Below are 72,089 nucleotides of genomic sequence, written 5' to 3'. Positions count from 1 at the left end.
CAGCCGATTCATATTTCGGTAAGTCTGTACGAATCCTGGAAGATCTCTTTCCGGTAAGAATTCTGGAAGATCTCTTTCCGGTATGTTGCATCCTCACACAGTTTTTCGGCATCTATGTGTATTGAGTTCAATATTTTTGCTGCATTTGATGGGAAGAATCTTTGCAGGCTACTAAGATTGTTCAGGGCTGAACGCAGTGGATTATTTACATCTCCGCAACGTCTAGCAGTGGCACGCGGTTTGACTAGAATATTTTCCAGGACTGGAGCACCCATTCTGCCTGTAAGCATTTGAGCGAGTGTGTGTATGTTCCTGTTAATCGTCCGCTGCATCCAGGGTGTGATGTTAAGGTATGATTAGAGAATGGCCCTTGAGATAGTAAAAGGGTGGCGCAACTCTGTTAAGTCATCGCAAGAACCAGAACTCGATCCCAACCACGGACTTATAATGTGGATCCGGAGCAGAGGACCAGATTTGAGAGGCATACATTGCAATTGGCAGGACACACATTAAAATATACTTGGTCGCTAGCCGAGGATCCCTAATTCCTATCAGTTCCTGTCTAGTAGCCCATAAAGCGGCGAATATTTTTGTCTTCATATGGGCGAAGTGTTGAGCAAAGGTGAGTCTGTCATCCCACTTAAGACCCAGGTCCTGGTGAGAGTGCACTTTTGCCACACTAGACCCGTTCACAGAGATTGAGATGCCATTTTTATTCTGCTTGTAAGTTATGGTCATTTGGGCAGATTTCTGCGCATTAATACGGAGCCCGATGCAATCCAGGTAGCTCTCAAATTCTCTGATTGTGCTATTTGCCATCTAGCAAATACCTTCTGCTGATTCGTGGTCTTTGGAAGTGATGAAGAATTTGACATCGTCAGCATATGTTATAAAATTGTAGTACCGTGCAAGAAACGGCTCCAGGGCGGCCTGGAAGTGGGTAGCGGAAAGAACTCTCCCCTGTGGCACTCCTCGCGAGATGGTAAAGCAAGATTGTAGCTTTTGGTGCTTGATGGTAAGCTTTCTTTGTTCTAGCAGGTTGCTTATTATAGTTAACAAATTTCCTCTTACATTAAAATAATTCCTTAAAATCGCAATGAGCGCTGTAATTGAGACGTTATCGTAGGCTGCAGAGATATCCAAAAACATAATATCAATTTGTTTTTTCTCATTTAGTGCTTTCTGCACGCGAAAAAGGGTTTCCAGTAAGTTTGTTAATCTACCGGAAATAACTGAGTGAAAATGTGGTGGTCTATGGCTGAAGCAGTGTTGATTGAAGGTGGGAAGCAGCGCTTTTTCAAATACCTTCTGTAGGGTGCAACTAACAGAAATTGGTCTGTAATCCTAAGCCAATTTTGGGTGTTTAATCATGGTATTGGTGTTACAATGTAATTTTTCCAAACTTGCGGGAAAGCTCCTGACCTGATGATTTCCTGATAGATGGGCAGTAATAGATCTATTATAAATGGGCTACTTATTTTAAGGATGAACATTGGAAATTTGTCTGGTCCAACAGTGGCCTTATTGGGCAGATCGTTGATTGCTTTCATTACGCTCTCTTTGGTGATTAGTATTTCACTCAAAGGAGGTCTTGTTGGTTCCTCTCTTCCCGAATAGTTTCGCTTGTTTAAATCTTTCAGGAGGTCCAAAATTTTGTTCCTATTATCAGTGTTCTCAATTTGATTCAGTCCAGGCAGGTTACCAAAAGTGTTATTAGCCCATTACTTGAAAATGCATTCGGTCTTATTCTCTTTTTGCTATTCCCAGTTCGTGTGGTTACCCTGCATGTATTTGTGTATCTTCAGTGCTGCTTCTATTTCAGTGGGATTGTGGTCCGACTTAAACTTTATGAAGTTTTGCGCTAGTCTTATGTCTAAGGAACTATGATACAACAGGTCAAGTTGCTGCATTCCCCTTGTCACTGGTGTCGGAAGCTTCGTTAAGTGCAATGCACCCAATGTAGCATCGAGCTCTTTCTTGGCTTCCCTGTGTTTCGGAAGAGGCAAATTAAAATCTCCCGCTATTACTGTGTCGACTTATGGCTTTAGATTTGCAGCAAGCCACGCATAGAGTTCGTTTCTTGTCTCCTTTGTGTGCTCAGGTGGGAGGTATATGATGCATAACTGTATTTTCACGTGCTCTTTTGAAAAGGTAGCGCAAATCCTTTCAAAATTATTTGAATTGGTTTTTCGTTCTCTTATAGGTTGGTATTTATTTTGATAGCAAATTATAACTTCCCCTTCTCGCCTATCTGTTCTTCCGGTTCCCAAACATTTGTAGTTTGTTGCCACAGTTAGCCGATCTAACTGTTTTCCATTTCCCAACCAGGTTTCGATTAAGCAAATGAAATCCAGGTCCTCGTACATCATCATCGTTTGTAAGGTGTGGAGCTCATTTGAGATGCTCCTCACGTTTTGTGCAAACAAGTGGATCCCCAGCTGGGGGTATTTTTTTTTTTTTTTTTTTTTTTGAATGATGTGATTAGGGAGAGAAATCAGGTTGAAAAGCTCCAGAATAGGATTGAAAAGTCCCGTTTGAAATGATTTGGAAATATCAAGAGGATGAACGAGAGGCGTTTGCCAAGAAGAATGTTTGATTTACAATTAAGGGACAAAAGATGAGATGGCAAAACATGATAAAGACCGATGTCATTAAGAGAGGAGGAAAGTGGAGGGAAATCAACGACGGAGAGAAGCAGGGACAGGGCATGTTAGCGAGGCTTCATACGTCGACCCGTGGAATAGCGAAACGATGGCAGATAGTGATGACGATATATTCACACCAGAGTATAGTACGTGCAAGGTGTACTGGAACCAATGTATACCACATGCGAGGTTAAAAGATTCGAAGAATGTTCGTTTGTGTGGATGTCACTCTCACAAAGGAACTTCTTCCGTGCGACTGACAGCTGGACATCTGGACTGCTGTCTTTCCAAGGTTAAAGGGTCTTATTGCAACTTAACCTCAGAAACGGATAGCACAATGAAATTTATCCAAAATCGAGAGCTTGGTTAAGTTTAAAGAATACAAACCGATTCCACCTGCGTAACCATAGGCATCGATGTTTCATTTATCATAAGAGCACTGAACGCGTCATTTTAAGAGCTCTAAATAAAAAAAAAAAAAAAAAAAAATCTTTCATATTATTAGGGACACCCAAGAACTATCCATCTGCCCATCTGTATTTTTCCATAAATTGCGTGTGTTATCTGGTCGATTTGCCTGTTTTATTGGACGAAAAACTAAGTTCCCGAGGAAAAACAAGTTACAGTCCACGTTTAAACCGACTTACTCAGACACGGAGTGAAAAAAGCCCTAGAAACTTTCTCGCGTCGTTGATAGAATTCGAACTCGCCTTTTATCCACCCGGTATGGGGAAGGTGGCGATTTTAGCAACTGTGCTGCCGCGAAGCTGTGCTAGGATTGGATATTCGAGTTATCCCAATAAAGATCAAACGCCTCATGCTTCAACTGCAAACAGAGAGGTGATAATAAACATTTCGTTACAGAGCTAAGTTACCCTGAGTTTCTACAAGCTGTGGAAACGATGATGAATAAAACAGAGCATGGATCATAATAAATTTAGGATCCACCCTGATAGGTTCTGTGAAGACAAGCCGTACAGGAAGGAAATCCTCAAGACCTGCTACCAGATTATGAACTTATAATATTCACCTGCTCCTGGACAGACTGTTTTTTTTTTTTTAATTTGCCTATTTGTATATGACAAAGACTTTTTGTCTTCATGCAATCATATATTTTGTATATTACTGTATATTTTGTACATTATTCTATATTTAATCCTGTAAAGTATCGGGTCGAGCACGCATGTACTCTTGTTTATTGTACATTGTGTTCCTCCCACCTTAGTCTGTAAATATTCACACCCTTCTGGCACAGAGCCGTCCCGGGGTGACCCAAGGTTTCTTGGGAAATAAACTGACTTTAATAATAATAATAATAATAATAATAATAATAATAGTCACATAGAAAACTTAACTTCAGAGAATTCTCTATCGAAAGTTAATACACCCAGCTTGAAATTATTGCAAATGAATGTGCATAAATCACAAACTGTTGCAGACCAACTTCGTCAGAAGAAAAATCTATAGACGTTCTTATTTTTCAAGGGCCATATCACTTGAAAATGACAGGCTTCTCAACTAGCACAAACTAATCACAATGATCCCCGGAGTGCCATAATCATCTTTAACACGGAGGTCGTGGTTATCATAAATCTCTGCACGCAATTTGCGACTTGCATGTTGTCCTCACAGCAAATTTTGGCAAAATCTATATAATTTCAATTTATTGTTGACATTGAACACAGTGTTCATTACCTTTCCTGCTATCAGCATGATCCATCTAAGGAGCTTATCATCTATGGAGACTTCAGCTAAGAAAGTCAAGATTGAAGACATTCCTTGGGCAACAACCGATGAAGGACTGCCTCAAAACTTTATTTTTTTGTACATATTTCTCATGGTTTTTTAATTTATAGCACTTTCGATAAAAATAATATCCTTTAATTCGAGACACTTCGTATTGCACAACTTTCAAGTATGTAAAATAATAAACATTGTAAGTTCTGTACCATTCGGGTTAAGCATACGATGTGCTCCATGTAACCGCCTGATACATGGCCTTGTCTTAACCTCTGAATGTAAATATCACCGCCCCCCGCAACTTACTGCTGTCCAGGGGGTGGCTCTTCAGCAGAGCAATAAACAGATTTAATAAATAAACTCAAAATCTACTCTCTGGTTTCATCCAAATTTTAACTACTGCTTGAAGAGTTCACATTTCAACAGCGAGTTATCAAAATCGATAAACAAGGAAACCTTTCACATTGTCAGGCGCACTGGGTCAGTCAAACAGTGACATCATATTCCGACTCTGCTGCTGCACGGATTTCTTTTTGGGAGGCAGTTACCGTTTGCGTGGTGTTCGATCACCGAGCCATATTATTTAAAATATCTGCTTCCGTTGCCTGTCCCTCAACTCCTCTCCTACATCTAAACCATTACTTCACTTCGAAATGTAAATTGGGGCAGATTTAAGGACGCAATTGTTTCTGAGTTTAATGATTATAACAGCGAGACTCCGAACCGAATGTCTGTTTTTGATCTTTCGCATATCTGTACAAAACGCTCTCGTGAAAACTAAAAGGCATGTGTTTGTGTAACTTATTTTTATGTGACTCCTAGACGTATGTCCAACCCCATCTTTTATAACTGTGTTGAAAAACGAAGCTATACCACAAAAAAAAAAAAAAAAAAAAAAAAACTATTATTTTTAGCCCATCCGAATAATTAAATTCATCTGCCGTGCATTATGTCCGTAAACTGCGTGTGTCCTTTGGTCGATTTGCCTGTTTCGCTGGACGAAAAACCCTAGTTGCCGGGTCGGGGGCCCTGCTATCAACGTCTCAGACCGACTAACTCAGCCACGGAGCGGAAAAAAGCCCATTAAAGTTCCTCGCGTCATCGACGGGATTCGAACCCGGGCCATTTCCACCCTGTGTGGGGAGGACGGTGACGATACCACTGTGCTACTCGCGCAGATGAAGCTATACCACAGTCTACCGAGGAGAAAGTTGAAGTTTCCAAGCTAAATCCGTGATGGACCAGGGAAATCACTGAAGCCAGAAAGCGCTCCATTATTCTATACAGAACGTTAAGCGCGGATGCTGAATTTGGCTATTCAAGAAGTTTTTATTTATTCATTTTTATTATTTTTTCCCGGTTGTTATTGTGTTTGCAAATGAATAAATAAATAAATCTGTATTGTGAAGTACAGAGTTACAACACAATATCCCATCACGGCGACCAGTAATAGGGGTTCACTGGAAGCAGTTTGAGAAAAACAATAAATAACGGCGTACAAATACAAAACAGGTTACAAAAGGCAGCGCAAAAATACAAAAATAAATACAAATACGGCATTCTAATACAGATCTGAATACAACTTGGCACTGACTCAGCAAGGCTCCAGTGATGACAGATTTGAACATGAGGATGGGAGCATCGTGATCCTCTTTTAGTAGGTCAGGGTTCAAGAAGGGTTTCGGTAAAGTTGTATCTGTAGTTCTTTTTACTTATTAGCCTCTGAACGTCGGCGTCCACACAGTTCAGGGCGGTGAGCATCTGCTTGGGGAGAAAACCTCTCAGTGAGTAAAAGCCTCTTGTGGAGATAAAAAAAAAAAAAACTGAAACACGAACACGTTATAGTTATCTACGAAAATAAAATGGCAACGTGGAAGAAGTATGTAGCTGAGACGCGGACAGGAACTCGTTGGGCCACATTTATAAGCTGTCTAAAGACAAGATAAATCTACCAGACATTAACAACACAATCGTAACAAACGGAGAAAATAAATGTCACGCTAGGGTCACCGGGAACATTAATTCAACTATCTATGTTCGTGAAATGCGTGTGTTCTCTGGTCGGGAAGAAAAACAGTAGTTTCCGGGAGTGGCGAACCTTGCTTTCTACGCCTGAGACCGACTAACTCGGCCACGTAGCGAAAAAATGCCGATAAAAATATCCCGCGTTACTTATGTGATTCAAACAGGATTTTCCACCGGTAGGGGAAGGATGGTGACGATCAACTGTGCAGACTGACAAACCGAGAAATTATTTCAAATTATATTATTAGAGTCACCCAGAATATCTTCTATGGACCCATTTGTGTTATGTGTCTATAAATCGCCTACGGTAGATACAAGCTGGTCTCGAATAAAGTCACAAATGAGGTGAAGCAAGCGAAGGCAGATTATTAGATTTATTTGGCAAAAGATGCAAATAAAAATAGCGAAGACTTCTTTACTTACTTAAACTCTAAAATGACAGGGATGAATCAGATTGGTCCTCTTAATATTAATGGTTTGACTGTAGATGATAATTCTCAGATAGCTGTCGAACCAAATGAATGTTTTGCATCTACATTCACACATGAGGAATTATTCAAGGAGGAAAGGGCCAGATGTCTATCAACCTCTAACAGGGAACTAAGTGATTTTGTAATAACTGATAACAAAGTGGAGGAGAAATTGTTGAAGTTAAACCTAAGGAAGGCACCTGGGAGGTGGCAAAGGAGGTGGCAAATATGTTAAAGGAGGTGGCAAAGGAGGTAAGAAAATTCTTAGTCATAATTATGAGAGCATTCTTGGACTCAGAGGAAGCCCTCGACTGGAGATGTGCAAATGTAAATCCAATTCACAAATGGGAATCAAATGGTTAATCACAGACCTGTTAGGTTGACTTCTGTTCCAGGGAAAATAATGGAGTCACTGGTTAAAGAAGCATTGAAGATCACCTAGACAAGACAGCAGTAATAATTCCGAACACAGCATGGGTTCGTCAAGGGGAAGTATTTTCTGACCAATTTTATTGGATACTATGATGTGATCGCAAAGTAACTGGATGCAAAAAATAATTTTGATATCATATACTTGGATTTCAGGAAAGCTTTTGATACTGTTGCTCATGGAACACTGCTGTAAAAATTGGAGAGATATGGCATTAAGGGTAAGTTGCTACAATGGATAAAGGGATGGTTGAGTGGTAAACAATGGACACTGTTCTTCGTGGACAAATTTTATTAGTAGAGTTCCCCAGGGTTCGGTGTTGGGCCCATTGCTGTTTTCTGTATTTATCTATGATATTGATGAAGGTATATAAAGCTTAATGTCAAAATCTGCAGATGACACAAAGGTTGGCAGGGTTGTTGATAACTGTAACGACAGTACGCTGCTGCAACAGGATCTGGAGAAGTTGGGTATATGGGCCGAGAAGTTGCAACTGAAGTTTAACATTGGCAAATAGAAAGTACTGCCTATGGATAACAGTAATCACATATAAATGTACCAACTGTGCGGTACTACACTCAGGGTAGTGTACTATGAAAGCGACGTGAGGCTAACTATGCAATCAGATACAAAGTTGTCTGAGCAGTGCAAACAGGCTGCCAGAGTACGTCATGGAGTTTTGTCAATGATATATAGGAATTTTGCTAGCAGAGAAAAGGACCTGATTATCCCTTTGTATAAGGCAATGGTCAGGCCACGCCTTGAGTACTGCGTACAGGTCTGGAGGCCTCATTTTAGGAAGGATGTAGAATTGCTAGTACAGAAAAGGGCAACAAGAATGGTAACGGGAATAAAGAGGTGCTCTTACGAAGAAAGGCTTAAGTTCTGAAAATTACAGTGTCTGGAGACTAGGCACCTGCGAGGTGATCTGATTGAGGCGTATAAAGCCTTGAACGGATTGAGCCTTCTCAGTGCTGATGGAAATTTTCCTCTTGCTCAGATTACAAACCTCAGGGGGCAGAGATTCAAATTGAGGAAAGACAGTTGTAGAATAGATGTGCGGAAATTTGCCTTTAGTAGTTGATTGTTGGAACAAACTTCCATCTGTTGTTGTGGAAGTTGATAGGTTCAAGGGAGAACTGTACAAACATTTAGAACGAATGGATCTATGAAATGGGAAGGGTTTTTTTTTTTTTTTTTGGCTGATGCTGCATAAGCTTGCTTTCTTGCATCATATACAGTAACTGTATTAATGCTAACGTTCTCTGGTCGATTTGCTTGTTTTTCTGGACGAAAAACTCCAGTTTCTTGGGAAAAATCCTTGCTATCTACGCCTGAGATCGATTAGCTCAGCTACGGAGTGAAAAAGGCCATTAAAGTTCCTAGCATCATTTACGAGATTCGTACCCAGGCATTTACCATCCAGTGTGGGGAGGTCGGTGAAGATCAACTGTGCTAGCCGCGCCGACTAAAAAACGGAGAAGAAATTAGCATTAGCATTAGCATTAGCATTAGTAGAGGCATTTGATGCAAGAAAGCAAGCTTATGCAGCATCAGCCAAAAAAAAAAAAAAAACCACTTCCACTTCACACCTCTGTTCGTTCAAAATACCTGTCCAGCTGAGCCTTAAACTTATTTAGGCTATCAACCTCCACCACAAGGGATGGAAGTCTGTTCCACCAACCAACCACCCTCTGGCTAAAGGCAAATTTCCGCATGTCTATCCTACATTTGTCTTTCCTCAATTTGAATTTATGCCCTCTCAGGTGATTATTCTGAGCTAGGGGAAGAATCCCATCAGCATTGAGTATGCTTAAACCATTCAAGGCTTTATACACCTCTATCAGATCACCTCGCTGGTGCCTAGTCTCCAGACACTGTAATTTGCAAAACTTAAGCCTTTCTTCGTAAGAGCACCCCTTTGTTCCATTCACTAATCTTGTTGCCCTTCTCTGTACTCGTTCCAACAGCTCTACATCCTTCTTCAAATGAGGCCTCCAGACCTGGATACAGTACTCTAGGTGTGGCCTGACCATTGCCTTATACAATGGAATAATCACCTCCTTATCCCTGCTGGAAAAATTCCTGTATATCATTGACAATACTCCATGAGCTAGTCTTGCAGCCCGTCTGCACTGTTCAGAGAACTTCATATCTGCCTGCATAACCACCCCCAAGTCCCTTTCATTCTCTACCACTGTCAGTGTAGTACCACAGAGTTGATACGTTGCTCTGGGGTTGCTGTTTCCCATGTGTAGTACTTTACATTTGTCAATGTTAAACTTCATTTGCCATCTCTCAGCCCATCTGATCAACCTTTCCAGATCCTGTTGCAGCAGCATAGTGTCAGTAGTATCCTTGACAACCCTGCCAACCTTTGTATCGTCTGCAAACTTGGACATTACGCTAGATATACAATGATGAATATCATTTATAAATACAGAAAACAATAATAGACCCAACACTGAGCCCTGAGGGACTCCACTAATAACATTAGTCTACGATGAGCAGTGTCCATTGATTACCACTCTCTGTCTTCTCCCCCTCAACCACCCCTTTATCCATAGCAGCAATTTGCCTCCAATGTCACACTGCTCCAATTTTTGTAGCAGTCTTCCATGTGCAACAGTATCAAAAGCCTTTCTAAGATCCAAGTATATAATATCAAAGTTATTCCCTGCATCAAGTTCTTTTGTGACTGCATTATAGTATTCTATCAAGTTGGTCAGGCAAGACTTCCCCTTAACAAAACCATGCTGTGTCTGAGCTATAACTGAAGTCTTGTCTAAATGATCCTGCAGTGCTTCTTTAACCAGTGCTTCCATTAATTTTCCTGGAACAGAAGTTAAGCTCACAGGTCTATAATTACTTTTGTCAGCCTTTGATTCTCCTTTGTGAATTGGGATCACATTTGCACATTTCCAGTCTATGGGTACCTCCCCTGAGTCCAAGGAAGCTCTCATAATTATGGCTAAGGGTTTGCTTACTTCCTTTGCTGCCTCCTTTAATATAACTGGATAGATCCCATCCACCCCGGGTGCCTTTCTTGTGTTTATCTTCAACAGTTTCTCATCCACTTTACACCCAGTTATTTCAAGATTCTCTAGCTTACTGCTAGAGTTGAATACACCTCTGGCATTCCCCTTGCTGAATAACTCCTCATGTGTGAATGTCGATGCAAAATATTCATTTAGTTTGTTAGCTACCTAAGCAAGATCATCAACAGTTGACCCATCAATATCAAGTGGACCAATCTGATTCATCCCCTTCCTTCTAGAGTTTACATAAGTAAAGAACTCTTTGCTGTTTTTCTTTGCATCCCTTGCCAAGGATTTCTTGTAATCTGCCTTCGCCTGCCTAACCTCCTTTGTAACTTGGTTGCATATCAACTTGTATCTATCATAGGCTTCTATGTCATGTGTTAATTTGTAAGTATCCCATGCATTTTTCTTCTCTGCCATATGCCTCATTAGTTCATCTGACATCCATTTAGGCCTAACCTTGAACAATATTTCTTAGTTGGTATGTAAAGCCTAGTAGCTTCCAAGATAAGTTCTTTGAATGCTTCCCATTTTGAATTTGCTGTTGGTAACATCATCAGTTGGTCCCACTGTATAGAATTTAAATACTGTCTCAGTCCATCGTAGTCGCCTTTACGGAAGCAATAACCCTTCCCTTTACCCCTAATGGTAGTTACCTCTTTGAGTAAATCCCACTTCAGCACACTGTGATCACTGCCACCTAGTGGTTCATTTATCTGCAGATTCTTAATGCATGAAGAATCACTGCTGATAATCAAATCAAGAGTATTACTCCCTCTAGTTGCCTCCCGAACATGCTGATGTAGAAAGCAATCATCCAATAAATCCACAAAAGCCCTGCTAGTGTGTGAGTAACTAGCCCCCAAATTCCAGTCAATATCTGGGATATTAAAATCTCCCATTATGAGACTCTCTGATTTACTGGCCCACTCTATTTCCCCGTACAGTTTCTTATTATACTCATCAGAGTCATTAGGCGTATAGCACACTCCTACTCTCAATTTTGATCTCCCAATGTTTATGTCACACCAAACTGACTCGACACTGCACTGTCCAGCGATGTCGACTGGCTTCACTTCCTTGGTTTTTATGTGTTTCTTAACTAATAGCATAACCCCTACCCCCTTCCTATCCTGTCTATCCTTTCTGTAGACGTTGTACTCCCCAAATTGCAGTTCTGCATCCCTTATATCTGTGTGACACCACGTCTCTGATATCCCCACAATATCTGCCTTTGATGTTTTGAACAATACCTCAAATTCATCAAATTTATTTACTAAACTCCTAGCATTGGTGTACACGCAGGTATACATGCACCTGTTTCTATTCTTAGCTACCCTAACACAACCCATGTGTTTACTTGTACCGCAATGGCTCCCAGCAGTCTCTGAAATACCATGCATCTTGTTTTTCAGGCTTCTGCTCATTCTAATAGAAGCAGTGCAAGAATCTCTTTCACCTCTGCCAGTGGCTACTATCAATCTATTGGTCTGTGTCTCCCCCCAAGCTAGCAGTTTGTAATCTAAGTCGTTATATGTATTTATTTAAACGTACAATTTAACTGCTAACGAAGTTCAACTAACGCTATCTAGTACGGTATATAACTATTGTATCACAAAGGCGGGAAAATTACGAAGTAGCGGAGTTGAAACACGTGTAAACCCTTACCGATACTTTTATGCAATTACAAGGCCGAGTAAAGAATAAATACACCAAATTAATCAGAAAATCACAAAATAATGTTATACTACTAAATTTAAATCAAAAGTTTTAGAAAAACACTTAGCGGCTTTGAACACGACCGTCTCTAGTCGCCTCGTCAGCAGTTCAAATTAAAAATTCGGACAGAAACTATGAATAAAATTCTGGACGTCATATTGTCACAAAGATGATGTAAATATTAATTCTGTTACTCACCAACAAAGACACCATCTGAAGAGGAATTATATTTCTGGTATTAGCACAACGCCATTCTCCCAGGAAAAAGTCGACTTCTCCATCGCAAAAATAAAACTAAACAAATGTCCATTGGACAGATCAGTTGGATGGAAAATTTATAATAAAATTTCACGAGATTTAACCTTCTATCTTACTGGTAATGTTCCACAGAAGGCAGTTTCCCCCATACTGCAATTCAACACTTTTAAAAATACTACATATACGATGTCTGGTAAAACTGCATTTGAACCAAAATCATACGGGCCAATCTCTTTGTTCGCAAATTTTGAAAGGTTTTGGAAACACTATTGTCCCTTAAAATTACTTCCTTAATTCCGGATAACAGTTTGCTCGCAATGAGTCAGTTCGAATTAAATCAGGTAAAGGGCACAGAAGATGTACTCGTAGTACTTATTAGTCTCATTAATTCCACTAAGCACATGCATTTTTTTCTATTGTGTGTGGCACAGTTTGTACTATTGTCGTATAATTGCTTGGAAAAGGCCTGAGTTTGAATCCGGTCGGTTACCTCGGAAATGTTTTTCACAATATGGCTGAGTAAATCGCTCTCAGGAAAAGGTACAGTATTTTTTCTCCCTGAAAAAAATTTTTCTTCGAGCAAACAGCAAATCGACCACAGAATACACGAAATTTACAGACATGAATTTTCATACTGATTCATATATAATTTTCATACAAATTTCATACACATAGTTTTCAGTCTTTCTTACTGATATTGGTGAATTTATATCAGGCTTAACAAATAAATAAATAAATTCTTTATTGCTAATAAGTACAGGACATGTACTAGAGACAATAATACTCAACACGGTGACATGGCCAGGAGTTTTACATTATAAATGTGCAAGTTTGCAGAAGATACGAAGGTTGGCAGGGTTGTTAATGACACTAATGTCAGTACGCTGCTGCAACAGGATCTAGAAAGTTGAGCAGATGGGCTGAGAGTTGATAACTGAAGTTTAACATCGATAAATGTGAAGTAGTGCATATGGGAAGCAGTAACTCCAGAGTAACGTATCAGCTCTGCGGTACTACACTGACAGTGGTGGAGAATGAAAAGGACCTGGGGGTAATTGTGCAGGAAGATATGAAGTTCTCTGAGCAGTGCAGACGAGCTGCAAGAGTAGCTTATGGTGTCTTGTCAATGATATACAGGAACTTTTCTAGCAGAGATAATGAGGTGATTATCCCCTTGTATAAGGCGATGGTACACCTTAAGCACTGAATACAGGTCTGGAGGCCTCAGTTTAGGAATGATGTAGAGCTGCTGGAACGAGTACAGAGAAGTCCAACAAGATTAGTGAATGGAAAAAAAAAGGGTTGCTCTTATGAAGAAAGGCTTAAGTTTTGCAAATTACAGTGTCTGGAGACTAAGCCCTGCGAGGTGATCTGATTGAGGTGTATAAGGACTTAAATGGGTTGAGCAAGCTCAATGCTGATGGGATGCTTCGTCTTGCACAAATTAATCGCATGAAGGGATGTAAATTCCAATTGAGGAAAGATAGTTTTAGAATATATGTGTGGAAATTTGCCTTTTAGTCAGCGGGTGGTTGATTTCCGGAACAAACTTCCATTTGTCGTTGTAGAAGCGACAGCTTGTATAAATTCAAAACAGAACTAAACAAACATTTGGAGCGAATGGGTGGGTAAAATAGGAAGGTTTTTTTTTTGGTTGATGCTGTATAAGCTTGCTTTCTTCCATCATATGCCTCTGCTAATGCTAATAAGAAAGTTATGTGAGAATGAAAATTGAGTTTAGTATCGATGAGTATGTCACGATCTTTATATCAGAGAAATGACTTAAATGGTTGAGAAGGGTAAGATTAGTATAGGTTTTTGTAGTTAAAGACATGTAGGCACACTTATTAGGATTATAATGTCCAAACTGGATAAAAATAATATATATATATATACCGCGCAATATGACCTGAATTGCTAATGTGTTTAAAACCTTACAACAAGAAACAAAGTAGTGGCCACACTTGGGCCAAGTATTGAAACTGTTCCGATGAGGGAGATTCTTGTTGAAGAGAGAAACCTTTTGAATGCTGGCATCTGTCTCTCATCTCACTTTCAAAATTATCCCACGTATTCTGCAGCACAAGGCCATCTGAAACAGTCCCCAAACACTTTGTCAACCCGAGGCCGTTTTACAACCATCAACTTTTTAAATTTAACCCGCCACTTGCATACTTTCCCCCCCTCCCTCCCTCACAGGGCCAGCGAAAAAATATTTACTGTTGTTGAATTCACTGATTGAAGATTAGTAGTTTTACTTTGTGTACCTTCTTATGGGTGTGTTTAGTATTGTATTTTATACACTTTGGAGCAATTTATACTGTTTTCATTTTATTATCTGCGATGCCCCCTGAGAGGCCGCATTCTTTCGGTAAATCTGCATCTGCATATTCCGTCTGTTTGAATTTTGCTCTATAAGAAAACAAAAGATGACATTCTTTAATACTGGACTAAGTTGATACGAGCAGCAACATTCGGGATATGCTGAATGTTGCAATGTTTATGTTTTTTCCTGTTCATACTGTACACATTTTAGTGTGCCCGAGATGTGGTACAAGCTCCAAAGAATCAGTTTATCTGTTGGTCGTTTGCCTACGTCAAATCCCCTCCTTCCCAACACTGGTTATCTTGGCCACTAACCTGAAATGGTTACATTTATGTTTTTCATACCGAAAAAAATCAGTCTATAGGCTCTTCTTTTAACATTTTACTTATACGTGAACTGATTTTTATTTATTATTTTATTTATTTATTTACTGTTACCTTGGGTTTGGGCATAAGATGGTATACTTGTCTAGCTTGGCCATAGGGTGTAAAAAGTAAGAAAAAGTTTCTTCCGCCATGATGGAATTCGAGCCCACGGTGTCCAAGAAAGGTTGAACACAGTGTGGGTTGGTGGTAGAAACAGTTCTAGTTACATTGGGTGAAGGAGTAGAAAGTTTACGTGAGAAAAACATTGGTTGTTTGGCTGTAATAGAGTTTCAGGCGAATCAGACAGTTAGGCCATATTGCGCAGTATATCTGTAAATTGCGTGTGTTCTGTGGTGGTCCGTTAGCTGTTTGCTGATCATCAAACCCTAGTTTCTAGGAAAAGAATCCGTCCTATTTCGTGACCGACTAACTCGACCACATTGTTATAAAGACCCATAAACATTCCTTGCATCATTGACGGAATTCGAACTCAAGTCTTTTTCACTGGGTGTGGGGAAACGTTGATTATACCAACTGTGCTACCCACGAGGGTGAAAGATCTTGAAGTGTATGTGGGGGGGGGAGGCACGGAAATACATAAGTCGCTCTTTTTCAGCTTCCCCCTGCACTCCGTACAAATTTGCTTGATTTCTGCAGCGGCATCCCTTTTGCCATTTTGACACTGCGAAAACTTCCGCGCTCTAACGTCGGCCACCTAAGCAGTAATAAACAAAATAAGTCTCCTTCAAATGTGAGAAATGACAGCGAGAAATAACCTTTAGGCTATACGGTTGGCGCCGAAATGAAGAAAGAAAACTATCGGAGAATTCATTAGAAGGCGAATTCCGTCTTGCTGGGTAACTTACAGCAGAAAAACAGCTGCTCGTCCTTGAATGAGTAAATTTATTCAACGTGGTCTTTCTTAGTAGAATTCTTTCTGTTTCACTTTCAAAATGGAAATTCTTCGAGGACGAATCAACCCTGACTGCGTGTGTATGCGCGTTAAGGAGACTGATAAATCTTGGGAAATTTCCTTCTGTTTTGCCTGCTGTCGCCCAAGCCACAGGCAGTGATTGATCATCGCGATGTAATGTTTTCTTTCGCACACTCGCAGCGGGTGTGCAGCAACAGTTCAGCTGTGGCGAGTACGTATTTCTCACTTCACGGATGCTGGGGTTGGTTTGTTCTTCATTTCCACTCGACAAACACAAAATTCACATTAAAGTCTTTTGCACTACATCCTCATCTTTGTTTCTGAGCATCGCAACGTCATACGCAGAAATATTAGAAATTTACGAAGGCACTTCGCGGCTGCGACCTGGTTGTGCTACCTAACTACCGTTCGAGAAGGTCTGGGTTTGAGTCCCATATACAGAGAAGGGATTCCCTTGAAGACGGAAGAATTCTTCTTTCTTGTCTGTTTTCTCGCCGAGAGAAGAGAGCCTTGCCGGCTTATCTAGTAATTACAATTTTTGTCCTTTCGCTTTGTGTGCAAAATATCTTTTGCACACAAAGGATAGAAGCCGAACACGATATGTTCGGCTTCTATCCGTCGGGCGAGAGATGCGTCCTTTTTATTTCCAGTTTATCGTCATCCAGAAAATTCTGTCATTTCATCTGGACACGATATACTGACGCCCTGGAACAAATTAACAAAATAGTTATACCAAAAATGAGTTAATCGCAGACAATTGCATGGATTTCCTCTTCTGGAAACGTAATTTTTCAACACATATTTTCTTCTTAGTATTGATAGTGGAAAATAATGCAAGAAAGCAACGGCTTAGAGAGCAACAGCAAAAAAAAATAATAATAATAAAAATAAATAAAAAAATAAATAAAAAAATAAAAATGAATAAAAAAAAAATATATATATATAATAATAATAATATAAACGCTTCCTAATCACCTAACAGTTCGTCTTCCTCGAAACCTTTTTTCCGAACTACCTAATTTTTTAACATTAGATGGGAATAGGTCTCAGCAATTAACCAACCTGGCTGAAATATTCGCACGTTTATCTTCTAAACAACCTTTTTCATTTTGAATTTATGCTTCCCTCATGAGTGTTATGTGAGCAGAAGGAAGGCATTCATAAGCATTTAGCTTACTCACTCTATTCATAATCTTAAATACCTCAATCAGATCTTCTCAAACTTAAGTTTTACTTCGTAAAATGGGGGACCAAAAGACCCTTTTGGTCCCCCATTAATTTCGTTGTCCTTCTTTGGGCCCGTTCTTCCAACAGATCCACAAATTTCTTTAAAAAAGGCTTTCAGTACTTCACATTCCCACTCTGTTCGCTATAGAAAGGAAACACTTTCAAATTCATTCCTAACTCGATTTTTCTCAACATTTTCCTGTACCTCATAAGTACATCCTCACATCTGCTATTCTTTAGGTCATTAGTACCAACCATTTTCAACCACGAAAACGAAGACTTACTCGGCAATGTGGGCAATTCGACAAAGACTGACGGGGTTACTGAACATCGATTTAGTCGGGAGATACTTCCAGCGGTGCCAACAACCAATTGATTTATATGCATCGCTAATCTGGTATTCTCGTATGTAAACAGATTTCTGGTAGTCGAGTACCGCGTAATGAGATGAATGAACAGAGTCACGGGCAAGGTATTCACCATCTCCAGGGCTGTGTTATACAACGGAAATATCGCTTCCTGGAGAATTCTGACCATCCAGGAATATTCTTTTTCTTGGTATGATTGATGTCCCCAGTCTTCAAGGATTTATCTCTATTCGAAGCATTGGACGCAGTAAAGGCAACTCCTACTTACCTACCGTTACATTCTGTACTGTCCAACCAGTTCTGTCTAAAGAATTTCTTCCCAAACAACGCAGTCATCCTTTTTAATTAATTGGCAATAGACCCTGTGAAATACTCTGAAAGCAAGTAGTACAGAGTGAAGAGCCTTTCTGAAGAGCAGAACTTACTTCAACTATACAACAGGAGCAATCCTGGTAAAACTACTTGGATAAGGAAGATGTAACGAGATTTTCTATAACTAAGAATTAATATCCTACATGAAAATGCAACTTAATATTGCTGTTGAACATTTACCACTGTTGTAATCACTGTTACAATGACTGTTGTAAGATACTGTGAATAATTGCTTCTTATAATATTGTGAATAATTGCTTCTTATAATATTGTGAATAATTGAATTATGTAAATAATATTGTGAATAATCGAATTATGTAAATAATATTGTGAATAATTTAATTATGTAAATAATATTGTGAATAATTGTCGTTTTGTAAATAATTGCCGTTCTTGTCTTTCTGTACACCCTTCTAGCCGGTCCGCTGTGTAAAAGAGCTAAAAGCAAATATTTGCTACAATAATAAACTGATTTAATAATGTGCAACACCTTTCTGCTTTTAAAAATTGATAATTGTTCTTGAACTCATTAATTTTGTCCCTGCAGACATACCTGGTCCTCTTCCACCTTCGTCTTTTACACAATATATCTCCTGTTTACTCTGACAATAGTCACCAACATAGTTTGGTCCTATGGGACCAGCACATTCTGTCTTTGGGGATTCTGCTGATACACGACTGTGGACTCCATCGTCAAGCTGGACAGCCTAGTGCTTGATGGCACCCTAGTTTTAATCTCTTTGAAGGCAACTCTATTTTTAAAAGACTAATATCCAAATTGCCATTTTGAGGATACTTTTTTTGAAGATTTCGCTCTGGAAATGTCTTGCTGCAATCCTCACAAAACAACAACATCGTCGTCGTCATCATTAAAACATCACAATGCTCTTCAATTGGATCGGAGATTTATGCCAGAAATAACAAATTCAACATATTATTATCTCCGAAATTTGTACTGTCTGACCGGAGCATTTGATCCAAAGAACTTCCACAAGGCGCATGATTCAGAATTACCGAGAACAGCAGCCAGTGTAAAAAGCATACACAAAGTGAAGCAAGTCCACATAGTGGCATAGTGTTTTGTGGAATGCTGCACCCACACCGGTTTCCCGGTGTGGGTGCAGCATTCCGCTACAACCATTGAACTTCATCGCTTTTGCCGCATGCCCAAAGAACCGATGAAAGTTCCGTGGGCATGCGGCAAACAGATGCCTCCATTTTATGCTTGGGGTTTGGAGGCACGAATTTTACTCGAAGTCCTGTAACTGTTCGACACTTCCGCTTTCTTCACCAAAATAGCGTGACGAAGGACACATTATTATTATTATTATTATTATTATTTCTCCCTGATTGGGGGTTCCACCTCAAGACGGGTATTGCTACCAAGTACAGAGGGTGGTTATTATTATTATTATTATTATTATTATTATTATTACCCCAGGAAATGTGGGTCACCTCTGAACGGCAATGTGCCAGGAGGGCGTGAAATTTACATACTAAGATGCAAAGCACACATGTACAATATACAAGAGTATATGCGTGCTCGACCTGACATATTTACAGAGATAAACTTACAAGAGCTCGAAATAAATAAAGCTTGTAAGGAAAAGCAAGATAAATCGGCAGGCAAAAAGTCCAGGTGCAGGTGTAGATTCTATAGCTGATAACAGTTCTGAAGTATTTCCTGTCTGTATGTAGAGCTTGTCCTCACAGACTTTATCAGAGTGGATGCCAAATTTATTGTAGATCTGAAGGCAATTGGCCGGAAACATGCAGAGGGAGGCATGAGTCGGGGTGTTCTCCTCTTGTCTACTGTAAGAACCCATTCTTACAACTCCAGAAAATAATAATATTTTGTAAAATTTTGAAATTTATTATATTTTAAACAGGCAGCATTGGGCAATTTTCTGGCGTTTCCACTGTAATTCGTTTCAGTAAGAGAGCGGATTAGCGTTGGCAATAGGGAGGCCTGTTCGAACTGAACCTGAACAATAGGAGTGCCAGTTAGAAGCCGTTTTGTTTACGGTAAGGAGAGCGGGAGCTGCGCTGTGGAAAATGGACAAAGGGACACCCACCCCCCAAGAAAGGGTTCGGACTCCAAAGAAGAAAGGCCCGGGATCATAGAGCAAGCCGAGATCTGATATATTAGCGCTGAATAAACAGGCCGACACCGAAGTGCTCTCTTATTGGCCTCCGCTGCACATACAAACCTCAAGCGGGTGTACACGACTGAATACTGGTTACTGAAATGGGCCAATAACAAGCTTCGGCTACATCCCGCTACCACAACGACCATTATGGCACAAGCACTCGACATCCCGAGGATGAAGTTCCTGATCGTGGAAAAGAGGCTGGTGTTCACAGCCAAACTCATCACGGGCCAGATATCATCTCCAAATATTTGGAACGCTTGCTCTTGGAGGATTCCACAGCCAAGCCTAAGGTCGGTACCAGCACTCGTGGCTCACCACAACAGGCTTGTACTCACTGACAGATTTCTTCCCAAGCAGATGCTCGCTGCCCTCAACCGTGTGGACGCCGACATCGACAGCATAATAAGTAAGAAGAAGGACAGACACAACTTTATCAAAGCCCTTGTACCCTGATATATTGCCAACTTGTATTTATTTCTGTATTTATGTCTAGCTCTGCGTTTTTATGCTGTATTTGTATCTCTTTTGCATTTGTGATCGGTATTCTGTAGCCTTTTGCATTTGTAATCTGTATTTTGTAGCCTTTTATATTTGTACGCTGTACTTATTCTGCTTTTCTCTAACTGCTATATGTGAACCCCTGGCGCTCGTCGCCGTGATGGAATATTGTTTTTTTTTTTTTTTTATGTAAACCCCAAACACGAAAGGTATCAAAACCTATAATACTTAGTACCGTGCATGGGTTGAAGGAGAAGTATTGGGGGGGGGGGGTGCCGGAAACTTTGCTCTAGAGACTAAACCTGGGTTTCGCCACTTCAAGCCTCCAATAAGCAAAATGGTGGTATTTCACCGGTTGATGAAAGTCATCTACCACCTACATATGCTGTAAATCTACTTCCCAATAAAGATTTATTTATTTATTTATAAATTTCAAGAGGGGTCACTTCAAAAGGGGCGTGACGAAAGGGGTAAGTGAACAAGGATGGTTAGAACAAGTGTTCTAGAAATTTCTTAGCATCCGAATGTCCCCGCTACGACTAAAGGAGCGCGACCTACCAGAACGTGGGCCGAGACAACAGTAAAAGAATTGGGCCAATAAGAATAAAGATGAAGAAAGAGAAATAAAAGATGATTGGTCAAGAAAAGGGGGGGGCAAGTGGGATGAAAAAAAAAGAGGAGATAGGGGAGTGAGCGAGGGAGTCCGGGAGACAGAAGCGTGAGAGAGTCAGAGAGAATCGCCTGAGAGCGAGAGAGATTTTTTTGGGAGTGAGAGTGGTGTTGGAGGTGTGTGGGGAAATTGTTAGACGGAGAGTTTTGGAAATGGCACAGTTCAGTGGGTATTGATAATAGTAGATTGAGGGAAACGATTGAAAAGAAAATCGGCTCGAGTTCCAAACGAATGGCCAAGGCAGCATCCCAGGAGAAAAGTCCTTTTGCGTGGAGAGAATCGACAAAGAGCAGTCTAGAGATGTGCGCCTAGTGGACCAGCAAAGGCCAGGCCCAGAGAGACGACCGCTGGAAGAAGACCTGAAACCGGAAACACCCATTCAGGCAGAGAGAAGAAAGTGCCAGTAAGTCTGGAAAATTTTCTTAACGCAAACTGAAATAAAAAAAATAAATAAATAAACGGGGAGAAACGAACAGGACAGTTAGATGATGATTACGATGAACTGAATACGGTAATTTAAAAGTAAAAAAAAAAATGGAGGGGGGAACAATAGTATATAGAGAGGGAAAGAGAGAGTGAGTTACCCATCTGTATTAGAAGTATGTGTAAAAAGAATGTATTAGATGTGTTACTGATATTAAAAAAAAAAAAAAAAAAAATTAGTCTGTACTCTTGAGAAATATCCACTAGTTTTTTCATTGTCCACCCAAGGCTCAGAAGGCCACAGAAGGATATATGTCCAATTTGCTGTTCATGTGTATCGAGAGAGAGAGAGAGAGAGAGAGAGAGAGAGAGAGGAAGAATAATATAATTATCTATATATATATATATATATATATGCATATATAATTACATATGCCAGTTAAGTTAGTACCTTGTATTGCTTATATGTTTTAGATGGTTATAAATTCATTGAAAGGGAAGAAATATATGAGAACATTATATTATGGATAGTAGAAGAAAGCTGTGAGAAATTGTAATATCTCGAATTATTTAGTGTTTGTATATTAATTATGTACCAAACGGTGAAATAAACCTTGTTATCTTGATAACATATGTCTTATCTTTGAAGAGAAATACCACAACTCTATAGTAAATATCCGGACTTATACAGGATGGGGAAGAATAAAAGAAGATCCTCATTACATGGAATCTTCTGATGTAAAAATGGCTAAATAGAATAATTGAGAGAACAAATATAGATACAGTACGTATAATTATAACCCAGTTTAATACATTAAACTGGGTTATAATTATACGTATCTATATTTGTTCTCTCAACTATGGACCCCAGTACACCAGGCCCATTCGTTACTAAATAGAATAATTTTATTGAGCAACAGATATCTTGCGGACCTTGGAAGGGAAGGGAAGTGAGGACCTCTGTTCGAGAATTTAAATGTACAACAACAGCCTATCGAGGTTCCAAGGTAAACTGAAGTCAGAATTGTATTTTAAGATCCCACAATTGACGAGCCAGTCTATATTTTATCTGGGATTAAGATAGCATATTGATAAATAATTCCCACAATTGGCTTTCAGTTCCCACACTACTTTGGGCCAGAGATTAATGGAGATACAGATGGAGCATCAATTCGACCTGGGATTAAGCCGTGTTAGCGTAAGTGCATTTCTTTTCGTGATGAGACATCTCCAGGAAGTGGTGCCTAGATTAGCTTGGAGGATGGATCTTAGAGATAGTAAAAGGATGACCTACCACCCTGTTCCTCCATCTGGCAAACCAATATTCAAGACTGAGGTACTTTTTTTATGTAGGAGACAGAAGCAGATGACCAAATATCAGATGTGTAGAGGGGAACAGGGGTAATGCACCTCAAGATGTACCGACAAAACAGCGTTGGCTGATGCCACCAACGAGCTCCTGACGCACTGCCCAAAGTGTCGCGTACGTCTTCTGTCTCATCTTGACAAAGTGAGGCTGGAAGGTGAGTCCAACATCTTTGTGTGGGAAGTTACTCTTTGCACCCTTTCACCGCTAACGAAGATTTGAATATCCTTTCATTTTTGACTCTTTTTTTTTTTTTTTTTTTTTTTTTTGTTATCGTTAGTTGAGCAGATTTGGAAGGGTTCAGATGCAGCCCAATTTTGGCTAGATAGTTTTCCAGTTTCATTATCTGTGTAGAGGCATGTTAGTTAATATCAAGAATCTGATGAGAATGATTTGAACTCACATAGAAATTCAGATCTTCGGCATAGGAAACAAAGTTACATTCTAGGAAAGGTTCCAAAACAGCTGCGAAGAGGATATTTGAAAGCACACTTCCCCTGCGGGATGCTTCTTGTGACGTCCAAATTTACCTGGATGTCGTTGACGGTAAAAGACTGATGTCTGGGAAGTAGAATTGTCTTCAAGATTTGTAGGAAGGTATCTGCCAGACCTAAGCAGTGCTTAAGTACAGTAAACAGAGCTGGAAGGTTTATTCTATCATATGCCGATTTAATGTCCAGGAAGATGATGTCAATCTGGGATGTGGTGTTGAGGTCTTGTTGGATTCTGAATACAGTATCTAGAAGATTTGTAGTTGTTGTTCTCTTATGCAAAACGGTATGAAGGTACTCGGGCCTGTGACCAATGCAGTGCTGGGAAATTGCTGGCTGAATCGCTTTTTCAAAGAGTTTAAGTAAAGAGCAACAGATGGAGATTGGTCGCAGTTCATTCGGAGATTTGGGTTTCCTAATCTTTGTAATGTGTTGGACGTGATAGGATCTCCCAACGAATCCTACAATCTCGAATTGATGGAACGATTCCAGATTGTACGATTCGTCTGAAAATGTGAAATAGAAGGTCAACTATCCATGTGCTGCATATATTTACTATGAATAATGGGAAACCGTATGGTCCTACAGTAGCTTTATTGGGTAATTTGTTAATGACATCAATCAGGGTCTCTCTAGATATTTCTATGCCATTCATTTGAGCCATGGTTAACCATCCTACTGCGAGAGAGAGGAATCTGGATAGGGACAATCTTCCTGCAGGAAGCTGCACCGTGGTCACTCCTGTACAACATTTTGATTATTGACATGATGATTAGTATGATGATGTGATTTGAAAAATGATGTGAAAGAATCCTTCTACCCCTCTTCAACCGATCGAGAACAACTTCGTTTAGACCTTGCCTTTTCTTTATCAGGAAGTAAGGTCTGAGGAAAGTTGCGATTTGTGCCATTTCCTGTGGACCTTCTGCTTCCTGATGAAGGCCAGCTTGGTTTCCTTATTAAAACACCGGTTTGACTTGCTACAAACCCTGACTTTCTTGGTTGTGCACGGAGTAAATTTAACTTCAGTTGTTTGGACAAGACAATAATTTCATCATGTACGGACTTAGAATGTAGGTGTCCCCGGTCAAATCCGCTCAGGCACTGTAAAACAAGACAACTTCGGCTGGCTGTTTTCTTTTCTTCTGATATTCTTGTGTGATCTTCTTTTCTTCTTGAGAGTCAACACATCCAATGCCTTTGCTTGTGCATTTAGTCTTCCTTGTTAGTCTGTTACAAAGTCGAATTAAGTAGAGTTTAATTTTTAAATTAACGCGTGACAGTTGAGTCTCCCGTTTCTCTCGTTAAACTGCAAGCTACTCAAGCGAGACCGAAACAGCGGTAGATGACCCTGATGAATCCCAGCTAGTTCTTATGTGCACGGACAGATGGCGTTAGGGTGTCACGTTTGTCTGCTTCGCTCAGTCAAATACGCGTCGAGAATAAGTCGCTTTCCTGTACAGCTTTTTACGAGAATTCGGGAGTCACGTGGTAATTGCGATCTGTACGAGAAATTATTTTTCAAACTTGCATTTACTTATATTTACAGAAAAGATAAACAAAATAAAATTCTTTACGGCACCGTGCTATTGAAAAATAAAGCGAGCGAGCAAAAGACCTTTCGCGCTCTGGCCGGAGTTTTCATATTATTATTATTATTATTATTATTATTATTATTATTATTATTTTCTCCTAAGATTATTTTATACAAATATTATATAAAATAATCTTAGGGAGAAATATTATATTATTTCTCCCTGATTGGAAGATTCCGCTCCGTGACGGGTACTGCTACCAAGTACACAGGGTGGTTGTTGCAATGTCCGGTGTTACTGTTGGTCGAGGAACTCTCTCACTATCCTACGGGTGTTCAGGATTGCGACTTTCTGGAGTTTCTTGTAGGTGTTCGCTGGGAGACCTATTGCCGCTGGGCAATAGGTAATTGGCACCATACCTCTGGTTGACACGATGATCGGCATGGCCGCCCTTACTCGTTGCATATGCCACATCTCGCTGATCTCCTGTCTTAGGTTTGTGTAATTCCTGATTTTTGAATCGCGGGTTTTCTGAAGGTTCCAGTGTTTGGTGCCGCTGTGTCAATCAGATATCCTTTTCCTTCTTGTCCACAAGAGTTATGTCCGGTCTGTTGTGCGGGATTGTCCTATCCTGGTATGTCCTATAACTGGTATTTCCTTGCTCGTTTCTGATGTATTATCTTGGCTACCTGGTGGTGGCACATTTCGGGCAGCGGAGATATGGCCGCCGTAGCCGAGTGGTCACGCGTGCGGTTGCATATGTACACGTGCCTTGAGTGACCGGGGTTCAACCCCGTGACTGCTGAATACGGGGCTGTTTCTTGTATTATCTGTCTCGTGAACTCCTCTGACCATGTGGTCGTCCCGGAGTATAAACAGAAAATTTATCTTCTTGTCCTCAAGTCTCAGGTTCGTGTACTTCCTAATTTTTTCCTCATGAGTTTTCTGGGCATTTCTAGTGTTGGGCACAGCTATGTCAATCTTATTATTATTTCTACCTGATTTCGGGATTCCACTCCGTGTCGTGTATTGCTACCAAGTACGCAGGGTGATTGTAACGTCTTGTTTTACTGTTGGTCGAGGAACTCTCTGACTATCCCACAGGTTATTATTATTATCATTATTAATCTGTTTATTCCAGAAAAGGAAACCACCCCGGGACGGGAAATTGCTAGGAGGGTGCTAATTACATTAGCATTAGTAGAGGCAGACGATGGAAGAAACCAAGCGTATGCAGCATCGGCCAAAAAAAAAAAAAAAAAAAAAAAAACTTCCCATTTCACCCGTTCATTCGTTCCAAATGCCTATCCAGGCCTCGCCATGCCTGTTCCAAATTCGTTCCAGATTTCATTCTTTGCAAATGTCTGTCCAGCTCAGCCTTAAATTTATTAGGGCTGTTAGCTTCCACAACAAAAGTTGGAAGCTTGTTCCACCAATCAACTACCCACCGGCTAAATAGTGCCAACTGATCGAAGTCTGTTTATGTTTTTTTTTAGAAATCCTAGCACTTTGCTAGCTGCTTTAACAATGTTTAAGACATAGGAAAATAATTCTTTGATTAAAATAGCCAAATTTTTGGCAGAACTAACTTTTGTTATTTATCGCATTGCTGGTAATGCAATACGAAAAGTTAAGTTTTTTTTTTGTGTACATTGGCAAAAGTCATCAAGCTCACACTTATTTTCATTGATAACCATTCTATTCTCATTAAGCCACTAAATTACTCGTTGCACAGCTTCCTTAAGAATGATACATTCGTTAGTGTTACGCGAAACTATCTTATGAGCACTGATCGACCAATGCTTCTCTAATAGACCCAAACATCTGCATACTGTGATCCCCAAAAGATCTACATATACAAACCTACTGGATACCCTATTTAAAATTCAAACTGCTTTCACCAGTAAATCTCAGCTGGACGTCATCTTCCTGGATATTTCATCTACTTATGATAAGCTCTCAATTCGTTCTCTCATCTACATTCTGGAAAATTACTTTGGCATTACTGGAAGCCTGCTAAAAACCATCAACCGCATCCTTCCACCAAGACAACTCATCATCAGCTATAAATCCTTCCAACAGGAGTACATTATAACGAGAGGAGTACCACAGGGAGGTGTCCTGTCCGGTCTACTGTTCGCCGCTGCCCTTGAACCTTTCCTCGCAATGTACACTGATTTCTCATCACATGCAGACGACCTCAAATTATACATAACGTCTAAAGAAGCTGAACAAACTCACCTGATAAATCAACGAGTCTCCCCATCCTGATCGACAGCCTTGTAGCATATCTACTGAAAATAGGTCTGGAACTAAACGTATCAAAATCAGCTGAACTTACCTTCAAAAAAAAGAAAATCTAAAAATGACATCGCAACGAATTGTAGATAAGGAAAGTGAAGTCTCACACCGACCTCGCCATGACTTGGGACAAGGACTTCGCTTTTCAGAAGCGTTTTTCGACCATGAAATCGCAGAGTTTCTCCGGCAATTTGACAGGAGCTGACGGGGTTACCGAACGTCGATGTAATCGAGTACTGGGTAATGCAATGGATATACAGGGTCACGGGCAACGCATTCACCATCTCCAAGTCTGTTTTATGTATCAACTTAAAGATCACTCCCGGCAGAGTTCACATTGCATCCAGGAATATTCTTCTTTTTTCTCATATGCTGACTGGAGTTTTGAAACTTTTTAATAATTTGAAGTTTTTGTTTAATTTGAAAGCACAACTCTTGCGTTTGCCCAACATTTTCGCGATTTCTAAACAAAAAAAATAATAATAAATAAATGAATAAATTCCGACAGGTCTGACATAAATAACGGAGCAAAACTTTTCCTTTTGCGGTGCGACGGAATACAACAATTGACGCAATGCAGACTCAAGATTTGGTCTTGAAGTCCCTCTTAATCGAATCCCGGTAAATCGAGAGTCCGCTGTACTTTTATCGTTACCGTATTTGCTAATGTCTTACTGCGTGTTTAATTTATCAATTAAACTGTGTTTCACGTATACAAGAAAATCGCGTTATATGTGGGTTAGCAGGGGTTCGCTTATATCCGCGGTTTCAGCCATGCACAGCAGGTCTTGGGACGTATCGTCCGCGGATAGGGGGGGGAGCCTTACTGTATGTAAATAATTGTGATTCTTGCATTTTTGTACACCCTTCTAACCGGCCGGCTGTGAGAAAGAGGTGAAAGCAAACACTTTGCCTTCACCGACGAACGGTTTCACAAGAAAATGCGAAACCGTACTCCGAACAACTTAATGCAGGCTTGCGAAATATAAATAAATAAATATCGTGACTTGTAAAGCGTACACCGTATGTGCTTTGTACATATGAACGTGTATTTACCTCGGTGTACTATCTGCCTCAGAACTATGTATATACTCGTAGCTATATATATGTTATCTATTTGTAAGATCTGCAGTACCTGTTTTTATATCACCCCTTTTGTATCTTTGTACAATAAAGATTTCTTGTTCTTCTTCTTCTTCTTCTTCTTCTTGCTACTTTAATAAACGGATTTAACAAATATATAAAATAACCACGTTTTCGTGATCTTTTTGCTAATTTTACTTTACCTCTTTTTTAAGTTTTTTACAATTTAATTCTGCATTTATTTTTGCTGTTTATTCTTCGATTAAATTCGACTTAATTTGAATTATATGGAAAGGCAGTTAAAGAGTCCCTGATCAGGTTAGGGCTCTCCAATTATTGATTAAACATTTCATCAGTCGTAAAATAATTCTCAACGCACTCGCAGCTCGGCTTTTAAATTGTGAACCCTGTCGGAGTCACACCGACAGCCGTCTTAGCTGAGTTCATCATTTTGCTTCTCCGAGGGCAAAAACAGTTTCTGTAGATTGGGCCGCATTCGTTCCCGAACCATTTTCCTTCGCCTTTTGGGGTCAGCTTCTCCCCGATTGAATAATCCACTGACAAGTAATCCATTCCCTCCATTTGAACTATCAAGCGCGACATTTTTTCTGTTTTTTTTTTTTTTTTTTTTTTTGTCACGGCAATCAGTACTGCCGTCTGAAGGACCACTCAGGATTGAACCCGAACCCTGATCGCTAAAAAAAAAAAAAAAAAAAAAACTCGCCAACACTGAACAAATCTCGAGATGCGCCTTTTCGTTCCCCCTTCATTCCCCTTACAAGTTCCCACAAATCGCAATTTCCACATTTACGCAGGAAAGTCACGTGGACAAACTTTCTCCCTCTCCAGATTTAAATTAAAATTCTCCCGCCAAGCCTTTCTGAGAAATTCTTCGACGGGTACCTGTAGATACAAACCTCCTCCCTTGTAATGAAGCGAATTCGCTGGAGTGTCTAAGAGAGACCACCACATTCCTTTAGTTCTCTGACCCAGGAATGGACATTTCTCTGCATATTTCGCAATATCCTCAGCGTTTTCTAAGAGAAAACGACTGTTTCGCTGACCCTTCGCCAGCAACGCCCATGAGAAAAAGAGAGAGGGGTGCGGGTGGTTCCAAGAAATAGTGTGCCTGGTGGATTTGGATTTTAGAATACAAAAACGTACAATTGGAAAGTGTTTTTATTAATTAAATTTTTCCCTTTACCTTTTTTTCAGAACGCAGAAGCAGTTGTTCACATATTTGTGGCATCTGAAAAAGTGTTTGTTTTAATTTGGTTGTTCCCCAAAATGATAGCCAAGTTGCAGAAGTGATTTTCTTGTTTCCACACGTATTGGGAGAAAAGTAAACATAATTTAAATTTTAATTTGACGTAGATTACAAATAGGAAAGGGCCCAAGGATGAACCCACCCGAAAACCGCATTCGAGTTTAAATGGGTGTGAAATTTCACCTTTAAAAGTCAGCGATGTTTCTCTCCCCTCCAAGCAGTTTCGCAATCCAGTTTAAAGTCTGGCCACTGAATCTGTAACGATCCAGTTTTTCCATTAATCTCTGGTGAACAACTTTCAAATACTTTTTTTTTTATATATATATATACATATATAATAATGTACGCTGGGCGCCTCCGTAGCCAGGTGGGCAGGAGCAGCAGTGCGTAGCACACGCTTCTTGATTACACCGAGGTTCGAGCCCGTGACCACCAAATACGGGGGATGCGGAAAAGTCAGGGAATGACCACCGAATATCCCGGAGCAATATGGCCCTAGTTCCTAATGCTCCTAAAAAAAAACAACAAAATGTACGCTGTCAAACTTAACGCCTGGAGTGCATCTGATACTAAATAAATCACGTGTATGTGTGTGTGTGTGCAGGTGGATCGGCCCCCTTGATAAATCCTTGAATGAATTCCGACAGATTAAGTTTAACGACTGAAGCGACTGCTGCATAACAATGGATTCCACTATCTTTGAAAGCCGTCTGTAGTTGTTGAGCACAGACAACATGAGTCTCCTGTTTTCATTAAGAGGAGAGCCAAAGACCATTTTAATTCAGCGGGATAGATGGTTATAAATTATAATTAAAAAGAATAATTGTAAAATAATGTTGTAGTGGCTTTGCCAATGTTGTTTGGAATTTGTACCGCTAGTGGGCAGCAGCGGCAGCAGGGCCACTTTTAACCGGTGCTCTCCACACTCGTCATATGTTTGTGACGATTACTTCCCGGGGACGAGGGGGCGCCAGTACGTGTCGAAGGATGGCGGACATCTAAGCTATTAGCATAATTCAACTGAACGCAGATGCTGATGGTACAGTATTTCGAAGAACTCGCATCGAGTTCACAGTACCGCCTCAAGTGTTTCCAGAGTGCTGCAGTGTTGGGATGGAGTATTCCTGTGGAGGAGGTGTTTTCGATAGTATTTGTTATCGGGCGTGTTGGGAGAGAAGTAAAAATAATTAAAATTTTAACCTTAATCGTTATATTACACGGGGATAAAATTAGTATTCGAAGGCATGGAGGTGTTGCTTTTTGGCTTAGACGAGAGATGCCTGCGTTTCTGCCTCAAAGAGGACCACCGTGTAAAGAATGATTTCAATGGGGTGCTGTGGCCGTGCAAATAACCAGCGATTCTGGTGAGACAACCGCTAGTTTGCCAAAGCAGCCTGGATATTTCAAGAACATTTACCTCAGCACGCTGATCCCAAGTTGAACGTGCTAAGGCAAATGTGAAATGAAATTTGTCGGGGGAGGAGTGGCAATGATAAAAGAGAGTTCAATCGGGAGGAAAGTAATTGCTCAAATTTCCATTCCATAAATCGCCAATTAGAAGGCAAATGATGCTGCGGAGAACCACTCTTCGGGATTCGTTTGTTTCTTTTCCTTTATTTACTCTTCCTGTTTCCATCAGAGTCCTCGGTCGCGATAGCGAACTCACAGGCGGAACTGGCGAAGACGTTTGCCACCTTCTTTGCATTTTGCATAAAATAACAAAATCATCATCGCGCAAGGCCACGCTGAAGGAGGATGGAGGAGCTGGGCTGCAACGTGAAGAAAAGAAGACTTCCTCTGGAGGGGACAGAATAAACAGCGAGAAGTGGAAGAAATGTCTTCCTGGTCTTGCCAATATCGCGAAATATGAATTCGTTTTCTGCTCGCACTTTTCCGAGTTACTCTCCCGCGTTGCTAATAGCTTTCCAGTTGTCGCCCGAAAGCATTTCCTCGGAATATTCGCCTCCCACGTGCAAACCTCAGCAATAATTTTATTGAACGACTGTCGTTAATCGAATAAGCAACGATGGTGTCACCGAGAAGTTCCGGATGTCTTTTAAAACGGATCGTTCTCCAGAAGGGTCCGGGCTCCCGCGCTATGACACTTCTGGTCACAGAGCTCATTTCACTCTGCTTCAAACGAACGCACTCACGTGCAGAGGGATAGACGCCCTATTTGAAGAAATGCGAGTGTGGGTGGGGAAAGAAGGAGAAACCATTTGATAAAATGAACGGCGACTTTGGTGTCTGAACCGCATAGCGTGTTCTACGATAAGGGGACGCGGTAGTTCAGCGGATTCTGTTCTCCCCTCCCGCCATCGTGTCAAACAGGATGAGTGTCGTCGTCGACGATAGGTGTGATAATAAACTCGCTCGTAGTTTAAACATCATTAACATGTCCTCCGTGGTGTCAGAGATCACCGGGAGAATTAACCTCTTGGCGGGGTTCGGCAATCTGTCACTTCTGCGATGCATCCGTCCAGTGACATTGTTTTCCGAGAATTTGCACCGATTTCATGTGCTCCGTAGTTGGAGGCCCGCCCGGAGTGCGCCGCGCTGACCCCAAAGGGACGAGTTTTATGGGCTGCCGCGGTGTAATTTCGCTATAATCGGTGGTCGTCCAGGACTTAACACCTCCTTAGCGTTCCATTGCGACGTACCTCGCGCCATTAAACCTTTCGCCTCGGGAAGTCGTTGAAAGCATTTCCGAAAAGCAGCCCGAAGTAGTGGAATGTTCTCGGCGGGTGACGCTGACCTCAAGAAGCGGCAAGGTTACTGAACACACGTGAGATTTTGCCGAAATTAACTTTGAGTGACGTCACCGGTTCGATTCAGCAGCCGCTCTGATTTGTGTGAGCTTCGCTGCAAGATTCGCGACTTCATTCAGGGTGACCGAGTCATCTTTTGACGAGTTCGTAACCGCTGCTGTAAGCCGGACATCAGCGACCTCCCCGGCAGCTGGCGAACTTTTGTCTCTTCACTACTTCACGTTTACAAGCGCGCATTTTGTCCCGTTTCGCTCCAGGAATAAAGCGACAGTCGCGCGGAGTTTGCTGCATCCACATTTGGGGTGATCAGTCTGGGGGGGTGGGCTGTTACATTCTTCGTTCTTCCACGACTCATGCGAAATCCGAATCAATAATTGCGAATTATCCGCGAATCTTCGACGCTACAGACACGAGAGGGAGCATAAATCAAATTTCTATTACCCGCCGTACTCTTGACAGCCCCTATTCTGGGTGTCAGGTTGCGAGCCAGGACGCCCTCAGCGCGGCAGCCTCCCTAGAAATTTCCCGGGGAACTTTCGGCCTAATTAGCCCTAAACACTGTTATTTAGTGGCGCACACTCGCTGCGACCCGACTTTATCACCGAGCCTGACAAATGGCGGGTCCGCGACAGATGATGGCGGTGCTTCTTCTTTTTCGGTAGCCCCCTGACGTCTCGCAAAACAATTATTTGCATTCGCCAACGGATCATCCATCGTCACTAATGCGAAAGCAGAAAAAATTCGGAAACGATTAATTAGTTATTTCTCGAGCAGCGCTCCATTCGTTTTAATTTGACGCTCTCGGATTCCGGCCCTGCAGGAGACAAATGCGAAAGCAAAGGGGATTGTTCCTCGACTTCCCGAAACGGGCTCTGTAAACACTGGCCGGAAGTTTTCTTGCAATCCTCTTTGTTGCAATCCTGCATCGAGGAAACCCTCACAGAAATCGCTGAAAGAAACGTGCCTGAAACGTGTAGTGTACACACTGACCTTGTGGTGTTTGGAAAGAAGACTCCGTTGTCGGTGTCCTTTTATTTTCAAGGTCAGACGCACCTGATTCCTCGAGTTGAGGAAAAAGCCGCTGCAATGCCAAGAAGCCGTTCTCCTCCTCCTTACTTCACAGTTTTCTTTATTATTATTATTATTATTATTATTATTATTATTATTATTATGTTATTTCCACATCAATGGGCATCCCTGGAACAGCCTGGTTCGGCTAGAAGGGTGTACATTAAGCAAATTCCAGTTGATTACGTTCATTGGAATTGCAAGAAATCAAAACAGATTGAAAATGCACACAAATAAAAATCAATAAATAAAATAATAAAAAATGAAATAAATAACAAAAATGACTCCCTAGGGGAGGAGAGCAATTGTGCACCCTGTCCCTGTGTGAGTCCGCATCTTTAGCAGATTTCTTATTACGATCGACTGGTCTTCTTATTATTGAAACATTAAAGACTCTCCCGGATCTAACTAGCAGCTGCACGCGGATCGGGGAACAGGAGTCACCAGGGGAACGTGGATAGCAACTGCAAGGGCATTTCATTGATCGAGGAAGGAAGATTAATAACTATAAATTCATGGGCTCCACTGAAACCTCGCGTGGAAGGGTCTCTTGCCAGCTGCAGCCCCTGGGATTCCTCCAGAAACAGAACGACTGCCATTTGAGCCTTCGGGGGAATTTCGTAAAATAAAGAAATAAATTTTCTGATGGGAAATTTGCCGATATTTCTGATAAACGTTTCTGTAACCTTACGCGGGGCCACACGTAAGGTTAGAGGGAGATACATCGCGGTACTTAATAGTCACGTGGGACTTGTACCACGGTCTCTCCAACTCGTGTACACCAATGATACTCGCTTTCATGATCCGGGTTATCGATTCTAGCATATCTCAATTCTAAGATCCCCTCACAGGAGTACACAGCCAGGCGAGGTTGTTAACTGAATTTCGTTAACTGCAGAACAGTATCGGTATGTTAGCAGTACCAGTAATCGCAAGGTAGCATCAGTCAAAAACAAAAACGTACACAGTTCAACCATCCCTTCAATTAAACGATAAAAAATGGACTTGTTAGAAAACATAGTCAAGATTTTCGAACTTTTTCCTCAAATCTTATTGAATCTAACGAACAAGTGTTTACTAGAAGGGGTTTTTCCCAGACAATGGGAGGCGGCTTTATTAAAAATTCTTCATAAACCAGAGAAAAAGAAATGTGGAGCCAATATCTTTGTACCAAATATGGTTGAATTTTTCGAGAGGCTTCTCGCAACGAGAATTCAGAATCTTTCCGAGGAAAAACAGCTCGCATCTAATTGCGTTTTGTATTTTTACATAGAAAATAACTTATATTACAACTGTCCCTGATAAAATGATAATAATAATAATTAATAAGTTATTATATAAAAATATTATATGACAAAAGCGACATACTATACTCCGAAAAATTACTCAGTCACCGCGTAAAAAATCAATCCTATTTCTATGGGAAGGCAGTTGTATTTAAAATCTACGTTGGGACAGGGGACAAAAACAATGCAAACCTCGGAGAGAACGATTAATTTTACCAGAGCATAGTGGCATAGCATTTGGGTTCAGGCGCCACTGGTGGTTTCCCACATCTGCACCATATGTACTCTGTGATGAAATGCAGAACTACTGCACAGCCAGAAAAAAAGTGTAATGTCTGGTTAATGTAGTATTGTGCTTTGTTCTGTTGTTGTGTCTGGCTGCTTGGCCGCTGGGCCCCCTACCGGGACTCCACGTTGCCCGCCACAACCACTGGGAGGTGAGCCAGGCTGCCCATTATACTTAGGCCAGGGTTGCCTAAGCTACCTGACAGAGCCATTAAAATATATATATATATACAGGTATAATAAAATAATAAAATAAATAAAATAAAAAATCATAAATAAAATTAAAAAAATAAAAATAAATAAAAAAATGAAGAGTGAAAATAAAAAAAAATAAAAAATTAAGAGTGAAAATAAAAAAAAAAAAGTTGAAGCTGTAAAAAAAAAAATAAAATAAAATAATAATAAATAAAAATAAATAAATTAAAAAGATAAGAGAGCATATGGGGGGGAGTAAGAGAAGAAGAAGAGATCAAACGTGGGGAACAGTAGTTGGAGTGGACCAAAGAGGGAAGGCAGTCCACTCTAAGGAAGAGGATGGAGAAGGGAAAATTACAGAAGCAGGTGCTCCTGTGAGTATCCGGCACCCAGGGTAAATTGCATTATCCTATCCCAGTAGGGGATCGCAGGGGTGGCACGTTATTCTGTTGTGCCCTGAGTTCCCCAAGTCTTGCTCTTCTACAATTGAAAACAGCCTGGGCGTAGCGTGTTGAAACTAGGTATGTGGCCTCTTTTTGAAGTAAAGTTGACTCCTGATTGCGGGGGTTTCCTTGAATCTCTGTGAGAAATTGAAGTTTGGCGTTGTCGTAAGTGAGACACTCGTACATAAGGTGTTCCCAGGAACCCTCTTTACCACAGTGGCAATATGGGTTATTTTCTATTCCCATGGCTGTTAGTTTTTGCTGGAACGGTCCATGGCCTGTAAGCAGGAAGGTGACTTGCAATCCAGGCGAGTACCAAGGAGGAGGCTTTGGGGAAGTCCGACTAATTGACGGAATAAACCTTTTGATGATTGCTCCTTTAGACGTTGTGTCCCATGTTTCTTGCCAGAGGTTTTGTAGATGGTCTGCAATTTTTTTTCTTTCCTTCTTAGGGTCATTTGCATGGTTCAATTGCAGGTTTAACAATGGAAGTTGTCAAGAGGGATCTCTTCCAGTTATTGCTGAAAGAGACCCCTCTTGACAACTTCCAGATAGAGAGGTAAGTATCCTGCAACGACTTGTAATGCAGGGGTGCTGACAGTACAGCACACCCTGGTAACCGATAATAACATAAACGTTTGAATGGAATCAAGCTTGCGCTTGTTCCTTTCCAGGATTGCCTTTTCACACCAGATGGAGGCTCCATAGCACACAATCGGGACATATACTGCCTTATATATTAATGATAGAGCTTTATTCTTTAGGCCCCAATCAGCTCTGCTAATCCGCCTTATCATTGCAGTGTATTTTCGGATTTTAGCTCACAGGTATTTTAAGTGGGGATGGAAGGATAACTTGGCGTCTAGATACAGGCCCAGATACTTGATTTCTGTGTAGAGACGGATTGGGGTGTTGTTACTTTTCATCACTGGTGGCCGTCGGATTGGAGCTTTCCTTTTAGAAGTGACTTTGTTTTTTCACTGGAGATTGTTAATTTGTGCATGGCAGCCCAGTCTTGAAGTTTTCCCAGTGCAAAGTTGGCTTGTATTTCCAATGTGGCTCTTGTACCAGAATGAACAATCAGTACGAGATCATCAGCAAAGGCCAGGGGCTTGACCTCGCCGAGATCCATCCCCAGGAACTCGTCCAAGACAATGGACCAAGGAAATGGCTCAAGAACAGAGCCCTGAGGACAGCCTCGCAGTATATTCCTGGTGACTGTTTGGTATTTCTTGATTACCTGCACTGTTCTATTGCTGAGGTAGGACTTTATACAGTTATATGGAATGCTGGACGTCTTGGCCTGCCGAAGTCTTTGAAGTATGCTGGGCCACCATAGTCGATCGAAGGCCCCCGCAAAGTCCACCATTATGGCTAGAGAGTATTTAGATTCTGTCTGGGTAGCTAGAGAGATTAATCTGTGGATAGCATCTTCTGTACTGCAGCCTGTTTTAAAACCAAATTGATGCGGAGATGGTAATTGTTGCTTTTTGTAGTAGTCGGTGAGACGGGAGAGCAAAAGACGTTCTTGGAGTTTGGCCAAAACAGGAAGCAGGGCTATTGGTCTGTAAGAAGTCGGTACTTGAGGTGGTTTTTTCGGGTGTTTTAAGATTAACTTGAGTGTTGAAATTTTCCAGAAGTCAGGAAATGTTCCTTCAGCTAGGCATCTATTAAATAAACTTAAGAGAGTTATAGGACAGTGTTCTGCGACCTTTTTTACTACTTCAACTTCCAGCAAATCCAAGCCTGGGGCTTTACCCTCCTTCGTTTTGGCCAGGGCCAAATTCATTTCCAGGGATGTGAAGAGCGGTTCACTAGTATCTGATATGTATGCCCTGTTCCTGTCAATGATTTCTTGTTGCTTCAGTGTCGGTGCCAAGTCATCAGTTGGATAGATATTGTCCAGTATGTTGTTGAGAGAATCAGACCAAGAGTATGTCGAGGTTCCATCCGGCCTCAGTGTGGTTTCCAAAACTTGACCTCTGGGTAGTGTTTGTAATGATCCGAAATACAATGCCCCATGGATCGCCATTTCCACTGTGGAAACTAGAGTTTTCCATGACTCCTAGGGCGATGAACACTCCCATAAAAATTTTCTACCTTTCGAACCCCTGCCATTTTCATACAGTGGGGAAGCAGAGCAATTTATACACTGCGCTAACCTCATGGCCACTAGCAACTCTAATACGTTGAAGATACAGTGCAATCACACTTTATGCCCACTTAAATTAATTAGCCCATATTATGCACAGACAAGTTTATAGGTAAGATTCAACCATTTTCAGATATAAATATATAGCCTCATCCATTAGATATAGACTCCCTTTGGATTCCAGTTATTTTTTTTTTCTTTTTTTTTATGTAAACCCCAGACACGAGAGGTATTAGAACCTAGAGTACTTATTACCGTGCTTGGGTTGGAGGTTGAGAAGACGAAAGAAGACATTTGTTGACATTGGACTTGAACTTCTCTAGATTGTAATTTTCATGAAATACGTATGAAGGAAAAGGGTGTTCCAGAAAACAGCAGTTAAATGAATAAATGACGAAGATGAGAAGTTGGTTCTGTGAGTTTGAAGTTGGACAGTAAATGGATGTTGGCGCAACGTGTTCGGACTGTTTTGAAAGAGAGAGCGGCAATTATAGAAGCCAATTAAGAAGAACAGGTCCCATGGAAGTATCTGTTGAAGAGGCATGCAGCAGAAACAGTACGTCTATGAGAAAGCGAGTGGAGGGACTCTGCTAGAGATGAATCATTAATTAACCTAACTGCCTCTTCTGAATGAAATCGAGAAGTCTGAGAGAGGTTTTGGGGGCACAACCCCAGATGTGGGAACAATATTCCATGGCAGGGCGGATTTGCGATTTATACAGAGTGAGCAGCTGTTTGGAAGAAAAGTAACGCCGAGAGAAAAAGGAAAACCAAGTTTTTTAGATGCAGAGGAAGCAATATTTGTAATGTAGTTGTGCCAAGAGAGAGAGAGAGAGAGAGAGAGAGAGAGAGAGAGAGAGAGAGAGAGAGAGAGAGATTAGCAGTCAGGGTAATCCCCAAAAGAGATATATCATTTTGCCTAGAAATCGGAGTGTCACTAAAGATAAGCATAGCAGCAGAAGAATCCTTTTTGCGAGATATAAGACAAGACTGAGTTTTAGAAGAGTTGAAATCAACAAAGATGACTTTGCCTGTCCCACTGGAGAATTACCTGAAGATCGGCATTTAAGGTTAACTACCAATACCAATCGGAATTGGTAGCAGATTTTCAAGAAGTTGAAGCTAATTGAGCAGGACAAGGTTTCTCAAAATGGAAAGTGGAATGCAAAGTGCTATCATCGGCAAAACTATGGATATAGGATTTTCAGTCAATGGAAGAAGGGCATTAATATACAAGAGGAAAAGAGTGGGGGAAAGAACTGAACCTTGGGGGCAACGGCATTAGTTTAGAAATTAGAAGACAGAGAGCCATCTACCATCACCCTCAGTGAGCGATCAGTGAGAAACCTGGATAACCAATTACTAAAAACAGCTGGAAAACTATAATATGGAAGCTTGTTTAGAAGACCTTGTGGGGGTGGAATTATTAAAATGATGATATATATATTTTATATTTATATTTTAATTATTATTTTGTTTTTATTTGTTCCCTTATAAGTGTTGTTGTCCACCTTATTTTAATTTCCCCACTTACACATCTGACTTTACCTTACAGGAGAATTCCAAATTCGAGGGAACTTTTCAATTATTTATAATTCCCCTCGGCAGGCTGAGTGTTCAAGAATGATAAACAACTATATAACAAATATATAACAAATATATAACATAACATTTTATTTACACTTATATACACAATATAAAAATTATCAACTCTCAAGCACATATTATCATTACTCAAATTTGCCTATGTATTATCAGTTATATATGGCAATTAAGTACAGTGGTTTTGCTCTAAACAAGGTTATCCACTTCAATACAACTCAATCAATATCATTACAGAAAACTGCTGTAGTTTCTATTTCTTTATACATGTTTCATAAACTCATAGGAGGTTTGGTTAACATCCTTTTTTAAATTAAATTCCTACTCTGTAAACTTATTTAGGGATTTCGCTCTTTTGATTTATTTAATGTCTTGTTTTTTTGTCTAAGGGATTATATATTCACAAACTTCTCTAATTTGGATAAATCATACATTTGATATAAATTTCTGGACTAATGCTTGTCCCAGATACATTTAGAAGGCTATCTCTTACTCTGTACGTCTTTACCCTTCCCTTCCAAAATATATCCTACATATATGTCTGAAAATTACTAATAATAATTATCTAATTTCTCTCCCTTGCCTTCCTACATATGTCTAATTATACAATAATCCAAGTCATTACTATCATTAAACATTCGTATCCTTCTTTTAGTTCCTTTCTCAATTTACTTAGTTATACCAGTCCAATTACAATTAGTATCCAACTTATCTTTACATTATGTGTATAATTTGTACATATTTGTATATCTCACAGTATATTTCTAAACTTCCACTAATCTGCTATTAGGGTTCCTACAGTCTTTCATAGGTAAGTGAGAATACTATAAGCTAGTCACTTATTTTATTTTTCTAATCGATCTCATCTGTTTTGGTGTTTCAGCTCCTTGTAGGGACTGGCATCATCGTATGTCACGGGCATTCATCTCAGGACATCTAGAGGGATTTTCGTGCGGGTCAAAATTCTGGTACTCAGCTGAACTCACTCTCCTATCTGGACTGGGCTGGCACTTAGCGGTACGATCATTCTCCGTCGTTTTGGGATTGCTATCTTTCCTTTTCTGTATAGCAAACTGAATATCTTTACAAAAAAACGCTATAGCTTCTTCTCAATGGGTTACTTATTCTCAGGTTTCGCTCCTGCCACTCTAGCTATTTATTCTCAGGATTCTGTTCCTTCTCGTCGAGTTACTCATCCACCTACGACTTTGTTCCATCCTTTTTACAAAAAAAAAAACCCCTTCGAAGCTCACAGCACAGCACTTTTTCCATCTTACACGGGCTACTTCCATTCGCCACTTTATCGAGCTACTAATTCCGAGTTTTCGCTCCTTTCTCTCGAGCTACTGATTCTGCGGATTTCGCTCCTTTCTCTCCACCTTATTAAAACCTTTCACAAGGAAAAACTCATAGAGTGCTACTCTCGTTTTCTCGCTCCACCTATTAAGAACTCTTTCAAGAAGAAAATTTCTCATGGCGCTACCCTGCTCTTTTCCACCCACGACGGAACACTCAACTGTTAACTGACACATATTTCCTGCAATGACGAACCCTCAACTGTCCATGTTACTAACTCATCTTCGCAAAACACTCGCAAATTCTCAACTCTGTGTCTGTCACATTTTATAACACGACACAAAAACTGAACTGCCTGTCCTAACTCATTTTCCCAAACGCCGACGAGAATCTAAACTTTGTCTTTTCCTAACACATTTCCACACGCCCCCACATACTCAACTCGGGGTTCTGACTTTACTAATTCATCTTTATAACCACCCACATAAAGCTCAACTCCGGGATCTGTGTCTAACTCATTTCTATAACCACTCACATAAAGCTCAACTGAGGGACCTGTCTCTGTTTCCCCCTGCTCACTCACTTTTTGTTACTCTGAATTCAGCAGCGTCCCTCATAATTCCTGCCCGCTTTTTTTCTGAGTTTACCCAATCTTCTCATTTTGTCAACTTTCATCATTTCCTATTCGTCCTTTAAAATTTCTCAAGCTGTATATTCAGAGCTCATTTTAATAAATTTGCAAATTTTCCCCAGCAGTCCGATGCTTTGAAGTTCGCCGTCACCTTCACCAGCCCTCGTTAAACTTAGCAGATTTATTTTACATGATCTAACAACCTTGCCATCGCCGACAGTCAGACGCCAATGTGATTGCTAACCGGAGCAATTTGACCCGTATTTACCACCCGGCCGATTTCTAGCTGTCACCGGACAAAGGGATGTCCGACAATGTTCAGTCTATAGCCCTTTGTTCTTTCATAGCCATAGTTATTCACACATGCTCGCCAATAGTCGCTGCCACCATTCCCGTTGTTATTGTTTGTTCTTTGCCATGGTGGGAACTGAAATGTACCCCTAATTGCTAATAGCTTACCGCTCCCTTCTCTAATTCAACCTTGTCTAATTTTAATTCCTTGTGAGTGACCTAGAATAATATTTGTGACTGGTAGTGTTTACTGTCCTATTTTGCTATTTCCTAAGCTTTATTTTAAATAAATCTCACTTTTTTTCTAAAATATTAAACATGTAAGATTTTTACATCTTACAACTTTTATGCCAAACACGATCAAAACCCTTTGAGATGTCAGGAGCAACTGTTTGTGTTTCACCGAACCTTTCCATTGAATTAGTCCATAAATGGTTAACATAAGCCAGAATATCACCAGTGGACAGATACTCACGGAATCCATACTGGCGATTGTTGATAAGACAAAACGTTTCTAGGTAGTTTAACAGTTGGCAGGTAATTGATTTTTCCATTAGTTCAGAAAGAGTAGAAGTAATTGCAATGGGTCGATAATTTGATGGGAGGGATTTTCGTCCTTTTTAGGAACTGGCTGGATACGAGAAAATTTCCAAGCAGAAGGTAAAACACCTTTGGAATAAGAAAGTGAAAAAAGGCGGCAAAGAATGGGAGTAAGTTCGGGAGCACAGGTTTTCAGAACAAGTGGAGAAAATCCGTCAGGACCTGGAGCTTTCTTAGCATCAAGATTCGTCAAAATCCTTCTGACATCCTTTTGACGGAAGACCACAGGAGGCATTGAATGGAGTGTGGCCGTGTACATAGAAGAGTTGTTTGTGAGAAAAACATTAAGCATATTGTCTGTATGATTAGGATTGTCCAGTATTCTTGTAGGTAAATGAACAATCTGTGCAAGGTCATTAGCAATTGCAAAAGCCTCAACATCTCGACCAGCTGGATCGGTGTGACTAGAAAACAGAAGCCAACTAGAGTTGTGAATATTAAAATGACCAAAGAAAATTACCTCACTGTTAGGAAAGTTGGACTGGAGAATGTCAAGTCAAGTTGCAAAGAGAGGAAGTCAAAGAGCTCCAAGTGATTAGTGGAGTTGGGAGAACGGTAGGGACAACAGATGAATTTGACACAATGAGGCAGAGAGATTTTAAGCCAGAGAAGATCAAAGAGAGGAGATTCCAAATTGCCAAGTCTCTGACAGGGAATATCAGAACGGAGATATGCACAAGTACCACCTTTGAGGAGAAAGGAATCATACAGCGAACAATTTGGGCATCTGAGATGAGTAGTAGTTGAATCAACCGATAACTGAGATTTTGTCAGAAAAAGTACATGGGGTTTGGCAGACGGCAAGTGGAAATGGATATCGTTGAGATTAGAATTGAGACCACGTATAATTGTGAAATGAATAACGGAGTGCTGAGAGGTTTAGATCTTTTTGCAGATAAGCTTGCTCTATTAGTTTGACAATTCATGGTGTATTCAATAGTAAGAAAAAGTAGGTGGGACATGCTGTATGAAGCAATGAAATTTTGGATATGGCGTACACTCGGTAAGAATATACCCAGATCTTTGACATACCGTGGCCCCGACAATGCTCCCCGCATACAAACTACTCGGACTCCCTCCAGTCACTATCTGGCAGAGTAGAGGTAGCACGATTATACACTAGCTGATTCGGAAGCCTCCTAGAGAGTTACCAATAGGTTCGGTCCGGTGTACTAACTAGCGGCCGGCCTGCGAACTCCGTTTTAGAGCTGTACCCTCGAAATGTAAGGAAGATAGGATCTCGCCACGATGTTCATCATAACCTTAAAAGTCATCAGTCATACTGCATGATGGAAGCATAGGGAAGGGTTGACCGGAACTTAGCTCGAGAGACTAAACATAGGTTAGTATTAGTATTAGTATTAGTATTAGTAACGGCCGTATGGTGCAAGAAAGCCTATGGCTTATGCTGCACCAGCCAAAAAAAAAAAAAAAAAATCTGAACAAAACAATGATAAAAACAAAAATTAAATAAATAAATAATAATAATTAATAAATAAATAAAAATAATAAAATGAAATTAAAAATTAAATAAAAAGGAAATTAATCCTATCATCCTATGCGCTTCCCTTACCCGAAAGTACTATCCAGATGACCTTTGAATTTCCCCAAACTGTCGGCCTCTACCACCCATGAAGGCAACTTATTCCAGTAATTTATAACTCGCTGGCTAAAATAAAACTTCCTGCAGTCCAATCTAAACATTTCCCCCCGTAACTTGAATTTATGTCCCCTAGTTCTAGCATCATTTATAATCTTGAAAATTTTGTTCTCATTCATTTTACTGATGCCTCAGAGCCTTAAACACCTCAATCAAATCTCCTCTAAGGTGTCTAATTTCCAAACTCTGCAACCCACATATTCGAAGTCTTTCTTCATAAGGACGCCCTTTTGCCGATCTCACCAGGCGAGTTACCCTTCTTTGCACCCTTTCAAGAAGCTCGATGTCTTTCTTTAGGTGCGGTCTCCATACTTGAACACAGTATTCCAAGTGTGGTCTAACATAGGCCTTATATAATGGGAGTAGTAGGGGAGGCACTTTGAACGAAACTGACCAGGGGGGGCGGTCTGTCAAACCTCCCTTCCCCCACCCCACCAACCCTCCCCTCTCCGCGCTCGCGGTCTGCTTCCCCCCTCCCTCCCCTACCCCCGAAACACTTTGAACCAATTTTGTCAGCGGGTGGTCCGTCGACCTACTCCTCACCACTAGGTGGCGCTGCCATCGAAACACTTTGAACAATTTCCAGCGGATGGTCTGGCGACCTTCCCCCTCCCCTACCCCCGAAACATTTTGAACCGATTTTGTCAGCAGGTGGTCTTCCACCCTCCCGCTCCCTACATACGCCGCCAGGTGGGGCTGCCATAGAAACCCATTTAACCTAGCTGACCATGGGCAGTTTTCCACCCTCCCCCTTCTCACCCCCGCCGATAGGCGGCGGCACCGTCGCACACTGTTAAAACATGCATAGTGTCTTATGACGTCATAGTCCTTTGAGGTAATTCTTGGAATTCAAAGAGAGGGTTTTGTTCCCCCATGAATTTGAAAGTGTTTTTTTTTTTTTTGCTGCTGGATGGTATATTTTTAAAAGAATTTTAAATGAGAAGACTATTTTAAACGTTATTTTTAGGCAATAAATTAGTGCTATTCATGAACAAATCAATGGTATTATTTTAAGCATTCATGACCAATATTTTAAACATGTTAATTTTAGGCAATAAATTAAAGTATTCATGAACAAATCAGTGGTATTATTTCAACATAATTAAAGTAGTTTAACCTATGGTATTTTTTAAAGTATTCATGAGCAAATCAATGGTATTTTTTAAGTATTCATGAGCAAATTAGTGGTATTTTTTAAGTATTCATGAGCAAATCAATGGTTTTTTTTAAGTATTCATGAGCAAATAAAAGGTATTATTTGAATATAATTAAAGTATTCATGAACAATATTTTTAACCAATGGTATTTTTAAGTACTCATAACCAACATGTTATTTTTAGGCAATAAATTAAAGTATTCATGAACAAATCAATGGTATTATTTGAACATAATTAAAGTATTCATGAAGAAATCAATAGTATTTTGCCAGTTGAAAGTGCTTTTAAATATAACTTTTAATGAAGACACAGAATTATAATGAACGAAGTCTTTTATTGAACACTGTTAACAAAATTATTTACAAAGGAATCATTATTCTGATAAAATCTTGACACAGCTCTCTCTTCAATATGCACAAGGGAAACTAATAATAAAAATGAGCACGTGCTTGATCTAACAACATGGATCTCAGTTCAGATAACATTGAATTTACAGCATTGAATATTTGATAAGAATCGAATTGTGAGAAGAGTCCTTTACCTTTCTTTTTCCCATCGAATTCACGAACAACATCATAAGGATATACAGTCTTTAAATATAATTCATAAATATCGATGAAATTTTCATCCTCGGCGCCGTTCAAGAAAGTATTGGTTTGGAAGAGTTTCCTTTTTAGGAACACATCACGAGCTTGATATAAACGTGAAACTATGATATCACCCATAAGTTTGAAGATAACCGCTTCCTCCTGTAAAAGCTGTAGTCGTTTTTGAATGGATATGGTTTTAATTGATAAAGTTTCCACCTCTAAATCATCGAGTTTAACATCGTGAATATCGTTGTTCTCTGTACAACGAATAGTCAAAAAACCGTTCCCACACACTGTTGCCAGATTTTCACTTATTCTGCATTCGGTGTCTTCTTTTTGGTTCAAATATTTTGTAAATTCCGGAAGTTTCTTTAGAAACAGCATCCATTCTTCACACTTAATAACAATTACTTGAGAATCGGACTCCAACTGGACACAGGGTTTAAAATTTACAAATCCAACCCGGACAAGCCATTTTGAAGACACAGAGCGATAGAAACTGTAATAGCAAAACTTAGACGCCATGGCTGGAGAGAGAGAGAGAGAGAGAGAGAGAGAGAGAGAGATGAAACGAGCACAGATCAAAAACCCTTTTTAAACCAAATATCACACTAGTTTTCAGCCAATCAAAAAACAGATGCGTACAAACATGTTCAATCGTGATTAAAATCCTTTGCATGGCCTAACAAGTCTTATGATGTCATAATCCTTTTGGGGTAATTCTTCGAATTCAAAGAGAAAGGTTTTGTTCACCATGCACGGTATAACAAGTCTTATGACGTCATAGTCCTTTGGGGGACAACACAACTCCTAATTAAATAGTTTATTTTTTACATTATTTTAATTTGTTTTGTAGCCAATAAAAAAATAATTGCACGTTTATATGAGCGCAAAAAATAAGTATTGTGATCAAATAAACAAGGGGTCGTTTCAAGCTGAATTTCCTTTCTTTGTGGACAGCCGATTTTTTCTAAATTAATTACAGATGCATTGGTATATTTTGACAAAATGTGTTTCTTTTCTTCTCCTTTCACATAAATTATACTACACTTTGAAGTGACCATATCCAACCACATCCTTAAATCTTTTTGTTGAATGAAACCCGAATTCCATGGTAATTGATGACAGTTTTTAAAAATCCAAATATTTTGTCTCTTAATTGCGTTTGGTAATTCATTCCAACCACATGGCGGGTACATTACATTACTAAATAAATTTTCACCGTCAAAAAACCCAACTTCCTTTATAAAATAATTTCCATCAGAATTTAGAAACATCTGGAAATCGATGACTGCTGATTTTTGACCCATTTCCAGGAACTGTCTGTGCTCAGTTGACGTCGATGTGGTCCCACATTTCAACATAAAATCGTCCATGTCGATAATCATACAGATCTTTGAAACATCATCGACAACAACACGTTCAATTACCTTAAAAGAAAGAGAGTGGTTATTAAAACAATTGTAGATTTTTTCAGTAATTTATTACAAATATAACCTAAAAGATAACGACACCGAATTGTTAAATTTCACATGTACAACTAAGAATATGAAAAAAAACTGTCGAAAGAATAAGATTACCATATTGACAGGCTGTTTAACTTTTTGGAAAGAAAAATAAAATATATATCACAAATGTTCATTGTCCCTGTCCAGCCTTTACACATCGCAATTTTTATGAATTTGGTGTGCATTATACACAATATTCTGCAAAAGGTTACATTAACGATTCGACAGCTAAAGCTTATCGATAAACAATAAAATCGTTGTGCTATCAAAACCGTATCGTTACCATGAAAAAATAATTTCCACTCTATTATTAGTTGAAAAAAAAAAAAACTAAAAACAAATGCATGCTGTTCAATTACGATAAATCTAAAATTCAATCTAAAACAATGAATCATAAAGATCTTGTATTTATAAAAATATCAGCAAAAATTTCAAAATCAGCAAATTTAATTTCTTATTAGAAGGTTCTCGAAGATATCAAAAATGCACTAGTCACACCTTTACACGTCCCATTTTTCGTATGAATTTGGTGGACATTATACACAATATCCTATAGATTAACAATTTGACCGTTAAAGAATGCGGAATTTGTAATAAAAACTTATCGATAAACAATAACATCGTTGTGATTTCAAAACCACCTTGTTACCATGGATAAATAGCAATAGAAAACACATTCACCTTATTTCTATTGTTAACAACAACAAAAAAAAATGAATTTTTATTAAACAGGTAAACTAAAGATAAAAATTTAAATATTATAAATAATACTTACAGCATTGGATTCCATATCACCAATTACAACTGACAGCAACCAAATAACAGCAAAAATCATGAAACGCAACAAGAAAAAGTGATCGTCTCTCCAAGAACCATCGGATTTATATTGAGCTTGTAATCACGTGATACAAAACTGACATTCCTGAAAGAGCCATTTCCAAGAAAGCCACATCTACAAAAAGATTTCAGATAAAGACAATTGGAATGGAAAATTATTTTATAAAAGAAACTATTTGATGGAAAAATTTTGTTGAACAGCGTAACACACATCCCCGAATAGCGTAAAACTCAAACAAATACAGCCAAACCTCGGAAAATCTAAGAAAAATTATGTAAAAAATCTTAGTAAAATGTTTTTCAACATTTATTTAAGATTGAGACCCCCATCGTAATCCACACAAGAGGATTACGGTGTCCCAGCAGATTAAAGCCTCATGATTCAAAAATATATAGATCGTCATCACCAACTCAAGGGCATTAATAATGATTATAACGTTCTTGGGTTTTGTCTCAGAATTCCAATAAGCTTACACATTAACATGAAAAAACAACGGAAACTGTGTACAAGTAATTAACGGACCCTTTAAAATTAGACAAAATGATCAGAAAGAGAGAAAATAATCGGCTTTTAAATACAGCCAAACCTCGGAAAATCTAAGAAAAAGTATGTAAAAATTCTTAATAAAATGTTTTTCAACATTTATTCAAGATTGAGACCCCCCCACCCACACAAGAGGATTACGGTGTCCCAGCAGATTAACGCCTCATGATTCGAAAATATATAGAGCATCATCACCAACTCATGGGGATTAATAATGATTATAACGTTCTTGGGTTTTTTTTCTCAGAATTCCAATAAGCTTACACATTAACATGAAAAAACAACGGAAACTGTGTACAAGTAATTAATGGATCCTTTAAAATTAGAGAAAATGATCAGAAAGAGAGAAAATAATCGGCTTTTTCTTCCATGTACCCAAGGAATGTGTTTGTGAGATTTTTAATTAAAATTTGCTTACACATCACAACATTTTTGTGCTGTCAAAACATGAAATTCATTCATCACAGTAAAATTCAGGGTGGAAACACACAAAACATTGTCAAGAGACAGAAATATAAGAAAATTAAGTAAAAATATCTTAAATAATACAGCTTCAACATTTATTCAACCCTCAGACCCCAGCCACAACTTCACAAGTTCTTAACAACCCCACCTCAAAACGATTATGGTGTTAAGACACGCCTAAGGTTAAAAAAATTTTAACCGTTGTCATTGGAATAATCAATGAAATAATCATTGAAATAATCGATTTTAGATCTTTTGTGTTTCCAGGAATTCCATCATCACTCAAAATTTCAGAAATTACACATTTGGAACCAAGGGAACATATTAGAATTAGTGAAAAATAATAGGGTTTTTTTCAAATAAAAAAGCGTTTTTTGTCTTATTTACAATCAAAATTTGAAAATTTGCATGTGTGCGACATATAGACAAATACCTTTGCTGGTTTTTACCTAGCAAAACAGTAAAAAGATTATATTTTTAATAATAAAAAAAGACTTTCAAAGTACTCTGAACAGTTGAAATGTTAACAATTTTTGGACCTGTTGTTGCAGCAGAAACATGAAAATACACACACCACACTGTAAAATTAACAATGACAACAGAAACTATACTTTTATGAATCTATCTGTATAACAACTGATGGATTTTCATATGCACACACTCATACAAAAGATGAGCAAAAGTAATTTGAGACAAAAATCTTGATTTAACAAAGCTAGACAAACACAACATACAAGATGAGGGCAAAACGCCTTACATGTGTTCAAACAATTCTAAACTACCATATTTAAAGTGCGTGTTACAATAAGAAAAACCAGCAGTGTGTTACAATAGGAAAACTCACCACAATTTTCCAGACACATAAGTAATTTTGAATCTCAAAGCAAACAAGAGATCCGAAACCATTGTAATAGCAGTAATAATCACCCCCCGTTACAATCATCCTTATTGATGTATCAGCAGATACCGTGTTTATTACATAATTCGTCATTTACCAATGTAACCCCTTATTTATATTTGAAAAAGGAAAAATTCGAAGCAAACGCATGAAAATTTAAGATAATTTTAACTGGAAGCGTATACATTTGAATCGTCACACATTTCATTTCATTATTTCGACTGAAATTAGCCGATTTCTGCCGAAGGCAATTAGGCTAACACACACACTGTGTATGCTATTTTCACATTTACGCTGAACCAAAATAAACCTGAAAAATAAAAAAAACAGCTGCAGATCACCGGCTATTTTACACACGCTAAGACCGAACAACACCAACCTAAGTCAAAGATGGGGTGCATAAGGAACAAACTTAAAACGGGAAAATTACACCCACTAACAATGCTCCTTTTTCATTTAACCCTGATCACTGTGGGACCACAAAATAGCTCGTTGCAAACGAGCTATTTTATTTAATAAAAACGCTATTTTGTGGTCCCACAGTGATCAGGGTTAAATGAAAAAGGAGCATTGTTAGTGGGTGTAATTTTCCCGTTTTAAGTTTGTTCCTTATGCACCCCATCTTTGACTTAGGTTGGTGTTGTTCGGTCTTAGCGTGTGTAAAATAGCCGGTGATCTGCAGCTGTTTTTTTTATTTTTCAGGTTTATTTTGGTTCAGCGTAAATGTGAAAATAGCATACACAGTGTGTGTGTTAGCCTAATTGCCTTCGGCAGAAATCGGCTAATTTCAGTCGAAATAATGAAATGAAATGTGTGACGATTCAAATGTATACGCTTCCAGTTAAAATTATCTTAAATTTTCATGCGTTTGCTTCGAATTTTTCCTTTTTCAAATATAAATAAGGGGTTACATTGGTAAATGACGAATTATGTAATAAACACGGTATCTGCTGATACATCAATAAGGATGATTGTAACGGGGGGTGATTATTACTGCTATTACAATGGTTTCGGATCTCTTGTTTGCTTTGAGATTCAAAATTACTTATGTGTCTGGAAAATTGTGGTGAGTTTTCCTATTGTAACACACTGCTGGTTTTTCTTATTGTAACACGCACTTTAAATATGGTAGTTTAGAATTGTTTGAACACATGTAAGGCGTTTTGCCCTCATCTTGTATGTTGTGTTTGTCTAGCTTTGTTAAATCAAGATTTTTGTCTCAAATTACTTTTGCTCATCTTTTGTATGAGTGTGTGCATATGAAAATCCATCAGTTGTTATACAGATAGATTCATAAAAGTATAGTTTCTGTTGTCATTGTTAATTTTACAGTGTGGTGTGTGTATTTTCATGTTTCTGCTGCAACAACAGGTCCAAAAATTGTTAACATTTCAACTGTTCAGAGTACTTTGAAAGTCTTTTTTATTATTAAAAATATAATCTTTTTACTGTTTTGCTAGGTAAAAACCAGCAAAGTTATTTGTCTATATGTCGCACACATGCAAATTTTCAAATTTTGATTGTAAATAAGACAAAAAACGCTTTTTTATTTGAAAAAAACCCTATTATTTTTCACTAATTCTAATATGTTCCCTTGGTTCCAAATGTGTAATTTCTGAAATTTTGAGTGATGATGGAATTCCTGGAAACACAAAAGATCTAAAATTGATTATTTCAATGATTATTTCATTGATTATTCCAATGACAACGGTTAATATTTTTTTAACCTTAGGCGTGTCTTAACACCATAATCGTTTTGAGGTGGGGTTGTTAAGAACTTGTGAAGTTGTGGCTGGGGTCTGAGGGTTGAATAAATGTTGAAGCTGTATTATTTAAGATATTTTTACTTAATTTTCTTATATTTCTGTCTCTTGACAATGTTTTGTGTGTTTCCACCCTGAATTTTACTGTGATGAATGAATTTCATGTTTTGACAGCACAAAAATGTTGTGATGTGTAAGCAAATTTTAATTAAAAATCTCACAAACACATTCCTTGGGTACATGGAAGAAAAATCCGATTATTTTCTCTCTTTCTGATCATTTTCTCTAATTTTAAAGGATCCATTAATTACTTGTACACAGTTTCCGTTGTTTTTTCATGTTAATGTGTAAGCTTATTGGAATTCTGAGAAAAAAAACCCAAGAACGTTATAATCATTATTAATCCCCATGAGTTGGTGATGATGCTCTATATATTTTCGAATCATGAGGCGTTAATCTGCTGGGACACCGTAATCCTCTTGTGTGGGTGGGGGGGTCTCAATCTTGAATAAATGTTGAAAAACATTTTATTAAGAATTTTTACATACTTTTTCTTAGATTTTCCGAGGTTTGGCTGTATTTAAAAGCCGATTATTTTCTCTCTTTCTGATCATTTTGTCTAATTTTAAAGGGTCCGTTAATTACTTGTACACAGTTTCCGTTGTTTTTTCATGTTAATGTGTAAGCTTATTGGAATTCTGAGACAAAACCCAAGAACGTTATAATCATTATTAATGCCCTTGAGTTGGTGATGACGATCTATATATTTTTGAATCATGAGGCTTTAATCTGCTGGGACACCGTAATCCTCTTGTGTGGATTACGATGGGGGTCTCAATCTTAAATAAATGTTGAAAAACATTTTACTAAGATTTTTTACATAATTTTTCTTAGATTTTCCGAGGTTTGGCTGTATTTGTTTGAGTTTTACGCTATTCGGGGATGTGTGTTACGCTGTTCAACAAAATTTTTCCATCAAATAGTTTCTTTTATAAAATAATTTTCCATTCCAATTGTCTTTATCTGAAATCTTTTTGTAGATGTGGCTTTCTTGGAAATGGCTCTTTCAGGAATGTCAGTTTTGTATCACGTGATTACAAGCTCAATATAAATCCGATGGTTCTTGGAGAGACGATCACTTTTTCTTGTTGCGTTTCATGATTTTTGCTGTTATTTGGTTGCTGTCAGTTGTAATTGGTGATATGGAATCCAATGCTGTAAGTATTATTTATAATATTTAAATTTTTATCTTTAGTTTACCTGTTTAATAAAAATTCATTTTTTTTTGTTGTTGTTAACAATAGAAATAAGGTGAATGTGTTTTCTATTGCTATTTATCCATGGTAACAAGGTGGTTTTGAAATCACAACGATGTTATTGTTTATCGATAAGTTTTTATTACAAATTCCGCATTCTTTAACGGTCAAATTGTTAATCTATAGGATATTGTGTATAATGTCCACCAAATTCATACGAAAAATGGGACGTGTAAAGGTGTGACTAGTGCATTTTTGATACCTTCGAGAACCTTCTAATAAGAAATTAAATTTGCTGATTTTGAAATTTTTGCTGATATTTTTATAAATACAAGATCTTTATGATTCATTGTTTTAGATTGAATTTTAGATTTATCGTAATTGAACAGCATGCATTTGTTTTTAGTTTTTTTTTTTTCAACTAATAATAGAGTGGAAATTATTTTTTCATGGTAACGATACGGTTTTGATAGCACAACGATTTTATTGTTTATCGATAAGCTTTAGCTGTCGAATCGTTAATGTAACCTTTTGCAGAATATTGTGTATAATGCACACCAAATTCATAAAAATTGCGATGTGTAAAGGCTGGACAGGGACAATGAACATTTGTGATATATATTTTATTTTTCTTTCCAAAAAGTTAAACAGCCTGTCAATATGGTAATCTTATTCTTTCGACAGTTTTTTTCATATTCTTAGTTGTACATGTGAAATTTAACAATTCGGTGTCGTTATCTTTTAGGTTATATTTGTAATAAATTACTGAAAAAATCTACAATTGTTTTAATAACCACTCTCTTTCTTTTAAGGTAATTGAACGTGTTGTTGTCGATGATGTTTCAAAGATCTGTATGATTATCGACATGGACGATTTTATGTTGAAATGTGGGACCACATCGACGTCAACTGAGCACAGACAGTTCCTGGAAATGGGTCAAAAATCAGCAGTCATCGATTTCCAGATGTTTCTAAATTCTGATGGAAATTATTTTATAAAGGAAGTTGGGTTTTTTGACGGTGAAAATTTATTTAGTAATGTAATGTACCCGCCATGTGGTTGGAATGAATTACCAAACGCAATTAAGAGACAAAATATTTGGATTTTTAAAAACTGTCATCAATTACCATGGAATTCGGGTTTCATTCAACAAAAAGATTTAAGGATGTGGTTGGATATGGTCACTTCAAAGTGTAGTATAATTTATGTGAAAGGAGAAGAAAAGAAACACATTTTGTCAAAATATACCAATGCATCTGTAATTAATTTAGAAAAAATCGGCTGTCCACAAAGAAAGGAAATTCAGCTTGAAACGACCCCTTGTTTATTTGATCACAATACTTATTTTTGCGCTCATATAAACGTGCAATTATTTTTTTATTGGCTACAAAACAAATTAAAATAATGTAAAAAATAAACTATTTAATTAGGAGTTGTGTTGTCCCCCAAAGGACTATGACGTCATAAGACTTGTTATACCGTGCATGGTGAACAAAACCTTTCTCTTTGAATTCGAAGAATTACCCCAAAAGGATTATGACATCATAAGACTTGTTAGGCCATGCAAAGGATTTTAATCACGATTGAACATGTTTGTACGCATCTGTTTTTTGATTGGCTGAAAACTAGTGTGATATTTGGTTTAAAAAGGGTTTTTGATCTGTGCTCGTTTCATCTCTCTCTCTCTCTCTCTCTCTCTCTCTCTCTCTCCAGCCATGGCGTCTAAGTTTTGCTATTACAGTTTCTATCGCTCTGTGTCTTCAAAATGGCTTGTCCGGGTTGGATTTGTAAATTTTAAACCCTGTGTCCAGTTGGAGTCCGATTCTCAAGTAATTGTTATTAAGTGTGAAGAATGGATGCTGTTTCTAAAGAAACTTCCGGAATTTACAAAATATTTGAACCAAAAAGAAGACACCGAATGCAGAATAAGTGAAAATCTGGCAACAGTGTGTGGGAACGGTTTTTTGACTATTCGTTGTACAGAGAACAACGATATTCACGATGTTAAACTCGATGATTTAGAGGTGGAAACTTTATCAATTAAAACCATATCCATTCAAAAACGACTACAGCTTTTACAGGAGGAAGCGGTTATCTTCAAACTTATGGGTGATATCATAGTTTCACGTTTATATCAAGCTCGTGATGTGTTCCTAAAAAGGAAACTCTTCCAAACCAATACTTTCTTGAACGGCGCCGAGGATGAAAATTTCATCGATATTTATGAATTATATTTAAAGACTGTATATCCTTATGATGTTGTTCGTGAATTCGATGGGAAAAAGAAAGGTAAAGGACTCTTCTCACAATTCGATTCTTATCAAATATTCAATGCTGTAAATTCAATGTTATCTGAACTGAGATCCATGTTGTTAGATCAAGCACGTGCTCATTTTTATTATTAGTTTCCCTTGTGCATATTGAAGAGAGAGCTGTGTCAAGATTTTATCAGAATAATGATTCCTTTGTAAATAATTTTGTTAACAGTGTTCAATAAAAGACTTCGTTCATTATAATTCTGTGTCTTCATTAAAAGTTATATTTAAAAGCACTTTCAACTGGCAAAATACTATTGATTTCTTCATGAATACTTTAATTATGTTCAAATAATACCATTGATTTGTTCATGAATACTTTAATTTATTGCCTAAAAATAACATGTTGGTTATGAGTACTTAAAAATACCATTGGTTAAAAATATTGTTCATGAATACTTTAATTATATTCAAATAATACCTTTTATTTGCTCATGAATACTTAAAAAAAAACATTGATTTGCTCATGAATACTTAAAAAATACCACTGATTTGCTCATGAATACTTAAAAAATACCATTGATTTGCTCATGAATACTTTAAAAAATACCATAGGTTAAACTACTTTAATTATGTTGAAATAATACCACTGATTTGTTCATGAATACTTTAATTTATTGCCTAAAATTAACATGTTTAAAATATTGGTCATGAATGCTTAAAATAATACCATTGATTTGTTCATGAATAGCACTAATTTATTGCCTAAAAATAACGTTTAAAATAGTCTTCTCATTTAAAATTCTTTTAAAAATATACCATCCAGCAGCAAAAAAAAAAAAAACACTTTCAAATTCATGGGGGAACAAAACCCTCTCTTTGAATTCCAAGAATTACCTCAAAGGACTATGACGTCATAAGACACTATGCATGTTTTAACAGTGTGCGACGGTGCCGCCGCCTATCGGCGGGGGTGAGAAGGGGGAGGGTGGAAAACTGCCCATGGTCAGCTAGGTTAAATGGGTTTCTATGGCAGCCCCACCTGGCGGCGTATGTAGGGAGCGGGAGGGTGGAAGACCACCTGCTGACAAAATCGGTTCAAAATGTTTCGGGAGTAGGGGAGGGGGAAGGTCGCCAGACCATCCGCTGGAAATTGTTCAAAGTGTTTCGATGGCAGCGCCACCTAGTGGTGAGGAGTAGGTCGACGGACCACCCGCTGACAAAATTGGTTCAAAGTGTTTCGGGGGTAGGGGAGGGAGGGGGGAAGCAGACCGCGAGCGCGGAGAGGGGAGGGTTGGTGGGGTGGGGGAAGGGAGGTTTGACAGACCGCCCCCCCTGGTCAGTTTCGTTCAAAGTTCCTCCCCTACTACTAATGGGATTATCACGTCCCTATCTCTACTTGCAAAAGTTCGATAGATCATCGATAGGACACCATGGGCCTTCCTTGCAACCTGTTTACAATGCTCAGAGAATTTCATGTCTGACCGTATCGTAACACCCAAGTCCCTTTCCTCCAGTACTGGGTTTAGTTGAACTCCACCAAGGGAATAAGTTATTTTCGGATTACTGTTTCCCAGGTGTAATACCTTACACTTTGTTGGATTAAAGCACAGCTGCCATTTTTCTGACCATTCCTGAAGTCTATCGAGGTCTCTCTGAAGAAGCTCAGCTTGACAGTGATCATTAACTACTCTACCAATTTTAACATCATCTGCAAATTTAGACATCATGCCCTCTATCCCTTCATCAATGTCGTTTATGAAAATTAAAAACAACAGTGGTCCTAATACTGATCCTTGGGAAACCCCACTTCTTACATCAACCCAATCTGAGGAATAGCCATTTATCACAACCCTCTGCCTCCTGCCCTGAAGCCATCCTTCTATCCATCTAAGGATTTTCCCAGTGATTCCAACCTGTTCCAGCTTATAAAGCAACCGCTCATGTGGGACTGAGTCAAAAGCTTTGCTGAAATCTAAATAAACAATATCGAAATTATTCCCTAAATCCAGCTCGTGAGTGACCCTTTCGAAATAGCGAACCAGATTTGTTAAACACGATTTTCCCTTTACAAAACCATGCTGAGTATCCTTGAGAATTTCAATTCGATCCAAATGATCCTGAATTCTCCACCCTTGATCAATGCCTCCATGATTTTCCCTACTACTGAAGTCAGACTGACAGGTCGATAATTTCCCACTTCACTTTTAGAGCCACCCTTATGTATGGGAGATATATTTGCACTTTTCCAATCCAAGGGAATCTCCCCAGAGTCTAGTGATGCTCGCATAACCAGCCTCAGTGGTTCAATGCACTCGCTTGCCGCCTCTCTCAAGATTATAGGGTATATTCCATCAACTCCAAGAGCCTTACTAGTCTGTAGGCTTGAAAGTTTTTTCATTAAATAATCTTGCGAAATTTCAATATCATTAATTACATATTTTTTAACTTCGCTCCCACAATTTCCCATTGCCACAAAAGGCTTTTCATTTGTAAATATCGATGCAAAATAACTGTTGAGTTCATCTGCAACGGCAGCTGGTGTATTTATTACTATCCCCTTTCCCTTACATAAAGGTACGATCTGGTTTTTCCTGCTCTTCTTGGCATTTATATATGTGAAGAATTCTTTATCCCCCCTCTTTGCTCTGTTTGCTAGTGATTTCTCATAAACTGCCTTTGCCTGTCGAACCTTTTCTGTGGCTCTATTACACATCACCTTGTAGCTGTTATAGGCTTCAGTACTTTTTATTGCTCTGTAACGTTTCCATGCCAACTTTTTCTGCTCAAGTAATGTGGCAACTTCACTAGTCATCCAACTTGGAACCCTTCTCGTGGAGTATTTTTTTAATGGTATATACGCATTCAAGGCATCTGTGATTAATGTTTTAAAAGCGTACCACAGTTCAATTGTATTCATTATCTGCGCGATATCTACCCAGTTAATAGAGGCCATGTAGTACCTTAAGGCATCGTAATTTCCTTTTCTGAAATTAAAACCCATTCCTTTGCCTTTTACTTCTGCTACCTCTCTCGTCATCATCCAACGTAGAACTCCGTGATCACTTCCTGCTACTGGTTCCTCTACTGTCAGCCCTGTTATGTCATCTGATTCATGTGTGATGATGAGGTCTAGGATATTCTTTTCTCTAGTACTTTCTCTGACATGTTGATACAAATAACAGTCATCTAGTTGATTTAAAAATTTTGTTCCCCATGTCGAGTTTCCTTCCCATTTACTCCAATCAATTAGAGGCAAATTGAAATCACCCATAATAAGGCATTGACGCTTACTTGCCCATTCCATTTGCATGTAGAGGCTTTTGTCATAGTCTTCACAATCACCTGGTCTGTAGATTACTCCTACTCGCATTGTACCTTTGTTTCCAACTATCTCACACCATACAGACTCTATACTAGCATGTGAAATGTCTGAATCTGGGAAAGCTATCGTCGCACTCAGGCTGCTTCTGATAAGAAGCATTACCCCACCACCCCTTCTATCTACTCTATCCTTCCTAAATACATTATACAAGCCGTACTGAAACTCATCATCCCCAATTTACGGGTGGCACCACGTCTCCGTAAGCCCTATTATGTCCGCGTTACTTGTTTTAACCAGCAGTTCGAATTCGCTCATTTTATTGACGACACTTCTAACGTTACTGTATAAACAATTAAGATTTACTGTTCTTGTATATTTAACAACCCTAACACAACCCTTGAAGTTTTTTAGGCTCTCTTCCCTGATATTAGCTACCTGCTCACATGAAACGTCTTTGCCCCCAGAACATCTAAATAATACGTCCAGTTGGGGTAACAGATAAGAACTCTTAAGGTATGTGCAAGAGTTACATTGACCAATATTATCAGATAAACGCATGTCAATATAACCCACATCCCCCCTAGCTAGCAGTTTCCCTGAGCCTTTAAGGTATCCTCAATAATACTGGCAAAAACGTTTGCACCACCTTTGTTTAAGTGTATCCCATCTCTACAAAACAAATTCCTTCTACCTACAAGTGTGGGCCATGCTGATTGAAATTTACCCCCTAAAGCCTTGCAGATTCCTTCAAGTCTTGAGTTAATCCACAAGGCTCTTAACATATAATCCCTCCTATCGTGTCTGGGCAGAATTGCAGACACATATACATTATGGCCTAGCTCACGACATTTCCTCAGCATGGTCCTGTATTTTTCCAACAAATCGTCAGATCGTGTACGTTTAATATCGTTTGTCCCCACATGAATAATAATATTTTCTTTACCCCGTTTAAAATCTGACAGTCTCTTGGTGACATCATCAATAGTTGCTCCCGGCAGACATATCCTGGTTCTGCTCCACCTATCTTTATTACAAAAAATATTCCCCGTTTCCCTGACAATGGAGTCTCCTAATAAAACAATGTCCTTTCTAACCAGGGTAGTTTGCACTTGGTTCTTCTGTTTTGAGGCTCGAATCGGGTGTGCATCACTTGGTAGATTGCTGGAGTTTTGAGTCCCTGACGAGCTCCCAGAAGCATTATTTTCGAGGGCAAGCACTCGTTTTTTCAGGGACTCAAATTGTTCCATCAGTGCACCAAATTGTAATTTAAGATCGGTGCACTCCTTACATCGATCACAAAGAAAAGGATCCCCAGGTGAGGTAGGATTAGTCACCAGGTCGACCTTGGAAAACATTCCACAGGTTCCACAACGGATTAAATCATGACTCACCCGTAAATCGCCATCTGCTATTTCCGTGTGAGTCACGATACCCTGTGACGTGTTTAAGGCAGATCTCGTAACAACCATTATAAAATTAAATAAATATCAATGAAAGTAACTTTAAAAAATTATATCTATAATATTATTAAAATCAAACAGTTACTGGAAAACCTATAACAAAATAATCCAACAATATTTAAATAAATCAAATATTTAAAAGCACTATCCAAAAGTAAACCACTTAACTGAGGAGCCCTGTCTAAGCGTGTCCGCTCACCTCGAATGCCAACGTACGAATGTCACCACCACTTCAAGCCACCAATAAGCAAAGTGGTAGTATTTCACCGGTTGATGAGAGTCATCTACCACCTAGTACTGCCTGGTAACATAGAGGGGGCGGCGTTCCTCCATGTGGTGTGGGCGCCACACCTGGACTCTTGCTTACGTTGTTTCACACCTGGGTGGTCAACTAGCATGTACTTGTGCATGGAGGTTATACCCTGCATTACTAACAGTCCCACCATCGTGAAGGTGCAAGCAGAGGATTTGGCTGTCACAGACCGTCTGGACTTTGCCTAATATCAGTTCCCTCAGCGTTTTAGACTCCCAGGTAGCAAGTACAGCTTGTCTGGCATATCTGAGAGAATGTCTGTGGCAACTTCAAGGACCAAATTCCCCAACTAGGATTATTCTGCTTAACCGGCTTCTAGAAATAAGGCGTTTGTAGACAAATTGAAACCGGGACCAAACAGAATCAACCACCATTTCTTTAATCTTTGGTTTAGAAAAAGAAATACCTTCACCGTATATCTGAAAGACCATTCTAAGGCATAATCAAAATCTCCCTTTTTTATAGAATAGAAAAGTCCTAATTGCGTGTCGATATATTCAGCAGATCCATTCAGGTAGACAATGAGGCGGGTTTTGTACCCGCACAACCCATTCTGCGACACGATGAAATGTACTGAATTCACGAAAATACTCCTGTTTTGTTGTCTGCCACGATGTGTTTTATTCCAATACTGTTCCACCTTCCAAATAAACATCTTCGAACAAGTTTTGATATACAGCTCCTTGAGTTGTTTTCCAAGCGAAATATTCTCTTCTTTGACTTCCTGGAGTTGCCTTCGAAGCGAACTGTTGTCTGCTTAATTGTCGTTCTCTTATAATTGTCAATTTCGCTTCAAAAATGATGTTCAACCGAAGATGCCATTATCTCCCTAACAGATTACATTCAAAATTCAACTTCAAAATATGAAATAGCTGTGTTCATTGACTTTGAGGGTGCTTTCGACTCACTATGGTGGGAAAACATCCTCAGGTCGTTGCGTGAAGCCAACTGTGATAATTACTGTGATTCAGTGATCAGATCTTACTTCAATGATAGATTAATTAACGTCTGGGAAGGGCACTTAAACTTTTCCTCAATTGTTTCCAGAGGATGCTGCCAGTGGTCTGTCTTCGGGCCTCTCCTATGGAACTCAGTACTGGACCAGTGGGTAGCCAAAGATTACGAGGACACTCTCAAAATAGTTTATGCCGACGATCTGGTTATTGGAGTGCAAGGAAGGTCAAGGAGGGTAATTTGGTATAAAACCCATTTGGCATACAATAGACGTCCAAAAGTTCTAATAAACAACTCTCAAATTCCTTATGACTCAAACAACAAATATTTATGTGTAACACTGGATGACAGATTATCATTCTTGCCGCAAGCATCAAAATTGTTAGAAAAAATCAGGAACGTCACTTATTCTGTGGTTAGAATCTCTAAAAAAGAATGGGGATCGATTTCATTATACGTACTATAAGATAATATTCTTACCGATTGTGTCTTATGCCGGCAGTGTATGGTTCAGAAATGTTATCAAAGTGAAAATACGTACCAAAGTGATATCCTTGCAATGCTCTCTTCTTTTGGCTATCAATTGTGCTCCTAGAACAGTATCTAATAATGCTTTACAGGTGTTAGGTGGTATGATACCCCTTTACCTGTTTATTATGTACAGAGCAATGACTCATCGGTTGAGGAAGGGCCTTGATACGGAAATATTGGGGATTTCCTAAAATCCAGCAAACAACTTAAAGATAGAAAAGATCAGAATTTGGGAGGAACTTGTAAAGGTATGGCAAACCTGTTGAGATAAAAGTTATCACGGATTGATTACTAAGAAATTTGTTCCTAAAGCTCATTTGGCATCAAAGATTCAAGTCTTCCCGTGGTTTACACACTCTATGACCCCATCTTATTTATTTACAGGTCATGGTTCCCTCCTTTCTATGCTCTTCGAAAGAGGATTAGAAGCTGATCCTTATTGCACCTGCGGAGGCTTGGAGAGGTGGGACCATGTACTTTTCCATTGCCTATTGTACTCACAGGTCAGACCTACACAGATCGCAGGTCAGAGATTGGACCTACAAACCGCAGATCCAGATCTGACGGAGGATAATGTACACAAACTTGTGGAAAATAAAATTAATTTCATGGCATTACAGATTTTCTCCACCTTGGCTTTCAAGAAGAGAATTGAGCTAAGAGCTCAAACTGCTAGGTGATTCACTTAATAGACCTTGAAAATCAAAAGTAATAGATGTAAATCGGCTTTGGGGCATAGTTGCCATATTGTGACACGACACCTAACCTAGAACCACAGTATAAAATAACGTTCTGCTTTTTCTGTGTTGTTCTGCGTGCAATTGCAATTGGTACTTATCAATTGCAATTAAACTACAGCTATGATTTTGTGTTGGTTCTGAGGTGAAGACTTGTAAAGAATCCTTCAGTTTGGCAGAAGACTTAAAACGTAAGATGCTGTGTTGGTTGCCGTTCTGTTTGCCCGAGTTGGGCAACAACTAAATATTCATATCGTAAATAGTGAAGATGATGTAATGTTAAGCTGTTGTAAGATGTAAAATCTTACAAATATAATATTTTATAAAAAAGGGAGATTTATTTAAAGTAAAACATATAATATGGCAATATGGGGGAGCGAACCTTACAAGCCAAGGGATTAAATTAAACAACGTCTATACAAGGGGAGCGGTAAGTGAAAAGCTATTAGCAATCTAGGGACACTTCGACTGTCAGGTCACACAGGCAAACCAGAACAATAGAAACCTGTAGCAACGGCTATTAGTAGAAGGTGTCAACTGTGGTAAACAATAGCGCGGTGGACCATGTGCTGTCGGGACATTTCTTTAATCGGTGACACCTGGGCAGTAAAAACGGAAGAAATGCTGGGAATTAGATTTAAGTCTGGCTCTGACTGTTGGTGATGGCAAGTTTTATAGATCGTGGGAAATTAGTCTGCTACAGTATAACTATAAGCGGCTGACTTCAAAGGTACAGACAGCCTGAGAAAGTTTACAAATTTCTTAAAATAAGAAGTTAGATCGAGCAACAAGGAATCAGCTTGAGAAAATAAAATGGGCAAATAAGAAGAGAGAGAAAGTTGGTAAAATGAGTAAGATTAGTTAAACTGAAAACTAGGGCGGATTTGACATATGTAGGCGGTACTGAAATTGAGATGAACAAAAAGTGAGTGAACAGGGGGAGACTGAGACACAGAGTTGAGAATTTGGGAGGGGTTTTGCGAAGATGAGTTAGACACAGATCCCCTAGTTGAGTTATGTGGGTGTTTATGGAAATGAGTTAGGAGGGAGACGAAGTTGAGATTCTTGTCGGTGCTTGAGAAAAGGAGATACACAGATCCCCGAGTTGAGTTATGTGGGTGTTTAGGAAAATGAGTTAGTGGGATTCTAAGTTGAGTTTTTGTTGGTGCTAGGGAAAATGAAATAGTCAGCGGACACAGCAGTCGAGATTTTCGTCGAGATAAGTAAAATGAGTTAGTAACATGGACAGTTGAGGGTTCTGTTGTGGTAGGAAATATGTGTCAGTTAACAGTGGAGTGTTTGGTCGTGGTGGAAAAAGAGTTGGGTAGCGCCCTGGGAAGATTTCTTCTTAAAAAAAGTTCTTAATAGGTGGAGCGGAAAAACGAGGGTAGCGCCCTATGAGTTTTTCCTTGTGATAATTTTAATAAAGTGGAGTGGAGAAGGAGTTAGAGTGAGATGCCCTAAGAGTTTTCCTTGTGATAGGTTTTAATAAGGTGGAGAGAAAGGGAGCGAAATCTGCAGAATCAGTAGCTCGAGAGAAAGGAGCGAAAATGCGAAATTAGTAGCTCGATGAGAAGGAAGGAAGCAGCGAATGGATGGTATCCCGAATAAGGTGGAGAAAGAACGCCAGTCCCATGCAGCCAAGAGTTCCTAAAAAAATTATCTGTAGCAAATTCAGGTGTAGCAGATGAAGGAGATCCTCAGTGAGCCAAAAATGGAAGTTTGAAACCACCCCGGAAAGGAAAGAAAAAAGATAATAGTAAGTACTGTAAGTTAACAAGGACTGTTAGTGAAACAGTATAGTGATTAATTAATGAAAAACAGAGATAGCACTAGAAGTAAATTGATAGATAATTTATCTCTTAAGTAAATTATATATATACTAATAGAGTTTAATTAATTCAAAAAGGTTATTGTAAAATGCAAGAGAAACGAAAGATAGAAATAGATTAAATTGTTGTTCAAAGGATTATAATATGTTAGTAGGGTAGTAAGGATTATATGTGAATGTTTTAAGGATAGATAACTGAATATAGTGAGAATCTTTGAATGTTCTAAGGATAGATAATTGAATAGTGTTTGTATTAATGAAAAATTGTTGCTCCAACTGAAAGACTAATAACTAATAAAGACTTTAGAAAAGTTAAGATTGGTCTTCAGTGTATTGTAACAGAATGGCGAGAACACAGAGTATAATGATGAAAATAGCATATTGATTATTAATATAAGAATAATATATGCAAGGTATCCTTGACTTAACCTTGTATGCATATTACATGTTTTTTTATTCAATTGTATATTTTGTCGTATATACATATGTAAATAAATTTTGTTGTTTATTAAAATACGGAGTATAGTATTAACTCTGTGATCATCGAAAGGTGTGACCAGGTTAACGACTTAGGGATTCTCTTTTCCAGCAGTGCTAAATTCGATGCCCATGTCCTTAAAATCACCAGCAAAGCATTCAAAACACTGGGATTCATCAAACGGAACACATACAAGTTCAAAAGCTACAGATATGCGGTTATCCTTTATAAAACTATTGTTCTGCCAATCCTTGAATTCAGTTCACCCATCTGGAATCCTCACACAAAGACTTTAACTAACAAAATTGAAGCAGTCCAAAAAAACTTTATCCGTTACCTTACGTACCGCAATCCTCTATTCTATCACTCAGTGTATTATGAATCGCTGTGTGATTACTTTCATCTGAGGCCTCTGTACGCTAGAAGAGTTACTGCTGACATCGCCCTTCTAGCCAAAGTAATCACTGGAATTTACGAAGCATCTGATATCCTGAGTAAAATAAACTTCAATGCTCCCTGTAGACAAGTCAGGAACCTTACACCGTTTCGCCTTGACTCTGCCAACACGGACTTAATGAAGTTCAGTCCACTGAACAGAATCAGCAAATCAGCAAATGACTCTCGCATTGACTTCTTTGACAACTCCCAATCACTGATGAACTCCATCCACAAGTTTGCCTCCTCTCTTAAACTTTTTCTATTCCCTAACGGATTAATTATTACTTGTTTTACCGGTAACTTAAGTTAATACAATCCTCTTTTGTACATATGCTTTTATTGTTTGAATCTATATCAATGTTTATCGTCCTGTTGGATTTCATATTATTGTTATTATGTTTATTGATCTGATCTCAGATACACTGTTAATGGTTACCTGTTGTGTATCTTGTTATTAATAAAATAAAAATAAAATAAAATAAAATAAAATAAAATTTGTGAGTTTGTTATTCCTGAACACTCAGCCTTTCCGAAGGGAATTATACACAATTGAGAAGTTTCCTTGAACCTGAAATTCTCCTGTGAAGCAAAGTCAGATGTGTACGTGGGGGGGGGGGGGGGTAAGAAATAGAGGTCTATAGTTATAAGGGAACAGAACAAATAAGGAATATTTAATAAAGCATAATTATTATTATACATATTCAAAATAAAATTTAAAGAAGAGTAAAGAAATATGTATATAAATTAAGGACCTTCAATTCCATCCCCCACACTGTACTCGTTTTGGGCTACTCCAAGCCTTGTTTGGACTCGGCACTATTATCACTAAACTAAAGTAGTGATAAAATGTTAAATTGCTATAATTTAAGCATTGAGTGCTATGTTTACTAAAAAAATAGGTAGTGGTGCTACTGTGGGTAACTACGTCACTTTTTTAAAATTATTTTTTATTTATTTTTATTTATTTATTATTATTATTATTTATTTTATTTTATTTTATTATATATATATATATATTTTTTTTTTTTTTTTATTATTTTTTTTTGCTTGTTGTCAGGTCTGAGCAATCGGGGAGCAGGATCGATGGCACCCATCGGATTGCACTAGCTCCGGTGGGTGCTAGTGCAATACCGGTGCAATTGACTAACTGACTGACTCACTCACTGCTGCATCTTAACTTAACATTTCAACTCTGTTCTGCCTAACTCTCTCCTTCCAACCCCTTCACTCCCTCACTCAAAAAAAACATCTCTGTCTGCTTCTGACCTCCTCTCCAACCCTTTCACTGCCTTTTTGTTCTACCTTCCTTCATCTTACTCCCGAGTCCGCCACGCCTATTACCAGTCACCCTTCCAATCCTACTTATCCTCGGATTTCTTCTCCTTTCATTTGTTGGAAAACCCTTACTCAGCCGGCCCAGTAACACGTGCTCCAATACTCTCCTTTTTACAATTTTACCAGGTCCACTCCCATACTGTGCGCCCTTTGACGTTTATCCAAAAAATATTATCCAATTATTATCCATATCGCCTATTATCCAAAAAACAACACTCCCCTCTCATCCAACGCCTTGTCCCTGTAGCGTTCTAAAACGCTACAGGGACAAGGCGTTGGTTCTAAAACCATGAAAGTCACATCTAGTGACCACAGCACCTATTTTTGGAAACTTATGTGCTGGTTTACGACCCCGCATAAACCTTAACTTGTCTGTTTGTGCTTGGACCCATGCTGCTTTACAGTAATTTTCTTCGTTTATTCCCCTCTTATAGCGGAAGTTAATGGCTAATGGCTCTTGCCTTTATTTCTTACCACCCATTAAATTTATATTTCATCCAGAATAATTCTTTATTTAAACACCAGATGATATTACTATCTTATTCCACTCCCAACAAGAATTCCTATTCCTTAATTAATAAAACCAACTTCTTATTACTTTTATTCTGTAAGATTTTGCATCTTACATTGGATCTGATATTCTCTTCAGCACCATGCTACCTCGAAGACAGTCCTCAAAACCTATTTCAATCCCATCACGAACCCATTGACATACTCCTGCACTTAGCCGCACCTAACTTTAATATCCAAGGCCCAAAAAAGAAAAAAAAAAGACATCACAGCACCCAAATTAATTCATTGATCCACCACGATGTCTCGAAGACGCATCCTCGATACCTTGGGAGGCTCTCAATAATTTTGATCTCGAGCTAGCTGTGGACCTCATGACCAGATGGATTCGAACCATTGCAAGCTATGGTGTTCAAAGATTGTCTGCCTCACTCCCCGTTCGAGAGCTTGGTGGACACCAGCACTGAACAACTGCTTTCAACAAAAACAAAATTTGCATAAAAGATGGAAAGAATCATGCGCTATACGAGATCGCATTGCCTTCTCAAGAGCCCGGGCAGTTTTCGACGGTCAGAAAATATTTGCAATTAAAAAGCATTTAAATTCAACCCAATGAAAAAGGCAAATCGTTTTATGACTCTCAGCACACAGGAATTCCTAAAACACTGGACCTTGAACTGTAGATGTACACATGTAGACATTGTGTATATGTAAAGGGCGGCTCCTAGAACGTGAGTTCATCTCTGCCTCGTATCTCTGTGACGATCAGTATCACTACAAACGGGCCAGATGTGTGTGTGGCGTAGGTTTGTGTGTATTCTGTGTGTGTGTGTGTGTTCTGTTGTTCTGTTCTGGACTCTTGGCTACCCAGAAGCATCAGTCACCTGGACAGATGATTCTGGGTACTCGTACACACCACGGGAAGGTGGGCCAGTCCCAGCTAAACATGTACTGTCTCAATACGAGACTGTGAACCACCTGATGTTGCCAAAAGGTGGGCCAGATTTCTCTGGGGGTCCATTCCAGAGAGGGGAAAAATACTAATAATAAAGAAATAAAAAACAAATAAATAAAATAAAATAAAAAAATATAAAAAATATTTACCGTGGGGCAAAAAAAGATAAATAAAAAAATAATAATAATGATAATATTAACTAAAAAAAAATAAATAAAATAAATAATAATAATTCCCCATGGTGAAAAAGAAAATATATTAAATAAATAAAAATAAAATTAAAAAATAAATAAATAAAAAAATAAAAAATAAAAATAAAATAAATAAATAAATTCTCTGTGATAAAAAAAAAAAAAAAAAAAAAAAGAAAAGAAAGAGAGAGCTGTCTGGCACCGGTGACAGCCCAAATCCCAGGTGTCAGAACAGAGCGCGAGTAAAAAAAAAAAAAAAAAAAAAAAAAAAAAAAAGTGAAGCTAAGTAAATGAAAAAAAAAAAAAAATTAAAGAATAAATAAATAATTTTAATCCCACCCCCTGGCTACAGTGAAAAGGAAGATGTAAGTCGGGGTACCAGCAAAGAGAGAGTAAGAAAAAAAAAAAAAAAAAAATGGGAGGGTGGTTATCTATCCTGCACAGAGTGAGCAAGAAGAAAAAGTGAGCCAAGGCTGCTCTTAGTTCCACGGCAAGACCCGGAAACAGTGCAGAACGCAGGTTAGAGAGAAAAAAAAAAAAAATGCACTGAAGTAACAGTCAGTAGAAAAAGTGACTTTCAGTTGGCAGTGGAATTCTTAATGATCGGGATTTTCACGTTGGTGATTGGCGATCAGTGTCCTCCTCCAGGCAAATACCTCAGCTGCAAAGGTCTGGTAGGCTTCGAGGTTGCTCTGGGTACATATCTGTTGATGCAAATCTGCTAGGGGAAGTCCTGGATCTTATTCTGGAGACAGTTTCTGATGTCGTTGTAATGTACACACGCCAGAAGCAAGTGTTTCCAACTTTCACTTTGTCCACAAAAGCAGAATGGAGTGTCGATGAGTCCCAGTGTATGCAGTTTTTCATTTGGATGTAGACATGTAGACATGTATAGTATCTTATGTAGGACGGCACCTGAACGAAAGTTCACTCCGTCTTTGTACACTGTGATGGTTACAGAGCACTGTAACAGGCCAGAAATGTGTGTAACGTTATGTCCGTGCAGTGTGTGTGTTGTTGTGTTGTTTAGTTGTTTCTGGCCGTTTTGTCTACACCACGGGGAGGTAGGCCACAACTGCGCAAGAACCATGGCAACCTCAACAGTCACGTATTGAATGTCCAAAGAGGGTTTGGAGCCATTCAAAAGAACCCCGTGCCAGCAAGCCGACAACAGCGCGCACGCACGTACACACACACACACACACACACACACACACACACACACACACACACACACACACACACACACACACACACACACACACACACACACACACACATTCCCAGGAGACAGGACAGCTGAAGACGAAGAAATAAGGTGAGAATAGCATAAAGTAAAAATAAAAAAAATAGTAGTAATAAAAAAAATAATAAATAAATAAAAAAAAAATATATATATATATATATATAAGAAGAAAAGAAAAAAAGAAAAATGTACAGAAAATATATGTATTAAAAAAAAAAGAAAAAAAAAAAGTAAAATAAAGTCTTTATCCATTTCTTGCCCACATCTTTATGCAGTGCTGCCCAAAGTGGTCCACAAAGAGAAAAGGTGTATTGTCAAACAGAAGTTGTAATGTCATTCAATCATGATCGGCAGGAACAAGTTCTAGATATAATTCTGAATTCTGTTAATCTGGAGTGCTGTCAGAAGTCTCTGGTAGATGACGGTATCACTGAGCAGAGGTTTAGTTGAAGAGAGTCTTGATAAAGGATGAGTCAGAGAAGTGCATCATCTGTTAAAATCTTTGAGTGTTCTTGAAAGCCACAACAATTTTGTATATGACGTCATCAGGACGACAAGGCAGCGCACAGTTGTATTATGATTTATGATGCATTTTTCATTTGGATGGACCACATTGCATGGTTCTCAAATACTGTGGCCCCAATGCACCTAGGCATCTTACCCATCAACAACGTCCCTACTGATATGTTCGCCACCGTTCGCATTAAGAGGAAGCAGCTTATAACTGCTATAAATGGATTGCCACCCACTGCAACTGCAGGCCGCGATCTTGTGCCACAATTCACAATTAAATGTCTTATCTCGTTTATCATCGATCCTCTACTATCAATTTTTAACCGTGTCTTAACGCAGCACTACTTTCCCACTCTCTGGAACAGATATGCTGTGACGCCACACCCTGTATGCCAATCTGCAACCCTCATTAAACAGTTCAGGCCAATCTCTCATTCTTCCAGCCTCTTGAAGCTCATGGAGAAGATATTAATTATTTCCACCATCACCAATCAAATCGTGCCTCACAAACTCCCACAGATTCACTATGCCATTCCAGGAAAGATCCACAGTCACCAACTTAACATCCATAACGAACACCATTCTCAGTGCACTAGAAGCTAATGCAGAGTTTTCTGTCACCTACATCGACCTGGAAGCTGCCTTCGACTCCATCAGTATCCTCTCATTTGTTCACCTCCTAGAAAATTACTTCTACATAAAAGGTGACATGTTGTGGTTTATCAGAGCCCTCCTTTCTGACAGAACCATTCTTCCTAAGCGGATCAACACACAATCTGGAGAAAGATCACTGCGGGAGTTCCCCAAGGCGGAGTTCTGTCGGGAGCATTATTCAGTGCAGTTATTATTCCGTTTGTACAACATAGAGAAGACATATATGCCGATGATATTAAGATATATACTCATATTAACCCCGGCCAACATCTCTGAAACATCAATAAAAAGATCTGTGAAAGGTTACACGCTTAGGATCCTATCTCCATCAATTAGGCCTCCTCATTAACCGTGCCAAATCAGCCCAAATTGTCTTTTCGCTGAAGCGCCAACCCACTGAAATCGAAGCTTCTCTGCACGGCAATCCCTTCCCAGTGGTCGAGATGCATACAGACTTGGGAGTCGTCTTCGACTATAAACTGAGCTCAACCCCCACACAGCAAAATTCTGTCAAATATGCTTGACCACAAAATAACAACTGCTCCACGTTAGGGATCTGGATGTGACTCGTCGTTACGTATACACCTCAGTATACTCCGTCGTACTGTATGACTGGGAAATTTGGGGGTCCGCGGCCCCTACCAACATCAAGCGCGTGTACTCCGCCGAATACTGGCTCCTTCGTTGGATCACGCAACATCGTCGTCCACCACAGCAAAGAACAACTGCGATGGCGATCTTGTATTTGAAAAACGCCTTGTTCTCACTGTCAAGATGACAACTGGAATGGTCTCAGAGCCAAACATCTGGGAACTGTGTGGCTGGAGGATCCTTCTACCCTGACTGAGGTCAGCTCCCACGCTCACAGCTCATTATAACAGACAAGCACTCGGTGACCACTTCCTCCACAGGGAGATGCTCCCCACAATCCTTTCAATTGACGGCGACCTCTGTAGTTTTGTGAAGGATTGGAGGTACCGAAGAGAGATCCTTAAGAGCCTAACCTTGGCCAGGCAAAGTGCACATTGATAAGGGCACCATAATAATGCCCAATATATTGTAAATAATGTTCAAAGCACGATGTCTTTATGAATGTGTTGTAAATAAAGTGAAGAATATCTTTATGAATATAAATACTAATATAACATAAATGTAAATATGAATATCTTTATTATTTAATTGTAAATACTGTCAAAAGCATATATCCTGTAAATCTGACACTGATTCTATTTTATTGTTGGCTCTGGGGGATGAGTCCGAACTTCGATGTGGGCCCCGTCTCCCCAAGGCACCAGCCAATGTAAAACCTCTGGCATTGCTGCTGTGAAGGGTCTATTGTATATACCACGTTTGTATACAA

This window comes from Mastigoproctus giganteus, chromosome 9, assembly GCF_048544385.1.
Source record: "Mastigoproctus giganteus isolate SK-2022 chromosome 9, ASM4854438v1, whole genome shotgun sequence".
NCBI classification, from domain to species: Eukaryota; Metazoa; Arthropoda; class Arachnida; order Uropygi; family Thelyphonidae; genus Mastigoproctus; species Mastigoproctus giganteus.
The sequence above is the reverse complement of the archived record's forward strand: the minus strand, read 5'-3'. Positions refer to the sequence as shown.